This window comes from Macrobrachium nipponense, chromosome 8, assembly GCF_015104395.2.
Source record: "Macrobrachium nipponense isolate FS-2020 chromosome 8, ASM1510439v2, whole genome shotgun sequence".
Lineage (NCBI taxonomy): Eukaryota > Metazoa > Arthropoda > Malacostraca > Decapoda > Palaemonidae > Macrobrachium > Macrobrachium nipponense.
Genome location: NC_087203.1, coordinates 42,458,895 through 42,521,394, shown reverse-complemented (window position 1 = coordinate 42,521,394; position 62,500 = coordinate 42,458,895). Strand labels below are relative to the sequence as shown.

Sequence of the window (62,500 nt, the reverse complement as noted above, 5' to 3'; positions counted from 1 at the left end):
TATGTATGTATGCATGTACATATATATATATATATATATATATATATATATATATATATATATATATATATATATATGCGTGAGTTTGTTTCTGTTTTTGGAGGATTTTCACAATTTTCACATTCTTTGCAATACATCATAATAGTACTGTCAGAAAATTATTGAGAAATACATCCGCCATACACACATACAGCTCCACGCTCCGATTTATTATACATAGACGTACAATCGCTGTGTATATTCATATTAACATTTACATATGAAATCCAAGATACTTTTTTTTTTTTTTTTTTTTTTTTTTTTTTTGTTTTTTTTTGCTCTTGTAACTCCTTTTTATTCCTTTCCATAAATCAAACCTTCGACCGAAGAAATAAGGAGACTACGGCTCACCCCCCATGCCCCCACACCCATGCCCACAGCCCTGCCCATTCATGGGGCTACTTATCTACTGCATACATTAGCCCATGTATTGTGTACCAGACCTGCGGGGCTGCCCATAATTCCTTCAGTGACATCATTATTATGACACTCCGTAAGAGGGCTATCGGCCCTCCAGGGTCACGCCATGAATCTCATGATGGGGGAATGCTCCTTAGGGCCCCGCCGTCGTAACCCAAGGACGTGCCCAGATAGACCTAATGGTCCCTCCATTTAGGAGGACATGTACGTGGCGCGCGCATACACTCACAAACTCAAACATCCCGTTTTCTATTGTACTTGCAAATGACATATTTTTACGCGCACATCCCGTTTTCTATTGTACTTGCAAATGACACATTTTCACTCTTATCGCGTGGGATTGTTCGAGGAATTTGACTGACACGAATCGTCCCTCTCCAAGGGGTAATTTTATGAGGGCCGGCCTTCATTTTCTTGTATCCTTTTTTTTTTTTATTATTCTTCTTTTCTCCTAAAGGACAGAAGGATGTTCGGGATTGTTGGATTTAGGCTTAGGAGCGTCGTAGGGTCGTAGTTGTTGTTCATTTCGTGTGACGGGATTGGGAAATTACGGTTGAAGATGAGGTAACCATTTTTATTCGGTTTGAGTTATAGAGGGTTGGTGCTCATGAAGGGTTAGGAAAATGGCTGACTGACGTTTGTGGTTTGCAAAATGAGAATCCTTTCTTCTGTACGCTGTCAAATAGGCAAAGGAATCTCAGCCCACTTTTTGATACGAGAAAAAGATCCGCTCTCTCTCTCTCTCTCTCTCTCGCCCTACTTTTTGATACGAGAAAAAGATCCGCTCTCTCTCTCTCTCTCTCTCTCTCTCTCTCTCTCTCTCTCTCTCTCTCTCTCTCTTAGGTAATACTTCACCTTCGATCTTCGGATAAATCTCTCTCTCTCTGTGTTGATAATTCATCCTTGATCTTCAGATAAATTTTCTCTCTCTTCCTCTCTCTCCCTCTCTTCTCTTAGGTAATACCTCACCCTCGATCTTCTTAATAAATCTCTCTCTCTCTCTCTCTCTCTCTCTCTCTCTCTCTCTCTCTCATATACTTATCAGTTTAATTAAGGTACTTCGAGAGACGTATTTTAATTAACTCTATAGCAAAATACATACCTGAAGCAGACTTTACAGAAAACGGTAATGCGACGTTAATATTCACCTCCTCCCCCTCCCATTCTCCCTCCCGCCCATCCCACCCACCCACCCACCCACCCGCCCCTCCCGCCCCCAGGGCGTATTTTTATTCATAATTCACGTGAATGGAAGAGTAATGAATCGTAAAGGTGACATCTTTTTTGTATTGCTTTAGATGCGTAGTATAATCTGTGTTGTCTATTTTCCATGTCCTGACTGAGTAGCATCATCTTAGTACCGTTAGTGAATAGATTCAATTCCTTTTTTTTTTTAGAGAGAGAGAGAATTACGGATGTATAGATATACATGTATGTATATATATACACGTATGTATGTATATTTATATATATATATATATATATATATATATATATATATCTGTAAATTTTATATATATATGTGTGTGTGTGTGTGTGTGTGTAGAGGAAGAGAGAGGAGGGAATCCATATACCATCACAAATGCATACCCAGATTGTCACTCTCTCTCTCTCTCTCTCTCTCTCTCTCTCTCTCTCTATGTATGTATGTATCCCACGCCCTTATATAATAACACGAGACCAATATTATGCCGCGTATGTTTATCGGTCCCATGTGTCTCAATAAAAAAAATAAATAAATAAAAACAAAGTGGTGTAGCTTTCATAAGAATTAGATACGACAGATTTACGGGATTTTTGCCTCGTTTTCAGTGTCCGCACCCCCCCCCCCACCTCCCCCGGCGTAATGCATTTTACGCCGCCTCATAAATTCCACCTTTTCGCGGGCGAATTATTAAGTCGAAGGTGGCGGTCGTCTGTTTGGTTTTGCGCGCGGGAAAATAATACCGAGAATTAAAGGGCGGAATGAGTGTGTCCGTGGGTGGGTTTTTAAATTTTTTTAATCACTGTGAAATTAATGAATAGATAGATTTTTTTTTTTTTTTTACGCATGCGCGGTTGTTTTTCTAACTGTAGAATTAAAGAGGAGAAAAGAATAATTTTAAGAATTAAAGAGGGTGTTTTTTTCTCTCGTTAAATTAAAGAGGAGGAAAAAATAATAGTAAGAATTGAATGGCGTAACGATTGTGTTCGTGTGTGTGTATTTTTTGTTCCTTACAGTAAAATTAAAGAAGAGGAAAAAATAATAGTAAGAATTAAAGAGGGTGGGTTTTTTCCCCTCAGGAAAATTAAGTAATATAATTTTTTTCTTTTTATTGAAAAGCGTCATAAGTTTACGCATGTGCGGTTATTTTTCTCACTGTGAAATTATAAAGGAAAAGAAATAATAGTACGAATTAAAGAGGGTAGTGAGTGTGTTCGTGGGTGGGTTTTCTCCCCTCAGGAAAATTAAGTAAGATAATTTTTTTCTTTTCATTAAAAAGCGTCATAAGTTCACGGATGTGCGGTTATTTTTCTCACTGTGAAATTAAAGAGGAGAAATAAATAATAGTAAGAATTAAAGAGGGTAGTGAGTGTGTTCGTGTGTTTTTTTTCCCCACTGTAAAATTTAAGAGAAAAAAAATGACTGTAAGAATTAAAAAGCGTAAAAGGGTACATGCGTGTGTGTGTGTTTTTTTTCTCACTGTAAAATTAAATGGAGAACAAATAATGGTAAGAATTAAAAAGCGTAAAAGTATGTTCGTGTGTGATTGTTTTTCTCACATTAAAATTAAAGAAAACAAATAAAAAAAAGAACTAAAAAGCGTCATGAGTTCATGCGTGTGAGGTTGTTTTTCTCACAGTAAAATTAATAAGGTTAAAGAGAAGACAAAAATAATACCGAGAATTGAAAAGCGTAATAAGTGTATATGTGGTTGTTTTTCTCATAACAAAAGTAAAAAGGGAAAAAAATAATAGCGAGAATTAAAAAGTAAAATAAGTGTGGTCATTTTTCTCACAGTGAAACTAAAGAGGAGAAAAACATTTTAAGAAATGAAGAAAAATTATATTGAGAATTAAAAAGCCTAAAAAATAATCGTAAGAATTAAAAAGTGGATATGTGGATTTTTTACGATAAAATTATAAAGAAAAAATATTAAAGAAGAAAAATAATAGTAAGAATTAAAAAGTGGGTATGTTGTTTTTTTACGATAAAATTGAAGATGAGAAAAATATATCAGAGAAGAAAAATAATAGTAAGAATTTAAAAATGTGTGTTTTTTATGATAAAATTGAAGAGAAGAAAAAATTTCAAAGAATAAGAATAATAGTAAGAATTAAATAATGGGTATGTGGGTTTTTTTACGATAAAATTGAATAGGAGAAAAATATAAAATAAGAAAAATAATAGTGAGATTTAAAAGGCATAATAAGTGCGTGTGTGTTTGTTTTTCTCAAGGAAAAATTTAAGCAGAGGACAATTTTTTTTAAAAGGAATGAAAACGGTCTACAAATGTAGTCTGTAGTTCCTGTAATGGAAAGGAGCGAAAAGCGTAATTACTGCTATAAGTGTTCGTGCTTGTTTGTTCGTGTGTGTTTTTTTTTTTCATATTCGTGGTAAAAAATAAAAAATATTCTTTCGCGCTGTGAAGTGTAATTAGTTTGTTTTTTTTAGACGTGGTACAAAATTATTTTCACATTTTTAAAACAGATATAAAAAGCGTAATTAGTGTATAGTTTTCATTTGTTTTTCTATTTTCTTGTAACGAAAAATATAATTGAAACAAAAGTATAGTCACAGTATGAGTAAAAAATGCTCTAATAAATGTAGTTTTTTTATGAAAAAAAAATCAATGAATTAAACCAAATAGAAATAAACATTCCATGTTTAACAGAATGAAAGAAAGGAAATGATTGATTAGTGTATTCTATCTTTTTTATTTTTCTTATTTATTGCATTCTTTGAATGATGATGGCATAACGTAAAATAAAAATAATGTTTCCTTGTTCCCGTGTGGAAAAATGGAATAAAAAAAATAAATTGGGTAATTAGCGTAGTATTTTCATTTTGCGTAGCAAATGAATGAGGTCAGTATGGTTAACTGGAAATTATATATATACCTATATATATATGATATAATATATATATATATATATATATATATATATATATATATATAATATATATATATATATATATATACCATATATATAAATACGTATATCCATATATATATATATATAATATATATATATATATATATATATAATATATAATGTGTATATATAATTATATATATATATATATATATATCTATATATTATATTAATATATATAAATTTAGCAAGTTCATTGACAGTTAAAATATAAAAAATTGAGCTGTATATATTGCCTTCTTTTAAAAAATATAAGGAAAAATATTTATTCGTTGCATTTTAAAAATTTTTAATAAATATTAGTTGTTATATTCCACGTTTGTTGCACTTTATACATTGGGTAGACATATTTAAAGAAACATCTTTTTTTTTTACTAAATTAAAAATATGCACTGAACCTTGCAATATTAACCCTTGGAAAACCTCAGCCATTCCAAAGCCATATCATTAATAATAAAATTGCATATCATTTAATAATAAAAAAAAAAATATTTATATATAAAAAAACCACTTGTCCCAAACAGTCTCGAACATTATTGCATGATTTTAAAGTCTATCCCTGGGAATCGCTGTCATTAATCAGTGTTTTTTTGATATTTGGATATGATCCATTATCCAATTTTTTCTATTCTATTTTTTATACTGTGGATAAATATGGCCCAAGGCGCCTCCAACCATCGGTTTGTGAAGGAGTGAAGCTGAACATATAGTCTTCATTAACTTATGCGGTTTGATGTTGTTGGGTTTGATAGGAAATATGTTAACCTCCTTCCGTATGCTAGCAGTAATGTCACGCATATATGCATATATATATGCATATATATATATATATATATATATATATATATATATATATATATATATATATATATATATATATATATATATATATATATATATATATATGCGTGTGTTTTTTTATGATACGTCTAAATATACTCTCGTCTCCTCAGCGACATAATTTATTTATTTATTTTTTTTTTTTTTTTGCAGAATTAGCGGTTTTTTTTTTTTTTTTTTTTTTTTATTACAGCTCTCTCTCTCTCTCTCTCTCTCTCTCTCTCTCTCTCTCTCTCTCTCGTATCGGTAAATAGTAGGTGATTTATTTTTACATTTGTTTATGCTAGTCATTATGTGTCAATTTCGTAAGTGTAGCTTTAAGCTGCTTATTATTATTATTATTATTATTATTATTAATTTAATCAACACTGTTAGATATGAAACAAAAGATTTTATAATAATTAAATCATTTCTAAGGATATGAAAACAGAGAATTGCTATTGTTGCTGACTGAACTTGCTTTATGCCACAGCATCGGCTCTGCTAGAACAGCCTGTTAGATATAAAAAATACATCAATACACGTGAACAAGCGTTTGGTCAAAGAAATCCCAAAAGAAAAGTAATGCTAACATCAAAGTGCTTGCACACATTCGTCACCCTTCGGGTCCATAAACTTTTTGACCAACTGACGTGTGCTTGCGTGATCGGTCTTGAAGCAGGACGCACGGACGCACGTACGACCCCGTCTTATTTATGGAATTCTCAGGCAAGGTGGACATTGACCAATCTATAAGTCGGCAAAATGCCCCCCGACCCCCCACGAGTAGAAGCACCAAAGAGAGAGAGAGAGAGAGAGAGAGAGTGAGAGAGAGAGCGATCAGAAGTTTGCCGACAAGAGATTCCTCCTCCTCAGTCAGGCAGGGGCCCAGACTAGACGGGCCAGCGAGAGCTACGTTAACCTCTCAGTGTTGCTTCAGACAGTGTCGAGGAAGGGTGTGTCGCTCCTCGCGTCCCATTGAACCCTGTAAGCGTGTTATGGCCGACCGCTGTGATCTATGTGAAATCAGTATTATCCCATTTCTTTTTGGAAATTATCCTTCCTGCGGTCATTCATAATGAAGTGGTGACAGTGTCTGTGGATTTATTTCGGGCTTTACAAGTGTGTGTGTTTTTTTTTCTTAATATCTTCCCCCGTGGTTTTTAACATCACGAGGTATCATAACGTTTTTCTTTTTTGACAACCGTCGTGGTTTTACGATTTTCAAGGTTTGACATCTTGAACTCTCTCACGGCAATTAAATGATTATGGAGAACACATGTTTTAGCATTTTATTTACACTTTTTGCTCGTGGCAATTTACGCAGCCCTATTTCCTCCAGGTTGTGAGTGTGATAGTCAAGAACAGACAGAATACCGGCATGAACCATTGTAACTTAATAATACCATTTGCCCGCGGGTTTTAAAACAATGAATTGAAATGTATACGTATATTTATTTCATTATTTTTCGTTGCAATCTTTTGGATTATTTTAGAGTGATATATACCAAGCTGCATGATCATACCTTTTTATAAGCTAGGCTGAAAGTTAACCTGTGCAGGTTATAGGTCTAGACTTCTGTGGAGGTGAGTTGCCACTTTTGACTGCTAAAGTTTAAGTTTTCACGTCCAAGTTATGAGTAGATTTGACTTAATTCTTCATTTTAAATGATATATAAATTCACAGTTTCATTTGGTGTTTTATTTTTAAAAATTGAATACTTACAATGAATTTCACTTATGACTGCCATATTTACAAGTTTTCACGTCGCGTTATGACTTATGAGTAGGTTTGACCTAATTCTTCATTTTAAATGATAAATTAACAATTTTATTTTGGTGTTTATTTTTCAAAATTGAATACTTACAGGATTTTCACGTCATTTATGAGCCTGTGCACATTTCCTTGTGTGAATTTTGAGAAATTAGGCTGAACTTATTCCTACACTTATAGTTGCTGGAGTTTAGCCTATGTAAGATTAGTTTCATAATTATCAACGTGTTATTTGTCTTTTTTTGTTGGTAGAGATTAAGCTGTTGTACGAATACCCCTTAAAACTGCTAGAATATTTGTATGAATTTAAGAAACGCTGTAACCGTATAACCAAAGACTGCGTTTTGTAGGAGTGAAAGCACATAGGCCTACGCTGATATTCGGAAATTGGTCAGGGTCGCCTGTGTTATTTAGATTCACTTTGCCGGAGGGGGGGTGGGGGGAGGACGAGGAGGAGGAAAATGAAATTGAAATACCAACATGCCAATGGTTATCTCGTTGGCTAATTGGAGGTCGTTAGTGTGACAATGAGAGTGGGTTGGGAAGGATACACAGGCCGCTCCCCTATGGGATGCTGCCAAGGATTCATTCGTTTGTTAATGGCTCATAACAGCGTTAGTATGTGATCTGGAAGTATACTTTTAACTACGTTTTTAATAACTTGACGAAGATGTCACAGATGAAAAATAAGATGTTACCATTATTTAAGTTTGTTATAAGTCCTACAAATTATTATTATTAATTAATTATATTATTATTATTGTCAGAAGACGAACCCCATTCATATGAAACAAGCCTGCAGGATCCATTGACTTGAAATTCAAGCTTCCAAAGAATTTGATGTTCATTAGAAAATTAAAGAAGGTAAAGGGAAATAAGGAAGAGATTTCACTATTAGAAAGAAAAAAAATTAACAAAGATAAAAATGTTCAAAACAAATGCAAGGAGAATAGCATTATGATACTAATGCGTTACACTTCCCTTGAAGTTCTGAAGTTCCAATAGCACGAGATCCTCTGGGAGACTTCCACAATACAATGGTGTGAGAGAAATAAAGGACCTCTGGAACTGAGAAGTTCGACTCTTGGGCAAAAACTGACAAACCTACTCTTAAATCATATCAAATGTGTCCGAAAATACTGATTAAAAGAAGGTTTTCTGATTGTTTCGTACGAATATGAATATATATAATATATATTGTATATATATTATATGTATATATTTATGTATTATATATATATATATATATATATATATATATACTATATTAATTTGTAATTTGGTTTATTTTCAGCTTGCTTAGTTAGCCCATAGTCGTAAGAATTAGATATTTTAGAAGATGGTGGTGCTGCCAAGCAATACGATCGGAGCGAGTATACCCCTACTTGTTTACATTTTAAAGATGATATGGCAGTCCAAAGAGTTACCATAAAAGATAGTTTGTAACATGAAGTAACGTTACATTACCGTGGAAAATTTTAGTTCATGTTCAGTATATGATAATCAGGAGTTTTAAGAAAAATGTCTATGTAATAATTATTATGAACGGTAAATGTAAAACTTAAAATTCCACTTGATAAGAACTGGAAATTTATACATATGGATTCGTCATGGACGGCAGAGACCATGTATTGAATCTGCAGCATAGCAAAACATAGTCGTACGCAATAGTGATAACAGTGGAATGTTATAGCAGTGGGCTTTATGGGGCAATGGACGATAAAGGCAGCATGTAATGGTACGCCATGTCTGTAGGAGTAAATGTTATAGGCTGTTTTTAGGTCAAAGGGATACAGGAAAATGTTATAGTGGGACTGCGTGGAATATATCTGGATCGGCGGCCCTTGTTTTTTTCTCTCTTATTTTTTCGGCTTCGATGCGGGTTGGAACGTGATCCTGATAATGTTTTTTGAAAGAATTTCTCAGTTACACCGATAAAATGTTTTCAGTCATAAAGGTTTCGTATGATTTTCATGTATGTGGTAAGGGTAGGCCTAATGATAAGAGGAATTCTTTGCACCAAGCATGAGGATTTGTAGCTGACGAAAATGAGTACTACTATATTAATCCTCGGATGATTACCTCGCTGATTGAAGAACATTGGCTGCCATAAGAACAGGGAGCTGGAAGGTGCACCATGTTGTCATTTCCAGCGTGTTTATATCTTTTTCTTTCATTCTTGTCTTACTTAACAGCCTCCACTGAACTAGACTTACGACTTTGTTCGGTTTTGCGTCGGTCTAACTTCATTTTATATCAGCTCACTGGATTTATATATTGGGGAATTACAGGAGCCTGGTAGATCTTTGCTTTGCACCCCAGTTAACATTACTCTCGTCTTTTGTGAATTGTTCAAGAGGTGTAAGATTGATTGGGAGAGGATGTACTGCGTGCAAACAGCTAATTAGCCTATGTGAAGTTCATCTAAGAATTATCTTCTGCTGCTGTAGACTTAAAGTATTTATCTTTCCCCGCATATGCATACTCAACAGTCATGTTTTATTATCTAGGGTAGCTGTTTACGTTTTGTGTAGGCCTATTGTGGTTATAAGGTGTTAGTCATTTTAATATTTTTCATTCGAAGCATATTTTTAACAGGAATTTGGGAAATTTCTCGTTTTTTTTTTTATTAAAAGGCGTAAATTGATGATAAGTTTGTTAATATGAATGTTGTGAAGAGGATTGTCCATAGTGTTTCGTTATATACTAGACCTACACAAGGTGTGCATTATTTGAAACTATGTTAGGTATTTTTTGCAAGTATTCGCATTTAGGGACTTTTGCTAGTTAAGGTTTATTCTGATTATATATATGTATGTAGTTGCTTCCTAAGAAAATTTTCAGGAATTCGATTCCATTTTTACTGTGGAATATTCAGCCACCTTATTGCTGATACATTTACGTGATAACACTGCGTGCGTGTATGTAATCAACATGTTGGTTTAACTGCTGAACCATTACCCACTTTAGAAAACGATTAGACGCAGGTTATAATTGTATATGTGTGGATCGTTAAAATAGGCCTAGTCATGTTTACAACGACGCATTTCTGTCTTGCTTTTGTGTAAACGGAGGGAGCAATTACGGCATCCTCATAATTATGTTAATGAGTATAACCGCCTGTGACCTAGATGTTGAGACCCCAAGCGTTGATCTTAATCAACCAGTCTTGTGGGTAACGTTTGGTAACAATACATAAATGGAGTAGACGTATTGCGGTTGACAGGCGCTGGACAGGGAGGGGCTGGGGCTTGGGGCTTCGAAGACCCGTTGCAGGCTTCACTTCGAGAGCTCTGATGTGGGTTGACCACCAAAGGATTTCAAATTAATATAGAATTGCCATCCTGCTACGCTGTCAATGCGAATGGTTGTTTAGTGCTTATTAAAGCTATACGGGTATTAAGGATCATCCCCGTTCGAACGAAAGGTCGTGGCGAGGTCTCTGCGGTTTTGTGTTTGTCTTTGGTGTTCAGTGCAAAAATTACGCTGATTCTACTTGCAGTCTTCTGATTTTGCCCTGCAGTGAAAGCTACATAACTGACATTGGCCTAGATGCTTGTCGTTAATGTTTCAAGTACGTAACGTGTATGTACACTTCTGATTTTGTCCTGCAATAAAAGTTACAACACTTCTGTAGGCCTAGATATCTATCTTTAATGTTTCAAATGCGTCTATGTTATTTATACACTTCTGGTTGTGCTCTGCAGTGTAAGAACACTTATGTAGACCTAGGTGTTTGCCTTTAATATTTCAAGGAATAATTTATACTCTGAGACATTAGCAGAGTTGTTTTTACATTCGCTGCACAGTTTACGGTATCCAGTTACTTGGTAGGCTGAAAAGTCTCAGTTCATTTGTTTTCTTCCTGTAAGGCTTAGGCCTAAATCTGGTCTCTTTCAATTAATTTAATCTGAGGAATTTAAAAGCTTTCCTATAAATAGGCTATTGCCTTGGAAAGTTTTAATGGGTTAGAGTCCTGTTTCTAATTGAAATCCACCCTTTTTTATGCTTAGCAACATTTTGTCTGTGTTCTCAATACACGCGGCATAAGATCTAAGCTGTTAGCCTATACGTCAGTATACTTTTATGAACAAGTAAATTATCCTTGTTTTCATGGTGCACGGTTTGATATTTGGTGATTCAACAAGGTAAGGTGAATCCTTATGTTATCCTTCAACGCCTTGTAGCCTACATATATATATCTAGATGTACGAGTTAAAAAAAGAATGTTGAGTTGTCTCAAGTTTCGTCTCTAGTCGCAGTTTATAGATTTGAACAAAATATCTCTCTCTCTCTCTCTCTCTCTCTCTCTCTCTCTCTCAGAATCACGGACAAATGTTGAGCTATGTTGCAGAATGGGTAGAGGGCGAACACGGAACTCCCCTCCCCTCATGTCCCTCTACCCTTCCCTTCCCTTCCCTTCCCTTCCCTTCCCTTCCCTCCCGTCGTGTCGCCCATAGCTGGAAGGTAATTGTGTGGGCGGGCCGTTGTCTCTCGTCTTATTTGTCTGCCTGCATGGCTGTCTGTGTCCGGAGCGTCACCCGAGGTGGTCACACCTTCGGGCGGAGTTTGCTCAGAGAAATGAGTCATTCCAGGCGCGATTATTCGTACAACCGCGGCCTTATTGCTCCGGGCGGAGGGAGGGATGATGGACTCCTTCTGGTCGAGCGCAGGATTTATGGAAAAGTCGTCTTTTGTTTGTGATTATGAGAATGCGTTATAGTTTATGGCGGAAGATTCCGTAAAATTAATCAGTCTTTCATATAGTTATGGCTGTGCATATATATATATATATATATATATATATATATATATATATATATATATATATATATATATAGGTTGCTCGAAATATTTGGTTGCAACGTTAAAATAGTGTTTTATGGGCCTTTTATCTTCATATTTTTACTGTTGTATTACAGTAAAAAGACATTCATATATATATATATATATATATATATATATATATATATATATATATATATATAGATAGATAGATAGATGAGATAGATAGAGATGAGTAGTGGGCATCTCTCAACACTGTAGTATACACGTTGAGACCATTCATTTCAGATCTTCTGTATTCCTGCTCACTGGTGAAATTGTATAATATATATATATATATTATATATTACTGGTAAAAATGTTCTGTAACACAGAATTCCCATCTAATAAAAGGAGCCCATAAAACAACCAAAATGTTAGAGAGAAAACAGTACTATATTTCAGAGACTGCTGTCTCTCTCTTCAGTATATGAATGAGAAAAGTTTACAGCAAAGGTGTAATTTATAGCTAGCAACTGCCGGTACAAGAGTCAAATGATGGAATCGGCCTTAATAAAAGAGAAGCAGGTAATGAACATCTCAAAAGGGAATTGGACATCGGACATCGTCGACGCAGTGTTCATCAACCAACGCTTAAGAAGATTAAAAGGAAGATTATCAGCGGGGTGGTGACCTAAATTGGCTTACTTGTGGACGAATCTCTTGGTATAAATACCACCTTTTCTGTAAACTTTTCTCATTCATATACCTGAAGAGAGAGACAGCAGTCTCTGAAATATAGTACTTTTCTCTCTACATTTTGGTGTTTTTTATGGGCTCCTTTTATTAGATATATATATATATACCATATTCTATATATAATATATCTATATCTCTCTCTTCTATCTATCGAGAGAGAGAGAGAGAGAGAGAGAGACGCGAGAGCGAGCGAGAGAGAGAGAGAGCCAACGTTTGTGTCTAATTAGCCCATTTTGAGGCAACTTTGTAGTCGCAGCAATTTAAGACATATTGATCACGTAATGTATATTTTGCTAAGATCAGATATGTCTTTTTTTTTTCGCACTTTTTTCTAATAAATTTTGAATGAGTGTATGCATAAATTCCCGCAGGAAATACACGACTGCAAGAGTGTTCTCGTAGATAAGCCCACCATTAAAATTGCTTGTCAATCAGGAGCTGGGAACTGTCTCCCTTCATATCTACCCCTTCGCCTCTCCGCCCACCCCTTTCACTCATTCCTCCCCCCCCTCCTCTCTCTCTCTCTCTCTCTCTCTCTCCTCTCTCTCTCTTCTCTTCTCTCTCGCTCTCTCTCTCCCGTGCCATCCCCACGTAACTCAGAAGTGGGAAGCTTGGAAGTGTAACAAAACAAACTCGATAAGATGGAGCCCTTTTCTAAAAAGGGAAGGGGTTTGTGAGGTTGGGGGGGAGGGGCCGGGTTAGGGAGGGAGCCCTTTAGGGCCGAGTTAAGTTCGAACAAAAGTGAGGCTGTGAAAGGGTGTATAAACCGCTCGAATTCATCCTTAAAGGATATAGGTAGGATTAGGCGTTAAGTTCCTTAGAGAGAGAGAGAGAGAGAGAGAAAGGTTGAATGTAAAGATTTTCGGGCGCACAACCTTCAGGGAGACAGAAAAAGATTGATGAACTTATTGTTAAAGCAACAAAGAGATCCAGGTTTGGCTCAAGAGCGGAAGGAGAGACAGAGAATGGGAAGAAATGGGAATGGGGCGGTTTTTGGGAATCAAGTAAGAGGAGGAAGAATGATTGAGGAGGAGGAGGAGGAAGTAAGAGGAAGAGAAGAAGAAAAGGAAGGGGTTAGAGGTTTGTAAGAAGAGGAGAACTTTCCTCTCCTTTAAAAAAAAATAAAAGAAAAAAGTGAAATGAATTAGTTGATTTTTGGTGGAAAATGATGATAAGATGGAAAGTCGAGAGAAATGTCTGGTTTTAGGGATAACCAGAAGGAGAAGGTAGTTTATATGACGGGGAAAATGACGTCACGTGGGAAATGGTTAGGAAGAGTTGGTGATAAAAAACGTATATAAGTCAAAAGGAGTTGTGATGGAAAAAGTGTATAAGGGAAACAGAGAGAGAGAGAGAGAGAGAGGTTAGGTAGGGCAGTGTATGTTGGGGAAAAAAGAAGCAAGGGAAATTAATGATCTCCAGGGAGGGAAGGAAATGAATGGGTATAATAGAAAAAGAAGTGATAAATAGAGACCCGCCCCTGAAAGGAGTTCCGTATTGTTCATCTCCGGTGGTCTTTGTAATAAGCGTACGTCTCCCGTTTATATGAACGGTCGATAGAAAGAAAAGGCTAAAAGACACGACAAGAATGCTTCGCGATCTCGCCTTGTCGACCATCTTTTGATGATGGGGTTTTTCATTTCGTCTGTCGAGAAGTGTTTTATGTGTGTGTGTGTGTGAGAGAGAGAGAGAGAGAGAGATATTAACAGTCTTCATCAATAAAAGTGCATATAAAAATTGCAAGTGCAGAGAGAGAGAGAGAGCGAGATTAATCTACCATTTTATCAATAAAGGCACTATATAATATGACGTCTATGTGAAAAAATTACGAAATGCAATAGGAAAAGAAAAACTAAACAGAGAGAGAGAGAATAACCATCTTCATCAATAAAAGTGTATAATAAGAAAATGGACAGTATACAGAAATGTACCAGGAAAAGAAAACCTACCCAGAGAGAGAGAGATTAACAACCATTTTTATCAATAAAGGCATTCTATGTATGACGTGTATATGAAAAAATACGATTTATATATAGAAATGCAACAGGAAAAGAAAAACTAAACACACACACACACACACACACAGAAATTAACCATCTTCATCAATAAAAGTGTATACGAAAATTACGAGGAAAAGAAAACCTACCCGGAGAGAGAGAGCGAGAGATTAACCAACCATCTTCATCAATAAAGCACTCTATATATGACGTGTATATGAAAAAAATTACGATTATATATATACAAATACAATAGGAAAAGAAAAACTACAGAGAGAGTGAGAGATGCTGCTACAGTCAAAGAAACTTCAAGATAGTGTCTTTGTCCGTTCGTCAAAGGTCGTTGGTTGTGGATGTTCGTCCGACAGGGACCGTTTGAGGTCGCTGGAGGTTCAGGACGGACATTGATCACATAAGGATGGTTGATTTTAAGAGGGAGGGATTGTATGGGCGAGCAAATTTTAGGGCGTGCCAATGTTTTATGAGGATATTATGGATACGTCCGATTCGGGGGCCAGTCTCTCTCTCTCTTCTCTCTCTCTCTCTCTCTCTCTCTCTTCTCTCTCTCTCTCTCTTCCTTTATGTCCATGTGAAGTTTCTGTCTACAGTCCCATTCAGCAGTTGGGAGTGAATGTGGCAGAACAATTGTATTTCAAGTGATCCACTTGTAGTAATTAAGTCACTCTGCTCATTGGAAGATAAAAATATCTGCCTTAAGCAAAAAAAAAAAAAAAAAAAAATGAAGGCGAAAGTTAACCCAAACTAAGATGTGAGAGTAAGTGTTATACATAACCCCACTTTAAATGACCGTTGTCTTTGCAACGCCCAATCACACGAACAAACAAACAAAGCAAATGTATTATCTACCTCATTTCGCGTAGACCTCATTGGTTGCCGAAAACGAGCCCAGTAAATTCACCGTCGAGTGAACTATAGAAGATAAATTTCAAAAGTATGAAGTAACCATCCGTAAACGACCGCCCTCCCCCCACTCCTAACCCCCCACCCCACCCCACCCCACCCCCTTGTCGTTTAATCTCCCCCGACCGGAAGGGATAAATCTCCCCCTTGCCTATAAATCCTTCCTTTAACAATGTGGTGAACAAGGTTGTCGGAAGGGGGTTGGGAGGTGGGTGGGGGGAGGGGGTAGAATGGGTGGGAGGAGGAAAGGAAAAGGTAGTGTGACTTTGATTGTTGGTGTGTAGATGGTGGGTGTGGTGGCGTGTGGGTTATGGGGAGGGAGGAAGCGTATGTGTGTAAGAGTTGGGTAAACCTAAAAAGGTCGACTTGTGTTAATTCGCAGCTTAATAGAAAGTGTGGGGTCGTGGTGAGATGAAAGGAAAAGCATAGGCATATCGATGGTGGTTTTAATAGCCTTCCCTGGTTGGGAGCTATTAATGATTTTTGTTTATTAAAAATGTTTGGCTTATGAGAGGTAGGTCGTGGTTGCGGTATATACGCCATTTAATAATTTTTCGAATCGTGTAGTTATTTCAGAGAATATGGCTTGTCGTGGTAGGCTGATGCATACTATGCTTTTGAGTGCCTGCAATCGTGCAAAGTTATTTCTTGTTAATTGGTATTAATCATTACAGAAATATGGGCTATTTTGGAAATAACGAGAAGGGTGTCAACCGCAGTCTCGATGGAGATAGAACACGCGTCGAAATTATTGTAGAAAATATGGAATGTTTCGCTTCGAATGTATGGAAGGTTTTTCATTCAATTATGGGAAGTTTGGGGAAGGAGTTTGACACACGTAATTCCTGGTAATGCCGGGTATTACCATTCAATCAAATCGTGCTTGATGGATTGTTATCCTTAAAGCTCACAATGAATAACAAAAGAGGACCCATCTCACATGCTGTTGTAATCATTTGTCCCGTCTCGTGAGTTCCTTATAATGTTTTATTTATTAATCATGTGATTATTTTCAAAATATTTAAATTATAAAATAAAAACTAATATGAAACCTGACTGATGCATTTGTTTAGGTGTTCATGTTTTACCCGGGAATTTCGCCTGAAGAAAGTGGAAATACTAATTAAAGCCAACTGATGGAAAAGAAAAAACCTCCCCCCCCCCCCCACTTTTATGTAGCCTAACCATAGCCAGGACCTGGTACTGACATTAACTCATTTCTCCATTAACATATTTTAGCTCCGTTTTAACAAAGTTATTTTTTCTTTCAGTCTCAGTAATGATACGACAGGTTTTTATTATGCAAACACTCTCTCTCTCTCTCTCGAATGGTTTATGGGATAGGCTACTACATATAACAGCAATTAATCATATGCGGAGGGTTAAGTGCTGCAGTGAGTTCGCCCAGAAATGGGCTGCTCTATGAGCAAGAGGCCGTGCTGGCATAATGTCAGTTAAATCTAAAACAACAACCCGGAAGTATCCTTCATTGCTTAGAAATACTTCAGATCCAACGTTGAACAGTTGGCCTGAAATAGGAATGACGTCACTATAAACAATCAAACGGGGTCATTTCCTATCTATACTTACATTCCTTGTCTGTACCTCTTGTCATAACAAACTCATTCTTATCTGGGATCATCTTTATTAAAACTCCTCTAGTCTCGCCTTCCCATAGGGAGGTCCTAATGCACCCTTTTTAGTTAATAGCCGCGTTTAATTAGCAAGTCATAAACCACTATATTCTAGACTCGTTTCGTTCGTGGTTGCTTTTATCGCTTATCCCTAGCCCTCCTCCTCCTCCTCCTCCTCCTCCTCCTCTCCTCCTCCTCCTCCTCCTCCTCCTCAACAACAACAACCCTCCTCTTCCACCCATGGCACTAAAATGACCCACACCGAGAGGAGATCCCTGTGTCATAAAATTTTATGGTCGGATTATACGTTTCTTCATGCTTTAATATGCAGCCAGGGTGAATGGGGAGGCCGACCCGACCTGGTGATTAATGTCAATGAGATTGTTAGGCAATTGTTTTGTTTTCATTTCGAGATGGGCTCTATGGGACGTTGCCGGGAGTCCGCAAGGGCCCGTTCCTGCCTCCCACATTGTTGGGTTGGGTGCGGGTGTATATTTCGAGATGTCTTCATTACCCTTTTATGCCGTGATTTTGGAGATGGGCTCGTAATGAATGCTATTACGGTTCGAGTTTTTTTTTTTTTATCGGGGTTGGATGTCGCTGTTGGTTTATATGAATATTGATTTCTTAATTTATTTTGTGACCAGATGATTTATTTGTGAAGGCGCAGTCGGTGGTTAACTTAGTCTGCTTAACAATTCACTTAGGCTACTTTGTATATACGTTTATATATTGATCTTTTGACTAAACTGTGCCTTTCCTGGTTTATATATATATATATATATATATATTATATATATATATAATATATATATATATATATATATATACTTGATATCACGTGGTATTCTTACCGTAAGAGCTATGAAGCTGTTCACATCCGAGAGAATACTTTCCTTTCGCTTGAGAGAGAGAGAGAGAGAGAGAGAGAGAGAGAGAGAGAGAGAGAGAGAGAGAGAGAGGAGAAGGGAGAGAGAGAGGAGGGAGAGGGCGATAGAGAGAGCGAGGAGAGCGGAGGGAGGAGAGAGAGAATGATTGCTATGGCTGATCATTTTCCCAGATAAGCTTCGAAACTTGTCCCATTAACTAGGTAAGGATAAAATGTAGGAACCAACCATAGACTGGAGGGGAATCTCCTCTTAGTAAGACTTTATTTTTCAAAGCCTTATTCTTAAGGACAGTCTATTTTTGTAATTATTAATTGTTAAACTTAGTATTGGGAACCATTTATTCTTGTATTTATAAATACTGGCTTCTTATTTTTGCACATCCACATAACGACCTGAATGATATTAAATTTATTAGTAGAGGAAAATATAAATGGTTTAATATGCCGTTTATTTGAAAGGAAAATATTAGTTGAATATAATTGAAATTTTAAAAAAAAATTAAGAGTTAAACTGAGAAGCACAATTCAAATCTAGGTAATAACTAAATTTATACTTCTCCAAGCGTAATAAACATGTAAAGTATTTTACATATTAGCAACTAATACTTAGTATTTCTTTTCCTATTGCATTTCTGTAAACTAATATTTTTTTTAACATGTCCTTAATAGGGTACCTTTGTTGATGAAGATGGCTAGCCTCTCTCTCTCTCTCTCTCTCTCTCTCTCTCTCTCTCTCTCTCTCTCTCTCTCTCTCTCTCTCAGGAGATTCCCCAAGGATGAAAACATTCAAAATGCCCATCACGTCCGAAGGTCTCTCCTTGTGATTTCCTAGGTTAGGGGGTTAGGATTCCTCCGGTGACTCCGTCCGTTGTTACGACTTCCCATAAATACGAAGATAAAATGAACGGACGCATCATAGCGGCTATAATGTTTACGATAATGACGAAATTACGATATAATATTAATTATTTTATAATGTGGTTCGTAGTGTTTACAGTAAAGGAAAATAGTTCTAGGCTATAATTGAAATTAGGGTGGTGGGGTTAGTGCCGCCAGCGGTTTAGGCATTGCTCAAGGTTCTTTGCAGCGTCCCTTCGGCCCCTAGCTGCAACCCCCCTTCATTCCTTTTACTGCACCTCCGTTCGTATTCTCTTCCTTCGATTTTACTTTCACCACCCTCTCCTTAAAATTGATTCAACGTTGCAGCTACGAGGTTCTCCGCTTGTCACACCTCTCGAACCTTGTTACTCGTTTTTTCAAGTTCCACCGCTGAATGACCTTATAGATCCCAGTAGCGCCTCAGTGGCGTGATCGGTATGGTTATTGGCCTGCCACCTCGGTGGCCTCGAGTTCGATTCTCGGACATTCCACTGAGGAGTCAGAGGTGTGTTTTTCTGGTGATAGAAGTTCACTCTCGACGTGGTTCGGAAGTCACTTGAAGCCGCTGGTCCCGTTGCTGAATAACCACTGGTTCCATGCAACGTAAAAACACCATACAAACATAGTGCTTGGCCTCGGGCCACACTGTATACTCGCTTAAAAGTAAGACGGTAATGAACTGACGCACCACACCGACTATAATATCGATAATGACAAAAAATGATTGCGACTTACTATTATCACAGTGGCGGCGTTTCCTCTTCATGGTGGAATTTTGCGTCAGCGAGCGGAAGATCAGAGCGACAGGGCTTATAGAGTTAATGAGTGTAGATTGCACGCGCTTCCAGCCCTTTTAAAATTAGGGGAAAAGATCAACAAAGGATTCCATTAAACTATTAGGGTAGTTACTGGGGCTGTTTTTGCCTTCCGCTGCTTTTGTTGTTTCCGGTGGGTTTATTTGTTTGTTTGTTTATTTATTTATTTATTTATTTTTTGCGTTTGTTAGGTTGCTGATTTGTGTAAGCAGGTAATGCCTTAATTGTATTATCTTAGGATACCTGTTTAATATATACATACGTGCATACATACATTACACTCACACATGTATGAAAAAATAAATAATATATACATACATGCATACATTACCCTGTGAAATAATATATATATATAATTTATTTATAGTGCATGTGTTTAAGGGTGTATGTTTATGTATGTGTATGACTGCATGTAATGAAACTTCCACACCACCAACAGATTCATATACACTAGATGTTTCTAAACGTAGGCATACATATGAAAAATTTTAAGTATGCCAAGGCTGCTGTAACAACAGAGTTCTCGAGTACTCTTGTAAATGGTAATGTCAACACTCGTAATTAGAAAAGGCAGCGCTGCTAAGTCTTGCGAAGCTGTAAACATCCAAATTGCAAAGTTAAATGCACCCGACTTTTGAAGTTTTCAGTTTTATTTAAGTTTTGTTCAGGCATTTTTTTTTTTTTCATTTGAGACTCGAGACACATCTCTCAACATTCCAAATGCCCGGCTCTTTTTAATTTTGTTCTTGTTATTGTAATTTCGTCATGCTCATTGTTAGTGTTCTCTCTCTCTCTCTCTCTCTCTCTCTCTCTCTCTCTCTCTCTCTCTCTCTCTCTCTCTGAAATATGCACCCTTTACCGAACAGTGTTTCAAACTTGATAGCTACAAAATCCTTTCAAATGAGACGAAGTCTAGTCCTGGTTTCTAGACATCAGACCCCCCTGCTCTCTCTCTCTCTCTCTCTCTCTCTCTCTCTCTCTCTCTCTCTCTCTCTCTCTCTCTCTCTCTCTCTCTCTCTCTCTCTCTCTCTCTCTGCTGCGCCCGAGATACGCAAAGTACCCAAAACAGAACTTGGGTGGACGTAAGAGGCCAATCCTTCAGTGTTGCCTAATTGGATTTACTCCAACCTTTGTAGACGGAGCGAACGAAGGAGAGCGAGAGGCGTCACTCCTCGAAGTTTGTTCGCTCGCTCGCCCGCCGACGGATACCTCGTCCTGACGAGGGAGGGAAGGAGGAACCAACTGTGCGTATATACTTACTTCTCTTAGAGACTCCCATCACCAAATGGAGTTTATTGTTGTCTGTTCGGTTCCGATGAAATGAAGTTGTTTCGGGGTAAACCAAGTTGTTGCTGCTCTCCTGGTTCGAGAGACGACGACGACGCGACGGGTTGGGAGGTTGGTTGAGCTGTGTTTAATCAGTCTTGTTGTGTGGTTTGGTTAATATGGAAGGAAGGAAGGAAGGAAGGAAGGAAGGAAGGGGATTTGAAGTTTCAGGTTGCCTTGATAGTGTCGATGGTACGTGGATGATGCTACTTACTCCAGTGTTCTGTTTTATTATTACAGCTCATTGTCTGCGAGGTATTAATGCCTACTAAACCAAATTACTGCGCCTGTCTCTACTGTAGAAATCTGGATAATGAATGCTCTAACTGATGGTGCAGCCAAAATGTTGATAATGATTACTGGAACTGTTGGTGATGCAAATATGTTGTTAATGGTTTCTGCAACTGTTGATGCTTCAAAAATGGTGATAATGGTTTCTGGAACTGTTGATGCTGCAAAAATGTTAATGATTACTGAAACTGTTGTCGATGACAATCGTATTACTGCTACTAAATAATAATAATAATAATAATAATAATAATAATAATAATATCATTTCATTGTTACATACTCCAGAAGTTCAAGTCTTATAATTACTTTCAGTTTCGTGACGCTATCTGAACATGACAGTTAAACAGTTCGTAATGCCATGTAATGAAGTTTAATGATGTAACTACATATTTTTTTCATCTTCACTCACAAAAAGCGACGTGACTTTTGCTCGATTTATTCGTTTTTTATCGTTATATATTGAAAACTGGTTTTTATGCCATGACTTTTCATTTACTCTATTGTTAAAGTAGGTCTCTCTCTCTCTCTCTCTCTCTCTCTCTCTCTCTCTCTCTCTCTCTCTCTCTCTCTCTCTCTCTCTCTCTCAGCAGGACCTATTTTCACATAGGTATTCATTGAAACTGCTTTTTTATATGAACGACTTTTCGTTGGGGGAACTGTATTTTCAAGTAGCTCTCTTCTCCTCTCTCCCTCTCCTCTCCTCCCTCATCTTCCTCCTCTCTCCCTCTCGCTCTCTTCTCCCACTTCTTCTCTTCATCCTCCTCATCTCTTCTCCTCTAAGCAGGAACCTCTTTCCACATAGGTATACATTGAAACTGCTTTTTTATATGAAGACTTTTCGTTGACTGTATTTTCAAGTAGCTCTCTCTCTCTCTCTCTCTCTCTCTCTCTCTCTCTCTCTCTCTCTCTCTCTCTCTCTCTCTCTGTTATCTCGAAGCAGGACCTCTTCGGGCATATTCTCAGACATTTTCTTGGGGTTATCTCGGTATGATGTCTTCTCTGCAGCGTCCCAGAGGCTATCTTATATCCCCACACGACAAAATATCATGAATATGTTTTTTCTCCTCGTGCGTGCGCGCCTGCATGCGTTCAACTGCGTCGTGTACGCAGAGGTTAAAAAAGTGTGTGGGTAGTGCACCTTGCAAATAAGGAGAGAGAGATTCAAGCCTTGTGAGATTGCATTGCAAGACAGTCCTACCTTTGAAAGGGGATGAGGCAATACACTTCCTTTAGGTCGAGCGTTTCTGTATTGACGGGTTCATTTTAGGATAATTACATTGGTTCTTTGTGTTTTATCTCAAAAGATGAGTTTTTGTATTATTCATTCGAGTTTCAGTGTACGTACTGTTTTGGAAAAATCCTTAGCTAAATTCAAACGTGATCGATTCATCTGCTGATGGAAAGGAATCTTGTCCCGATGATGGTCCCGTAGGGGGGTGGGAGGAGGGGTAGTGCCTTCAGTCCACCTCATGTGATGCACTTTAGGCATGACTGAAAGGCCGTCTTTCAGCGTCCCCTCTCCCCCCCCCGTTGCAACCTCTTTCAAACTTATTTACGTTCTTCCATCTTACCTTCCACCCTCCCCTGTTACACCTGTCAAACCTCGTTACTATCACTATCCTTTTCAGCGCCGAATGACCTCATAGGTCCCACTGCTTGGCCTTTAGCCTAAATTCTATATTCTGTTCCGTTCTGTCCGGATGATGGGGAAGTTAAAAATTATTTTGTTTCGAATTTGAGTCAACCAGCAAAAAAAACAGAAGTTTGTGTAGTTACGGAAAACCCTTGCGAACTTTCTTGCATTGATAATTATATACTTGAACACATTTGATAAACGATCACAGGCACCTGAGATATGAAATCACAGTTGAGAACATGTGATAGGTGAACATATACACCTGAAATATGAGTCATATTTAGACTGGCATGTGTGTTAGTAAATGAAATTGACGTTGGAAGGTGTAGTAGTTGGTAAGTTTGTAATAACTCATTATTTTTTAAACGTTTTTTCATTTTAAAATATGAGTATGTAGTAAAATCCTGTAACAAGACTTTGATGTTTTAAGCAGACCTCTCGGGTATCATAAATTCAACCCCTCAGTCATCAGTATCATCATCATTCAAACGGAACATCAAATCGTCTACAAAGAAGTGTGCGATAGCTTCCTATGAATGCATTGTACACGAATCATTATTATCGCTGCGTTTACGAGTCGAGTTCATTATTCTGCATTGTGACAAGAGCTCTCTCTCTCTCTCTCTCTCTCTCTCTCTCTCTCTCTCTCTCTCATCCTCTCCTTCTCTTCCTTCTCTCTCTTGGTCCTATCTCTCTCTCTCTCTCTCTCTCTCTCTCTCTCTCTCTCTCTCTCTCTCTCTCTCTCTCTCTCTTGGCGTTTTATATTAGAAGTCGTTGCTGGGAAATTTATTGACTTCGTCGATAAGGTTGCTGTTGAAGGCAGTCGTTTTCCTTCGCCGACTTTTTGATGTGTTTACTGTAAAATTTATGGCAGGTAATAGTAAATGGGTTGTTGGGAAAGTGATTGCCCAGTTGTTTTATGGTTGAGTTTTATAGATAGTTTGTACAAAGAGAGAGAGAGAGAGAGAGAGAGAGAGAGAGAGAGAGAGAGAGAGAGAGAGAGAGAGAGAAGGTGGAGGAGGGAAGGGGAGGAGGAGTCATTCTCAGGCTGTGCTTTTTTCGAGCCGCAAATAATTTTCGATGCATTGTCATAATCATGAAAGAATAATAGAATAGTAAATGTTTTATTCCTCAGACTTTTGAACAATTCTCCCTGAGGATGTTTTGCAATTGGAACTCCAAAAGTTAAAACAATTCTCCTTGTATTTTAACGATTTATTTACATTTTTATTTATCTTTATTGATTTGTTAATCTTTTTCTTTTTTAGTAATTAGTCTCTTCCTTCTGTATTTCCTAATACCTTCTGTTACTTCTTTCAAAGGAACCACGTAATCTTTGGGAAGCTTGAATTGAATAGGGTTCATGTTCTGAATAATAATAATAATAATAATAATAATAATAATAATAATAATAATATTAATAATTTAAGCATAAGACTTTCCATGATATGGATTCAGATTTAACCTTTAAATATTTTCGGATAGGCTTGATTTCTCGGCGTGAAAATTGAGCGAAAATAATGGCCAGAAATAAAAACGAAACATTCTTTTAAAGTGTAAGACGATATTCGCCGCCCATACAATGCAGACAATTACGGAGACCATGTGTAGTACAGTCTCTTCCCCGCATGACTTAACGAGTTCCAGATTTGCCACAACTTCGTTAAAACTTTTTTTTCCCTATTGTTTAACGAGTAGCTTACCTTCTCTTCCCCACCCTACCCAGCCCCTCTTCCCCATATCACCCCTCTGTGACCTGGCAACATCTGGTGCACTGTGACCTTACGGCATTTGAAGGGGACCGTAAAAGCAGAGAGCCATCCTGTACTTGTAAGTGGGCCCTGCGTGAAATTTAGAGGAAGGGGCGAAACGGGAAATCACGGTTAATGAAATGTAGTGGGCCGTAGGGGGTTAGTGCCATCAGTGCACCTCACGTGGCGCACTATAGACATTGTAAGGTTCTTTGCGGCGTCCCTTCGGCCCCTAACTGCAACCCCTTTCATTCTTGTAACTGTATTTCCATTCATGTCATCTTTCTTACATGTTGTTATCCGCCCGCTTCTAACAATTGTTTCTTAGTGCAACTGCTTTGAGGTTTTCCTCCTGTTACGTCGTTCAAACCTTTCTACTTTCAATATCTCATTTAGCGCTGAATGAACTCGTAAATTCCAGCTCTTGGTCTCTGGGCTCCGTTTAATATTCCTCTTTGTAGTGCAGACTTCTGTTAGACTGTCTGCGATAGTCAGTCGTTAGCTATGAAGTTGCATTTATTTCAGTAAATCTATAATAAATAAATAAATACAATAGATCCTACTGCTTATTTCTTAGTTCGAGGTCTTTGAGTTGTATAAAGAGTACTCTTGAACATGTGTTAACCATGACTGTATCCAAAAAGGTCCTTTGAGTTGTATTAAAAGTACTCTTGGATATGTGTTAACCATGAATGTATCCAAAATGTGCGAAGAATTCTAGATGTTACGAGGGTATAGTGGCTATTACAGTTACGTATCTGGTAAAAAGTGACCAGTAGATTCTATACATTCTTTGCCTAATGTAACTAAGTACATGAAATCACACAAGACTTTTATTAAGAGTATTTCCAGTTTGTCCTTAATAGTAATTATGCTTTGACTTGTAGCATGAGATTATAATTAACTTAAGGTTAGAATTAATAAAATTAAGTAAATGGATCTTACGGGGTATTAGGTTTACTCAAGTTGGTAGTATTTTCCTACGAGTAGTGTTTGATTGATATCTCTTTTCGATAAGTTTTTATATTCAGTAATTTTCCAGTTACTTCGTGTCCAATAGTTTTGAAAATCTCCAAAGCACTTCATAAAAGATTGGTATTAAGAGCTTGCTAGAAGGATCTGGAGTAAATAGTTTTTTTTTCAAGATGATTTTAATGCTTTCCTCACGATTCATTCATAGCCTAATTAAGTAAGTAGCCCAAGGGAAAATTGAGTTATCATTTCTCCGATATAAAGTAATTATTTACTTTCCCATCCGATTCACATATTTTAGAAATGAGGGGTTACTCTCCGTAGGTTATTTTTTTAATAATTTTTTTTTTCTCGTTAGCTTAATTAAAAAGTTCGAGCCGTGGTTAATCCTATTTTTTTTCGAAGGTCTCGTTCATACATTTATCATAATTAGTTATTGCTGGAGGGGTAATGATTAAAGGTTAATTAGTACTTCACGTGAATAAGATTTTTCGGTCTGCGCATTTGCTTAGGAAGACTAATCGGTTAACCATTAACGTTTTTTATTTATAGCCGGTTTACGATCTTATCATCGAGTAGGGGGCGTTAGGCATGTCGAGGGAGCCATTCCCCATTTTTTTCATTTATTTTTTTTTTTTTTATGAAACCAAATTTATTACGGGTCCTGTTATTTGTTGTCTAAACAGGCAATTTGTGTAGGCCTAGGCTGTGTGGTTTTGCGTTGCCCCCTAGGCGGGGCGCTAATGTGTAGCCATACACGCTTCAAATGAAGCGTATTGTAGCTAATTGGTGTGCTAACGAAGTCAGTATGTGTGTGTGTGTGTGTGTGTGTGTGCAAGGATGTAGGGGACATGTTTGAGGGAAGGCAGTTCCCGAAAGAAATTCTATACATTTGGAGCAGTGAAATAAACCAAAGTATGTTGTTTTTCTTTCTTGTTAACGGTTTACGTGCTTTAAACAGAGATGAGTTTTGAGTTGTGAATGGTATATTATATATATATATGCATGCGTGTGTGTGTGTATACATTATATATATATTATATATATATATATATATATATATATATATATATATATATATATATATATATATGATATATATATATATATATATATATATATATATATATATAATATATATGTGCAATAAAATCCGGAAAACATCGTGTTGATTACTAAAGTGTACATATTGAAAATAATTTTTTTGTATTAGTCGTCAGTGTCGTAATATTATAATGTGTAACCCCAGACAAGAAAGCCTTTTCGTATTCTTATAAAATCTGATCGAGTATCATTGCCTAACCTTTACATCTAAGGGCTTTGATGTGGATGAAGACGAATCTGGTTGGGATTTCCCCCCTTCCCCCTTCCCCCCTCTAGGGATTTCTCCTCCTTCCTATTTCTCTCTTCCCCCTTTAATTTAAAAGAAAACCAAGATGGCCTCTGATTCCTTTGGGAGGCTCGAATCACCTTTCTAATATCATATTCACCAGCTAAGGAAGGGCAGTAGGCCTATTTTCTCGCATATTGATGGTCAGTAATCTCTCTCTCTCTCTCTCTCTCTCTCTCTCTCTCTCTCTCTCTCTGAGGTATCAGGCGTAGAGATGTATAGGATAGTCAGTATTTTGTGGATTTTTGTAATAAAATTGCTAGCCTACGCACTGATAAAATCAGATATTGCAATACGTAGTTTTTAACATTAATAATGGTGAAATAGTGGAGGTTTTGGGATAATCCAGGTTCACACTTGAAAAGGTGACTTATTTTAATCGACACAGGCTTATGTTAACTGATTTCATTCCGTAATGTGGCCTGAAAGTTTCAAATGTTGTTATATTTCTTTTGCTAGGCTTGGCAAAGAGATAGTTTTAACAGAATTCACTGTAGGTCGTGGATGATGGTGATGCATTTTGTAGCAAGGTTCAGTGGTAGATGGTGTCTTATAGCCGACAGGTTAGACTTTCTTATCTACAGGATAGTTGTCGTAATATTGCTAAAGATGTTAGAGTATCCGCTGCTGTGACTGAAGTTGTTAAAACCAAATAGGGGTTTTCTTCTGTCATCCCACGCCCAGTCTTCACTACATTTATTGTTTTATTAATCTACAAATTTTATTTTTCCCAGCTGTGAATTTGTAGGTAAAGTGATAGGTCTATATTGAAAGTGATCAGCTGTAAGGTTTTAGTTTTGATCATAGGTAGGCCAAAAATCACTTTGGACAAACAAACATTTAGGTCTATATGGAAAATGATCAGCTGTAAAATCTTAGGTAGTCATAAAAAAAATAATACATATCACATTGACCACAGAAATAAGTCTGTGTTGAAAATGATCAGCTGTAAAAGTTTAGTTAAAGTAAGTTAAAATCTTTTTTAAAATATTACGTTGACCAAACTAACTGTTAAATTCCCTTATGCTAAGATATCCAAGCTATGAAGACGTAGATAAGATAACAAGGAAAAATGAGTATTGACCGAATCAATTATAAAATGAAAAAAGGCGCAACACAAGCAAACTGTTTAGTAACCCCCCACCCTCCCCATCCCCCCTGTTCAAACAGCGGTCCATTTTTCGTTAATACTTACGGGCTTTAGTTGGCCCTAACCAAACGCTAACACCCTCCCCCACCCCCTTTAGAATCCATTTTGGCGCCCATCCCCCCTTATCATCAATCCATTTATCAACCCCACCCACCCCCACACCCCCCTCTCGCTCCATGGTTTTGATGTGTGTGATTCTGAATAAAGTTTTCATTCCGTATAATTTGTCGCCATGTTTTCAAACGTAGCGCTTCAATATTGAAATGCAACCGCCGATGTAATAGTAATAATACTACTAGTAATAGTAAGTAATAGTATCACGGTAATTATTCCCTTCCAGATGGTTCTCATTAATGTAGAAAATATTTAACTTATTGTTATACATGCTGCTCTTGGTAATTAGTAGTAATTAAAGCATTTATTTGCAACTCTACGTTCGTCCGAGTCTATCAGATTTGCTTTGTTTTGTTACGAAAAAGTTTCTGTGTAAAATTACTCTTGTTGGCTGTAATCAGTATCTTTAAGTTATTATTATTACCAATAAATTACGGTAGCCACTTTCATAAGAGAGAGAGAGAGAGAGAGAGAGAGAGAGAGAGAGAGAGAGAGAGAGAGAGAGAGGTAAGGGTATGTGTTCCAAATGAAAATGGTTATATAAACGTATAGTGTATAAATTTTCATAGCCTTCGTGTAGTGCCATAGGTGGTTTTTTAATTTTTTTTTTATATAGAGATAATTTATTAGTGATCAATGGACGATGACTCGATGTAATCCTGGTTTGATATTCAAGGCTACAGAATTTAAGAGACAGCATAATCTGAAGAAAACTAAGGTACTATCTGTCACATCAGGTGATCTTGATGTTAAACTTTGTTGATCAGTTCGCCGTAGGACTTGGGGCTCAAAAAGGAAAGCGTTACGTGTTTGGTATTTCGATGAATGATTTGATGCGTGGATCATCGAAATCGTCGTTTTTAATGCCTGTAATGGAATTTTGAATATTTAAGAACACTGCATCTGTAACGTCGATTGGAAGATATTTAACTTGGTCACTTAGTTTATTAGTCGGTGACGTAAAAAACAAACACAAACAAAAGATTTAACGTAGCAAATAAAAAAAAACTACCGTTAGAGAAAACGTGCTTGTCACGGCCAATCATCAAAGGCTTCAGGTAGTTGCAACTTGACATTGTTTTATATAATATGAATAAAACCCGAAATATTTGAGATATATTGATCTTACCTTTTATTACCCTCTTAGTAGTAATGATTTCCTTCTATCGAAATGAAAATGTATTTTTCATCGTTGGGAGCAACTTGCTAAGTATCCCTCAGTTCCAGACCGTTATGAAGATCAACCACTTAATCACAAGAGATGTGCAGGTGTTAGTTTAAAATTAATTAGAACTGCATTTTGAGGAGCGTGAGATAAATATGGTACCCGTGAATGGATAATTAATTGAAGTGTAAAAATTGCAACACAGTAGCTACAGACTTCATATTGGAGCATTTCGAGACCAGCGATTGAAATCGGAAAAAGAAGAGCAGAAAATCATCGAGTGCCGTTCTGTCCTCACAAGCTTCCGCCTCCCGCCCCTCACCAACCCACCCACTCACTCCCCCACCCCTTCCCACCCCGTCTCGCGCTTAGAATTTTCGCGCACTTTTTGTTCGCGCGTAAATTTTTCCCGCCATTTTTTTTTTCTTTTTTTTTACTCCGGCACGGATTGAAGTGATCAGAGGGGGATGGAAATGTTTCAGCCTTTATTCAAATACTATTACGCTGCCAAACTTTATTTTTTCTATTAATGGCTGCCTTTCAGGCGGGCTCCATCAGCGGTTGCAACATGCGCCTATGTTGGATATGTTGCACGACTCGCCGGGAACTTTTTTCGGCAAAGAGTTTGCCGTCTAGTTTTTGTATCGCCGGTTGGTTTGTATGCAGCTCGGACTGATTGCGATGTTTTTATATTTTGCGTCTCGGCCTGGGCGGTTTTTACACTTTTCAGTCTTACAATGCATTGTGGCGCGGGTTTGGGATGGGATAGTCTGGTCTGTACATATGCGAGAATTTGCGTGTTCGATACTGCAAGCAAGCGCTCTCTCCTACACACATATACACGCGTGCTGGTAGCCAGGTATCAAAAGGGTTTTGTTTGGACATTACTCTTCTGTTGTTGATTAGTCTTCTCTTTCCAGTCAGTAGGTATTTTAATGAGGTTGCAGTTATGGTGGTATTATTGAATCATCCATAGTTTTAAATACCACACGCAAGTTTCAGTTGAGATTCTAATATGTTAAAAGAGAGTACATGAGGAAAGAAGTAAGCGTAGTTGAATTCAGTTAAAAATATATCACTGTTTTTCGATGTCTGGTGTGCTGAAGATTCTTTCCAGCGTCCATTCGGCGCCCCTAGCGTCAACCCCTTTCATTCCTTTTACCGTACCTCCGTTCATATTCTCTTTCTTCCATCTTCCTTTCCACCCTCTCCTAACAGTTGTTTCATAGTGCAACTGCTTTGAGGTTTTCCTCAACTTGAACCTTTCAGTTTACATTTCAGCGCTGAATGACCACATAGGTCCCAGCGCTTGGCCTTTGGCCTTAAGTCTATATTCCATTCTGTTCTATTTGTCTGGTGGCCCTGACTCGAAATATTTTAATACTCACTATGTGGATGATCCACTTCTCTCCCTACTGCCCCCGGACCCCCGAGGAAAGCGAAAACAATACATCCACCCTGAATAGCGGAGCGAAGGCTAATAGCAAGGTCAAAAGGGAGGCAGAGAGAAGGCGTGCGTAAAGCGAAGAAACAAGAACAAAGCAAAGCTTAATGAGGTTCCATAAACTTCCCACGCGACCCACCCCCCCCCCCCCCCCCCCCCCCCCCCCCACCCCCCCCCCCCCCCCCCCCCCCCCCCCCCCCCCCCCCCCCCCCCCCCCCCCCCCCACCCCCCCCCCCCCCCCCCCCGGGGAAAAAGTAAACCAAGCAGATAATCAGCATAAACTTTGTTCATTAAACAGGCGATTAGTTGTAACGATAATAAGCGTTTGTAATGATTAGCCATTGGCAAGGATTACTCTGGCATTTCATCGCGAAAGCGTAACGTATAAAAGCAGCTGCTGGGCTGCTTTGGGCTTAGCTGTATTAGAACGATGGGGGTTTTGAGCTGAATGGACTCCATCGGCACTTTTGTGTTGCATTGCACCAGTCCTAAAGGACTTTTTTTTCACGGGGGGGGGTGTTTTTTTTTTTTGTAGCGCATACGGCTGGAGTGATTGAAGAGGAATTTTTGTTTTCCTTTCGCATTGGCTCTGCTGCACGTCTCCATTACGGATGGGCAAGTCCAGTTGCGCACAATTTATGTATTTTTTGTCTTTTCCTTTTGCTCGATTTGTTTTTTTTTTTTTTTACCATTTCCTTTTGTTCAATTGAAAGTTTATCCCATTTTCTTTCGTTTTATTTTTGCTTATTCCCATTTTCTTTTGTTCGTTTTTTTTTTTTCATTTCATTTTGTTCTGTTTTCATTTTATTTTGTTCCATTTTTTTTTTTTTCTTTTTTCTTTTGTCCAATTTTTGCTTTCCCCCATTTGCTTTTGTTAGATTTGTTTTTTCTATTTTCTTTTCATCGGTTTATGGATTTTTCCCATTTTGTTCGATTCCTGTTTTTCCCCCATTTTCTTTTTGTTTTTCTCATCTTCTCAGTTTTGTTAATACATGAACGGTCTGTATTTTGTGTTATATACCTCTAATTTCTCAGTGTCAGGGTCAATTTTTTTTATAATGTAATTGGGCCGAATTTCCTAATGGGAAAAGTTTTTTTTTTTAATGAAGCCAGTTTCTCTTTCAGTGCCCCGTAGTATGATAGTGCCGTTAGTGCACCTCAGGTGATGCACTGTAGGCATTACTAAAGGTTCTTTGCAACGTCCCTCCGGCCCCTAACTACAACCTCTTTCGTTCCATTTACTGCACCTCCGCTCATATTCTCTTTCTTCCATCTTACTTTCCACCTTCTAACAATTAATTCATAGTGCAACTTCTAGGTTTCCCTCCTGTTACACCTTTCAACCCTTCCTACTGTCAGTTTCTGTTTCAGCTCTGAATGACCTCATAGGTCCCAGTGCTTGGCCTTTGGCCTAAATTCTATATTCAATTTATTCATATCTTTCCGTGCAGTGTCTTAGATGTGTGACGAATATATTTGGCTATCAACTAAAAAATACATTTGACATGTGTGTGTGTGTGTGTATATATATATATATAGATATATATATATATATATATATATATATATATATATATATATATTATTCAGAAAGAGAGCAGTTAATACTCTGTAAGTATAGCCTGAGCGGCTTGCAGTGACTTTCTTGCTCAGCTGATTGAATAGGATACACCAACTAATGGTCCCCCCCCCCCCCTCCCCCTCCTCTTTTTTTTTTTTTTTTTTCATGAAAACCACCCCGTCGGCTATACCGAACTTGAGTTTTTTTTTCTTCTTCTTCTTCTTCTTGCTTTTTTGCATAGGTAATGGGGCCCCTCATTCGCGCCGGAACAAAGGAATTATATAGTATTTTGCTCCTGGGGAGACCGGCTCGAAGGCACCTTTTTCAAGAATGCCATTTGCACATGGCTCGCGCGTTCCCGAGGTTGTATCTTTCGTTGGCTTTGGGGGGAGAAGTGTTTTGTAGCTGTCTATCTATCCAACTATATCTATCTATCTATATATGTATATATATCTATCTATTATGATAATATATGTATATATATCTATATCTATATAACATATGCATACATATATTATATATATATATATATATATATTATATATATAATTATTATAATTTTCTATATCTATATACACATATTTATTTTTTTATTTGCTTGCACATACACAAATTATTTATCTTTCTATCTATAATATGTATTTCTATAGCAATACTTATCTTTTATATAATATATCTTTGTATAGCATACGTATATTATATATTTATTTACATTTATTTACTATTTACATATACTATATTTTTTATATATATATATATACTATATTATATGTATATATATCATCTATATGATATAATATACATATATCCATATCTTATTTATTTGCTTGCATATACACAAATTATCTATCTTTCTCTATGTATGATTTATAGCTATATCTTTATAATATAATATGTGTATACATACATATGTTATATATTTATTTATTTACTTATTTACATATACACATAGTATATACACGCTTTATATATTTGTGTGTATGTATGTATGTATGTATGTTTAAAGTTTTTCGAAGGGATACAGTAAGATGAAGTGTTTATAAATTTTAGTTAGATTCTGACTTGACGCTGGTTATTCCCTTAAATGGACACTCAACACGAGTTCGTGTTTTTGGCAATAACTCTTATTTATAAATTTGATTGTGGAAGTTTTAGGTTAAACGAAAACTTACCCCGACCACTGATTGAATGCTGGTTTCTGGCCTTCGTGTTTACTTATGTAAATGTCTTTTGTGTCAGGTATATCTTGTTTTCGTCTTTAAACTGAAATGTAAATTGTTTTGCTCTTGTGCCAAAATCAGTCAGTTTAATGCTGACACGATTTTGCAATTAACCAGTCGCCTCTTGTCTAATGGTTGAAGAAATATGCATAATTTTATGAGTGAAAGTCTTAACGGTTTGCTTTCCGTATTTTATCCTCAAGGCAGATCATCTTAATTTTTTTTTTGTGAACCTGAACCAAAGAAAGGTTATGAGTAGAACTTCCTAGAACTTCCTTTGTCAGATATTTGTATTTTCGGGAAATAAAAACTTTTCATTTTAACTACTTCAATGCTTACCTAAATTATATTGTCGATGAAGGATATGTGAAATAAAGAAATAAAAACATTAAGATTTAATAGATCCATTTATTATCAGAAAGTAAAGAAGAAATAGGCTCAGGAATATAAGATTTCTTGTGATTTAACATCACAGTTTGTAACTGTGGCCGTTTAGTGTTTTTATGTGCATTATTATTATTATTATTTTTTTTTTTTTTTTTTGCTCTATCACAGTCCTCCAATTCGACTGGGTGGTATTTATAGTGTGGGGTTCCGGGTTGCATCCTGCCTCCTTAGGAGACCATCACTTTTCTTACTATGTGCGGCCGTTTCTACGATCACACACTTCTGCATGAGTCCTGGAGCTACTCAGCCTCTAGTTTTTCTAGATTCCTTTTCAGGGATCGTGGGATTATGCCTAGTGCTCCTATGATTATGATTATTATTATTATTATTATTATTATTATTATTATTATTGTGTTCACGTCTGATGATATGTGAACATGGAATCACCTTTGTAATCCTTTGCAGTATGTAGCAAACGCTTTCAGTTATTTATTTTCATTCAGTCATTCATTTTAGCCGTTTGACCTTTCGTGATTGATACGAAGCGAAGCGTCACTCTCAATCATGATTTCCTCCTGGGCTTTTTCAGATTGATGAGGTCCTTTTTCACCTGATATGGGTCGTATGGTAATAGAGGATTGGTGTCAGTTTAAGCTAATGACTGCGGCTGTGCCATCGGCAACGAGATCAAATGCCTGCCTTTTTGTTTTCATTGTTCATTGTTTTTTTTTTTTTTTTTTTTTTTTTTTTTTTTTTTTTTTTTTTTTTTTTTTTTTGCGCTTGTGTTGTTACTAGTATTTGGCTGTTTTTTTTTTTTTTTTTTTCCTTTTTGTACATTTATAATTTTTATATTTTTTGCTGTTACTTTTGTTGTTAAGTCTGATTTCCAAGTTCGTTTATTCTTTTATTTTCAGATGTTTATACTAAATACTATATTTTTTGCAAATTACTTTTGTTTTCTTTATTTCTATTCTCCCGTGTCATTTCTGATTTCTGAGTTCTTTGGTATTTTTTTATCATAAGTTTTTTTTTTTTTTTTTTTTTTTTTTTTTTTTTTTTTACGGTTACTTTTGTTGTCTTTATTTCAAGTCTCCCCCATCCTCTCCTATCTCCTATTTCTTTGTTCGTTTTGTATTATCTTTTATATTCAAAGCCTGGAAATGATCAAGATTTTTCATTAAGATCAACCGAATTTATTTCTCTTTTCCTTGTCCAGAGCCTTGTCTAAGGATTAGGAATTATCAGTTCCGTTTTCATCAGTATAAACCGAATTTATTTATTTATTTATTTATTTTTCCTGTTCAAAGCCAGGTAATTATCAGTTTTTCCATCAGTATTATTCGAATTAATTTCGTTTTCTTTTCCTAGTCTAGGGCCTGGGAATTATCAGTTATTTTTTCATCAGTATTAGCCGAATTTATATATTTCTTCCTTGTCTAGGGCCTGGGAATTATCAGTTATTTTTTCATCAGTATTAGCCGAATTTATATATTTCTTCCTTGTCTAGGGCCTGGGAATTGTCAGCTATTTTTTCATCAGTATTAGCCGAATTTATATATTGTTTCATTGTCAGTTATTTTTCCATCAGTATTAGCCGATTTATATATTTCTTTCTTCTCTAGACCCTGGGAATTTCCAAGATTTCTCATCAATAACACGTAATTCATAAGCTACTTTGTATCGTTATGCTATGAATACGACTTCCTACAAATATCTTTGGGCCGTTGAGTGGAAATCGTCCCCATAATATTTTCCACGATACTAGTTTGCATTTTTCCATTGGAGTTGGTCCTTTGAAGCCGAAAGTATTATGCCTCAGATTTCGCGACGAGTCGCGTACGAGTTCCGCCGGACGTTGCATTGAAAACGACAGTGACTGAATGGAAGCATGTTAATCTTGTAATTACGTAGGCTTGCTTTAGATTTGATGTTGGTAGTGATGGCTTTCATTTCGGGATGTGATGAGAGAGAGAGAGAGAGAATGTTTAGCTTTGCTCTGTGGTCATGAGAAAATTATATGTATTTATCAAACACCAATGTCTTTCAATTCGGAGTATGGCACACACACACACACACACACACACACACACACACACACACACACACACAGAGAGAGAGAGAGAGAGAGAGAGAGAGAGAGAGAGAGAGAGAGAGAGAGAGAGTGAGTTTGTATATGCTTTATGCACAGGAGAAAATATAAGAGAGAGAGAGAGATTTCTTTCTGTTCATGAGGAAATATATATATACATATATATATTATATATATATATAGGAGAGAGAGAGAGAGAGAGAGAGATGGATGCAAGAAATTGTAGGCTTAGCAACAGCGGAATAGATTAAACTATTGCAGAAGGGGGTCTTAATACATCTCATTTTGCGGAAGGACAAGACTCCTCTGTCATGGCTCCTGTTAATGGGGGTGGGTGAAAGGTGGGGGATGGGGGAGGGAGTGGGGGAGGGAGGAGGGGGGGGGGTGGGGGGGCGGGATTTGAATGTTCTTTTCAAATCCTCACGGACTTCAGGGGTAATAAAAACATTTTTCCTCCTTCGGAGGAAGCACGTTACGAGGGGAGGGGGGTGTGTGGTAACTTGACCCTTACTACGTGACCTGAGGTGACCTTTGATGAAGCAGAATGGGGAGTGGAATGGTCTAGAAATGAGTAAAATAGTTATGTAATGTTTGGTTTTTTCACGTATACGGGTTCATACGTATTTATATATACGTACGGATATTTTTAACGTGTTTATGATCTGGAATGGCATGGAATATACAATTTAGGCCGAAGGCAAGCGCTGGGACTTTTGAGGTCATTCATGGCTGAAAGGGAAATTGACTGTAAAAGGAAGGTGAAGTAATAATAAGAATGGAGGTACAGTAAAAGGAATGAAATAAGCTGCAGCTAGGGGCCGAAGGGACGCATGCAAAGAACCTTAAGTGATGCCTACAGTGCAACGAGTGAGGCGCACTGACGGCACGACCTTCCTACGGGGTTGAATTTCAATTCAAATGAAAAATATTAACATTTCAGGAAACATTTTATATATTGAAAATAATCATTTTTAAAACCACCACAAGCTGAGATAGTCCAGGGAATCGAACCCTCACTTCTGCGTCAGGGAGAAGAGCACACACACACACACACGTATATATATATATATATATATATATATATATATATATATATATATATATATATATATACATATATATATTATATATGTATATTTATATATATATATATATATATATATATATATATATATATATATATATATATCTATATATATATATATATAAAGTTAATGTCCTTAGCTGGCTGAGAGTGGTAAGGAATATTGAAAGTTATGCAAAAGTAAAAGAAAGAATAAGAAGAGTAAAAAATAAATTGAAAAGTAAAGAAGCTTATAAAAATCTAAATATCAAAAGGTAAAGAAGATTAAAGAAAAAAGAAAGCAGTAAAAGATTATGAAGGAGGACGGAGTCATAAGCCGGGAAAACTGAGCTTCGTTGAATTTCACAGACGAATTGCATAAAAACGACTTGAATCGTTATTCATCCCTTGTAAGGCTTTGGAAGTAACTCGTGTTGTCCCGGAAATCCTTGCGCCAACCTTAACTGGAAGAGACCGAAGAGAACGGATTGGCTTCGGAAAGAAATATCTGATGGAGGGAGGTATTGCCTCAAAGAAAAAAAAAAAAAAAAAGTCGAAAAAATATTGCCTAAAAAAATATATTGCCTAAAAAATATTACCTCTAAAAAAATGTTGCATAAAAGATATTGCCTCGAAAAAAATGTTTATTGACTCAAAAAAATTCCCCCCCAAAAAATTTCCTAAAAAAAATATATTGCCTCGAAAAAAATATTGCCTCAAAAAATATTGCCTAAAAAAATTGCTTCGAAAAAAAAATATTGCCTAAAAATAAATTGCTTCGAAAAAAATATTGCCTCAAAAAATATTGCCTCAGAAAAAAAATTGCTTCGAAAAAAAATATTGCCTCAAAAAATATTGCCTCAAAAAAATTTATTCCAAAAAAAAATATTGCCTCAAAAAAAATATTGCTTAAAAAATATTGCCTCAAAAAAATTTCTTCGAAAAAAAATATTGCCCCTCCAAAAAATATTGCTTCGAAAAAAAATATTGCATAAAAAAAAAAAAATTGCACGAAAGAAAGAAACTGTTCCACGCTATGATTGAACAGTCAGTCGGGAAAGAAACGCACACAATTTTGTGCTTAAGTAACGAGTAAGCCGAACACGGTCATTAGCAGCCATTTTGGGTATGGGGGGAAGGGGGTGGGGTTATAGGTAAAAGGGAAGGGGAAGGGGGGATGCAGTGATACCAGAAATTGCCCTCGTGAGCAATGGAGGGAAAACAAACAAGACCCCGGGAAGACTTTCCGTGTTGACCCTCGTATGCTTGGGAAGTGAAGCAGCAACGAAATGAGAGAGAGAGAGAGAGAGAGAGAGAGAGAGAGAGAAATAGGGGAGGAGGTGGGTGATGAGGGAAAATTTCATGTTATTCCATTCTTTCATTGCTTTGTATGTTTCATCGTTTGTTATTATTATTTATTGTTATTATTATTATTTTTTTTTTTTTTTGAGAGAAAGAGAGAGAGATGGGGGAGAGGTTGGGGATGGTTGATGAGGGAAAATTTCGTGTTATTCCATTCTTTCATTGTTTCTTATTGTTTCATGAGCAGAGAGAGAGAGAGAGAGAGAGAGAGAGTGCTAAAATTTTCTGTATTCCACTCTTTCATTTCAGTTATGTCAGCCTTATCGTCTTTATTACTTGAAGGTACTGAGAGAGAGAGAGAGAGAGAGAGAGAGAGAGAGAGAGAGAGAGAGAACCTCCCCGAGAGTTTGGGGTTTAGGGGCAAGGGGCCCAGGGGTGGGGGTGGGGTGCCGTTTCCGTTAAGACAACGCTTGAGAGAGAGAGGGAGGGAGGGGGGGGGGGGAGCATAAAGTAGGTTGAACAACTGTGTAATCAGAGGTTGTACACTCTGCTTAAAAAATAAAGGTGTGCGTGTGCGTGCGCGTAGCTAAGGGGGGGGGGGGGAAGGGGGGGGAGAAGGAGGGGAGGGGCAGGGGGTTAGAGATGTACTGGTCCAGCCCTGCACCAGAGGGATTTGGCGAGCAAGGGTGATTTCGCTGTTGGTGCATATGATTTGCAACTTTTAAGGAGGTGGGAGCGAGGGGAGGGTGGGAGGGGGAAGTAGAGAGGGGGGGGTGGGGAAGGAACTGTTGGTGTTGGTAACCCTAATTTTCTCTGAGATGGACTGGGTCTTAGTGTTCAGGTGGGGGGGAAAAAGGTTGATAATTGTAGTTTTTAGCTGAGGAGTGGGACGTTATTAAGGTATCATTGGTAGTGGAGAGAGAGAGAGAGAGAGAGAGCGCAAAATTTAGCTTTGCTTTGTGTTCATGAGAAACTGTACTATGTATATCAAACGTCAATGCCTTTCAATTCGGAATAAGAGAGAGAGAGAGAGAGAGAGAACAAGTACATAGTTCAAAGACTAAAACAACGAATATGAAGAATGCAAGGTAATGATGTCAGGGGGGGAAGGGAAGGATACGATTGGAACGTCAAACAAACGCACTAAAGGGAAAGCTGAAGTGTAAGCTGTAATTGCCTTCAAATTGAAAGGGGGGAGGTGGAAAGGGAATGATAAATGAAAAGTTAACAAGGCAGGAAATGAAAGGATATCAAGAAACTACTTATAACTCCTAGTTGTGAAAACTCGTTCGGAAGCCTTTCATCCGACGCTTATTGTTTCGAGCAGGCAAATTTAGTAAATTCGGGGAATTCGAGCTGATTTGCGCTGTTGAATTATTGAATACTTCATCTCGGAACAAATGCAAATGTTTGAAATAGTTTCTTAATGTTTGAAATATTACCTAATGTTTGAAATATTTCTCTGTGTTTTGAAATTTTTCCTAATGTTTGAAATATTACCTAATGTTTGAAATATTTCCTAATGTTTGAAATATTTCTGTTTTGAAATTTTTCCTAATGTTTGAAATATTTCTTTGTGTTTTGAAATATTTCCTAATGTTTGAAAAATTTCCCAAGGTTTGAAATATTTCCCAATGCTTTGAAATATTTTCTTAAGGTTTGAAATATTTCCTAATGTTTGAATTATTTCCCAAGGTTTGTAATGTTTCCTAATGTTTGAGATATTTACCAATATTTGAGATATTTGCCAATGTTTGAAATATTTTCTAAAGTTTGAAATCTGTCCTAATGTTTGACATATTTTCTAATGTTTGCAACATTTTTTTAATGGTTGAAAGTTCCTAGTGTTTAGAATATTTTCTTGATATTTGAAATATTTTCTAATGTTTGAAATGTTTTCTAATGTTTGACATATTTCCTAATGTTAGTTATATGCCAATGTTTGAGATATTTGTTAATGTTTGAAATATTGCCTAAGTTTTTAAATATATTCGAATGTTTGCAATGTTTTCTTAATGTTTGAAATATTTCATTAATGTTTGAAATATTTTCTAATTTATAACGTAAGGAATTGCTTCACTCGTCAGCTGTGAATATCTCTCTCTCTCTGCTGCATGAATGGTAAAAGTAAGGTATATACTATATATATATATATATATATATATATATATATATATATATATATATTAATATATATAACATTAAAAGTTTCACGTGCTCGAACGTGCGCAACGGCCCGGGACCTCTAACCCTGTGCCAATAGGCCATGCGTCATGACCTATAATATAGTACTTGAAAATCACAGAAACCCACTCGGCCAAGAAGATTGCACGAATTATTCCCGAATATGCCCATTGAAGCAGACGAAGTGAGGGCCCTTAACTGCTTGCAACAGGAGGAGACCGTTGATAGAATCGATATAGAATCTATATCTTATTATTTTTTTCGATGCGTTTCAGGATTTGAGAGGATCGTGAAATAGTTTGGGTGAGTGAGTGAGTGGTCGTGAACCTCGTAGTGGGATCTCCTGCTTAACTGGCGTTAAGTGGTCCCTGGGTGTAGTTAAGTGGAATAAGTGGTTTATGATGGGTAATACACATTTTAGGGGTGGTGGTGGGTTTCAGCGATGGTCAGGCGTGTGTATATGTATGTATATATTACTTATTTTTGTTCATGTATGTTTATAGGCCTGTTTTCCCTGCAGTTTTTGTCCCTATAGTGGATGCTGCATTTCAGATATTTATATTTTCTGAACGAAATGGATTTTTAGGGCAGGTGATTTGAGTATTTTTTTCTTTTATTTATTTATTTTTATTTTTTTACATTTTGGAGAAAGTTCCTGAAACACAAGCAAAGATATGTACGGAGTGGAATGGTTCCTTCCCTCCAAGAGAGAGAGAGAGAGAGAGAGAGAGAGAGAGAGAGAGAGAGCTGCAAGTCCTTACGTGCTGTCTTGAGACAACCGGATGACATCGGCTTGTTTCAACCGGCAGTGTGGTTTTCGGCCCCCTGGTAAATTTGGGAGACTTTTGAGCGTGTGGTCCCTTCGTTCCTTCAGCGACGTCCGTGGGGAAGGACCTCCCTGAGTAGGCCTACAAGGAAGTGGGATGTGGGTAAGATGCTTGCGGTTACTCTTTTTCGGGGGTGACACAGATTCTCGTCAATGGAGACATTCTTGCGTAGGCCTAGGTCGTGTCTGTCTCAGAAATGTTGTTCCTCCTACCCCCTTATTCTCCCCTCCTCCTACCCCCCAGGGGGTTTAAACCATAAGTTACTGGTAGAAGCGGCATTGTTTCCAGTTGAGAAGATGGAAAACAATTGCTGATGTTTATATGTCAAAAAGGTGTTTTGGGCCAGTGTATTGAATAATGTAATAAACTTTCGATGGACACAGCACAGATTTATGTCCTGTCACAGAATTGTATTTACATATATATAATGCATATGCATACATATATAAATTGTAGAGTGTATTATATATATAATATATATATATATTATATATATATATGTTAATTATATATTGTATATATAATATATAGTTTATATATATACTTATATATAATAGTATGTTATGTATATCTATATCTATTATAGTAATATATATATATATATTAACTTGTTGTATAATACATTATATTATAATTATATAATATATATAATATGTATGTATTGTATGTATGTATGTATTATCTTTATCTATATATATATATTATATATATAATATATAATATATATATATATATTATGGTATTATATATAAATCTATATATATATATATATATATATATAATATATATATATATATTTTATATATATATATATATATATAGAGCTATATATATATATTGCATTTATGACTTGGCCTTCTTAACCCCCTCCCCGAAACTTTAATTAGTAGGGAATTATCAACGGCCTGACTGGTTTTTCCGGGGTCTTAATTAAACATTCATTATAATATTCATACAATTTATTTTCACTGCTGAATCGGTTTGATGACAGGCATTAACAACGTAGCAGGTTATTGATCACTCAACTAAAATTGATGAAGAAATAGTTTGTGATGGGAACTTTACTACAGATACGTAAAGGAGATCTTAGTACCGACGACGCCCTACAGCTAGGATGCCTGATTATTTGGTGTGCCCTCGTAGGGGGTTAGTGCCGGCAGTGCACCGTACGCGGCGAACTGTAGAAATTAAGGGTCTTTGCCACGTCCCCTTCGGCCACGAGTTGCAACCCCCTTCATTCTTTTGACTGTACTCCGTTCATATTCTTTCTTCCATTATTGTACTTTCCACCTTCTTCTAACAATCGTTTCATGGTGCAACTGCTTTGAGGTTTTCTTCCTGTTATACCTGTCAAACCCTCTACTCTCAATTGTACATTCAGCGCTGAATGATATCATAGGTGCCAGCGCCTGGTCTGCGGCCTAAATTGTATATTCTATCATTTTACTTAAGTTATATTTCAGTAATAAGAATTCCGTCGGATACACTGTGCTTCTGAGAATAGGAGCCACCGATGTTTTATTGTCATATTGACGTCATCATCAGTATTATAATTTTTGTACATATCGTATGAAGGCAGTTATTATTATCATCATTGTCATTATTTTCTCAGCTGCGGACTTTTTCCTAAACGTCACGTTCGTACCATAAGTACACTAAATCAACTTCCAATTAAAGCCACTGTAACTCCTCCTCCTCCTCCTCCTCCTCCTCCTCCTCCCAGAGGCGTAGCCTTGAAATTATCTTTGGTTTTTGTTCTTCAGCAATTTTTCTCCGTTATTCACATCACCGTAGATGTCATATATGTGTCATTTGCATCGTCGCCATTTCTTTTGTGCTTCTGGTAGAAGATATATATTATATATATATATATATATTTTAAAAAAATATATATATATATATATATATATATATTATATATATATATATATTATATATATATCGTATAAAAATAAATATGTTAGTATGCCATAAAGGGGTGCTGGTTCGTCGTCCAGGGATCGAACTTGGATCTTTTAAAGTGTGAGACGAGAGAGCTACCACATTTACTAAGAGAGAGAGAGAGAGAGAGAGAGAGAGAGAGAGAGAGCAATGTTACAAGATTTGACGGAAACAAATTTCCCCACCGGAGTATTCTGAGCTACTCGAACCTCCGTTTTTCCTGCAAGCACTGCGTTGGTCATCATCTCATGATACCATCGTGATTGCAACCACAGGGAGAAATAACCCTTTGATACAATCGTTATTGCAACCACACCGGAATAATTAGGCTGTCGTCGTCCTCTCTCTCTCTCTCTCTCTCTCTCTCTCTCTCTCTCTCTCTCTCTCTCTCTCTCTCATTCCGAAATACATATATTTTCTCATGACCACATAGCAATTCGGAAAACTCTCTCTCTCTCTCTCTCTCTCTCTCTCTCTCTCTCTCTCCCATTATTCCCGGCAGCTCTTCACAATCATCACATCATCACCAGATCCATCAGTCGGACTGCCGTCAGATTGTTATATAAACTGTAATCACCGCCTCTTTATCGGACTCCTCATCTGGGACTGTGTTTTTCTCTCATTGTTTCTTCTTTTATATATTATCTTTTTTACTGTTGTTGTCGCTGTGTCTTTGCAGTAATTATCTCTTTTTTTCTCACGTCTCCTGCTTTTGAGTGCATTTATTTTCTTTTGTTGTCGTCGTGTACTTGTTTTTATTATTTTTTATAATATGATTATTTGTTTTCATTGTCTTTCATATTTTTTTTGCCGTTGATGTTATGTTTTTCTTGTGTTCATTGTGCCTTCATAATATTTTGTTTGTTTCCATGGTCTCCAGAATATTTTTTTATCGTCTCTCCAGAAAGTTATCTTTTTTTTTTCATTGTCTCTTCAGAATTTTTCTGCACTATATTTTGTTTTATAATATTGTTTCTTTTTCTTTTTATTTGCTTTTTTGTCTCTATTCTTTATCCTTTTCCTTTCTTATCTTTTTTATCCTCTTTCTTTGCTGTATTTTTAAAAAATTTTTCTTTGTTCGTTGTTCCTGTAGAATTATTTTTGGAATTGAATTCTCTTTAACCCGACGTTTACGTGAAAGTAATTTTTCTGCTGCTTTGGTACCTGGGAATTATTTTCGTCTTTTTCTTGATTATTTTTTTCTTTGTTGTCATGGTTTTTTTTTTTATATTTATTTTTACATTTTTTTTATTACAGTTTTTCGTAACGATGATTTATCAATTATACGTCCGTGGAATAACAAACACATTTCCTCACTTTTATTTTTAATTTTTAATTTTACAGAGTTCTTGCGACGCTTTATCGTTTTGAAAAAAAAAACTCAATCAAAAGAAATTTAAGATAATCATAAGAAAAGAAAAGAAGAAACATACCAATTGGGTGTCCATTTGTCATATAGAAGCGACCTGACGTCAATGAATGATTAGTTTGTGTGTGTGAAAAGAAAAAAAAACACGTTCCAGGAAGTTGTTTTCCCCTTGTGTGAAGTCAGTTTTATTTAGTTGTTTCCCCCCCTTTGAGATAAACAACAACATAGGGTCATATACTTTGAAAATAAAGCTGTCAGTAGTGATGTGATTCAAAGAAGCAACTGATTGCGTGACGTTTGTGTTATTAGTATACAATGTAGGTGTGTCTAATTAAGTGTTACCGGAAGGAGGAGAATTAATCTTCGAAAGTTTTTTTTTTGTGTGTGACCTTGAAATTGAAAGACTGAATCCTGTCAGTCGACTGATCATGATCGCTGGTGTCTCTGGGGCCTCTCTTGGATTATTATGCCGAAGCACCAGTTGATCCCTCTACCAGCATGAGGAATATCTTGCGGGCGTGGGGCTGGCTGTGGGCGCTGTGGGCGTACTTCTGTGCCTTCCTGCCCAGCCACGCCCTCGCTGAGCCCAAGGCAGCGGTCTTTGGGGGCGTTCCTATCATCGATGAAAAAGGTAGGTGAATTTTTTTTTCAACGCTTACACTTTAATCGCTTATGGACAGGCAGTAATATTGCCTTTTTTTTTTCATTCACTAATATTTATTCAATTTTTTTCCCATTCAGCTGCAATATCTGTATATTTATTCAATATTTTTCTTTTTCCCCCATTCAACTGCAATAATCTTAAATTAAAAGGTTCCAACTTTATTTTTTCAGGTGTTAGGATGTCACATTTTGCATACATGTCCTTTCTGCATTCTTGGGCCTTAGTTACCAGAAACTAATCGGTTCGACATTTGATTATATAACAGAGTCGTAAATATTAAGTCAATATTGTGCAGGAAGAAATTATAATGCCTTAGGTTTCATTATTTCACGCTTCATGTAGACTTGACCGTCAAGATTTTTTTTTTTTTTTTTTTTTTTTTTTTTTTTTTTTTTTTTTGCGGGTGGGGTGGCCGGAGGGGGCGAAGGGTTGGCCATTTTGTTAGGTCAAAGTGGAGCCCTTATTATACCCATGATAAACTTGGTAAAATGTGAAGTATAGGTTTTACTTTTAAAATTATTCATAGAGTAAAATAATAAACTAAAGCTATTCTGGGTAGGCCTATACGCTGTAGGCAAATTTATTTTCGGTGCGTAAGTGGACTTCAGCTCGTAGTATTCTTGGTTCTTCAGGAGGACATTTTAAAGATCAAATTTGCTTCGGAGTACACGTTAATCAGGTGGCTCCACATCTCGGGAGGTATATGATTCAATGCATTTCGGTAGTTAATTTGTTATTACTTATTATTATGGCATTTTTATTGGAATAAACAATACTTAATATAGCATTTTTATTGGAATAAGCAACGCTTAATATAGGATTTTTTATTGTGATAAGCAATAGTTAATATAGCATTTTTTTTATTGTAATAAACTAATACTTATAGCATTTTTTATTGGAATAAATAATACTTAATATAGCATTTTTTATTTGAATAAACAATAATTAATATGGTATTTTTATTCGGATAAACAATACTTGATATAGTATTTTTATTGGGATAAACAATACTTAATATATAATTTTTTATTGGTATCAACAATACTTAATATGGCATTTTTTCCTTTGGGGGGGGGGGGGGGATGAGATGAACACTTAATATAGCATTTTTTTTTTTATTGTGATGAAACAGTACTTCGATATAGGCATTTTTTTTATTGGATTAAACAATAGTTAATTTAGCATTTTTTTTCATTGTATATAGACTAAAACGAGCGGAATCAGTACATCTATCCACACACGCAGATTAAATATACAGAATTATTTTTGTTTTAAATAATCACGTCGAGTTGGCATCTAGGAATTGTCATATTAAGCTGTTTTCATCCCAAACAAGAGAAACCGAGATGTTGTTCGAGATTAAGCTGGCCTTATGCCAGCACGGGCTCTTGCTCATAGAGCAGCCTGTACCCAAACTGAGATGAACCTGGTCTCTTCGTGGTAATATCTTTTGTTTCTGTGAATATACTTTTGTGTTCATTATTATTATTATTATTATTATTTTATTATTATTATTATTATTATTATTATTTGGTGGTCTATCACAGTCCTCCAGTTCGACTGGATGGTATTTATTATTATTTTATTATTATTATTATTATTATTATTATTATTATTATTATTATTATTATTATTATTATTATAATTATTTGTGTATGTTGGAAACAGACCTTCTTTCAAACATGTTTTATTAAAGAATAATGACAGAATTCACCGAATTGATTCTGTACAAAATTCTTTCAGGTCTCCTGATAATTGTCTTTCTGGCACGCTGGTATTATTTTGGGCAGTGCTTAGTAATACCAGCGTGCCAGAAAGACAATTCTTGAGGAGAATTGAAAGAATTTTGTACAAAATCAACTCTGTGAATTCTGCCATTATTTATAATAAAAACATATTATTATGATTATTATTATTAGTTATTATTATTATTATTATTAACTTTATTAGTATTATTATTATTATTATTATTATTATTATTATTATATCTTATTATAGCATGAAACCTATTCACATGGAACAAGCACCACAGGGGCCCATTGACTTGAAATTCTAGCTTTCAAAGAATATGGTGTTCATTAGGGAGATGTAAGAGGAAGTAAAGGGAAATACAGAAATAAGAGACCCCACTTATTTAAAAAGAAAAAATATATTTTAAATATATAAATAGATAAAATGCATTAAAATGCAAGACGGAATAGTATTAATACTGAATTATAGGGGGATCCCAGTCTATATACTCCCCTCAGTCGTTTCTGCTTGACGTCGTTAAAAAAAAAAAAAATAAAAATAAATAAATCGACAAATAAAAGGGTCGTGTTTTTTTATGTAATTATTTTCTGCTTTTCGTCGAGTTACGTCTTGTTACGTCTGTTTATAATCCTTTCATATCGGTCGTTACGAGGGATAAGCGTCTGTGCGGAAGAATTGAAAGACTTTGAAGAATTCGTGCGTTTTAAGAACCTTGGGAGTTCAGTTCGTTTAGTGACATCTTTTTTCAAGGATTTGTCTCGATGTTGTTTCATTTGGATTCAATTTGAGCCGGATTGCCCGTCGTTATTTCGTGCAAAAAGCGACTCACGAAGACTTTTATTTATTAAGAAGATAATGCGCCATGAATATCAAGTCGTCATAATTTCATGTCGTGTAATAGCTCTTTAAATCTGGGTTTCGTACGTTTTTCAATCAACATGACGGACATCTGACATGCGTAGGGGGACGTTCTTTTATGTGAAAACTAGTTGTGTTGATAATCGTTGTAACTGTTAGCAGACTTATCGTTATTACTGTTAGCAGACTTATTATTTGTTATCATTAACGTGCTCGTTTACCTATTTGTAAACATTGTACTGTTGAAGGCTAATGAATAATACCGTACTTTTCGTAAGGTCGTGGCATTAGGCCTAGGTTGCGTTTAGCAAGCGTTTGCCCTTGTTCAATAGCCGTAGCGTATCTAAATTCTTATCAGCCTTTGGACAGCGTTATTGTTTGTTTTCAATTAGGCCTACAAGCTTCTTTCATACTTGAGAGCAACTGGAAAGATGTTCACTCCTTCGGAAATGTAGGCCTAGTCTTAATGTGGGCCTAGGTACTAGGGGGCGAGGGTGACACATTACCTCTCTCTCTCTCTCTCTCTCTCTCTCTCCTCTCTCTCTCTCTCTCTGATTAATCCTATTAGTACAAAAAGACGTGGCTACAAAATAAAGTGCCTTTTGAAAAGTTTCATCAGGAGCTCAGCGCCATTAAAGGTGTGTTACTTCCTTTTACACGAAGGAGCTGAAGAAATCGAGAGGGAAGGGTGAAGAAGTGAGGAGTAGTAGTACTAGTAGGAGGAGGAGGAGAAGGAGGAGGAGGAGAGGAGGGGAGGGAAGGGTGAAGAAGTGAGGAGTGGTAGTACTAGTAGGAGGAGGAGGAGGAGGGAAGGGTGAAGAAGTGAGGAGTAGTAGTACTAATAGGAGGTAGGAGGAGGGAAGGGTGAGGAAGGTGAGGGATGGTACTACTAGAGGAGGAGGAGGAGGAGGGGAAGGGTAAGGGTGAATTAGGTGAGGAATGGTATACTAGTAGGAGGAGGAGGAGGAGGTTTATAGGTTGAAGTTTAAGAGAGGAGGTAGTAGTACTAATAGGAGGAGGAGGAGGAGGAAAGGGGGAAGTGTTGAAGGAGTGAGGAGTGTAGGTAGCACCTAAGAGGAGGAGGAGGTGAAAGAAGTGAGGAGTAGCAGTAATAGGAGGAGGAGGGAGGAGGAGGGGAAAGGTTGAAGAGGTGGGAAGGGTACTAATATGAGGAGGAAGGAGGTGGAGGGGTCGAAGAAGTGGGGAGGAGTAGCAAACTAATTAGGAGGGGAGGGTAAAAGAAGGAGGAAGGAGGGAGGAAGGAGGAGGAGGAGGGAAGGGTGAAGCCGTGAGGATGGTAGTATAAAGGGTGGAGGAGGAGAGGGGAGGGAAGGGTGAAGAATTTGAGGATAGTAGTACTATAGGAAGAAGGAAGGTGGGATGGGTGAGAAAGTAGGTGGATGGTTACTCTTGGTATAGTAATGTAGTATGAGTGAGTATGAGGGTAAGGTTGGAAGGGAATAATGATGAAACTCTAAGAGTAAGTGATGATTAGGGATAGTGAGGGTAGAATCTAGGAGTAGTAGTACTAATAGGATGTAGGAAATTAAGGAAATAGGTGAGTGGGAGGGTTAGGAGGAGGAAGTGTAGTAAGTTGAGGGAGGTAAGTAGTATAATAGGGAGGGGAGGAGGAGGAGGAGGAGGAGGGGGAAGGTTGAAGAAGGTGAGAGTAGTGGAGGGTACTAATAGGAGGAGTGGAGGAGGAGGAGGAGGCTGGAGCCGATAGAACCGAGCAGTCGTCTCCCCAGGGGAAGGGGGAAGGGGGGATTTTGCATTTGCAACGGGTTGTAGAGAAGAAAGTTGAAAGAGATCAGGAGCCCGTCGGCAAAATAAAAGTTGAAAGGCAATTGAAATCTATAGGGGAGCGAAAGTTTAGGGAGAATTATTGTAGTCCGGAGAAGAGGAAGGTGTGAAGAGAATAGAGGATTGTCGGGAAAAAGTGGATTGGAGGGAATTGGAATCCATCGGTAGGAGGAGGGGAAGTTCTCCGGGAATTTATGTCCGTGGGTAAAGAAAGTTTAGAATTGAGAAAGTAATTTCGAAAAAGTGGTTTAAATGTTAGTGAGAATTGAAATCTTTTGTTATGAAAGTATCGACGGAATTTTAGTATCATTCTATGGGAAACCAAGTGTGTGTGTGTTGCGTGTGTGTGTATTGTTACGGGAAGGAAATCACAGAAGACATTCAATAAAAGCTTAAAGAGTATTGGGTTTCATCATAGGAAAGTTCGAGTTGAATTGAGATCTTTTGAGTTGGAAAGTGTAGGTGCAGTTTAAATGAAGTTATTATTATTATTATTATTATTATTATTATTATTATTATTATATTATTATTATTATTATTATTATTATTAGCCAAGCTGCAACCGTATTTAGAAAAGCAGAATGCTTAAGGACCAAGGGCCTCTGTAGGGAAAGACTCACAGCATTAAGTATGAAATAGTGTAGTGAAAAATGAAATATGAAAGATAAATGACAACAAATGTATAACAAGTGCAATTAATAAGATAAATGACAAACTGTGAGGTAGGACACATGTGATAACTAATTATATACTATATACTACAGTGACGTTACAAAGGTCATTCCAAACTTTGGGCAATTTTAACTTGGGAAGTTCGAGCGTTGATGGAATGTAATACTTCCCCTAATACAATTTCTCTTGTATTTAATCATTCACCTCCATTTAAATTTTTTATTTATTTTATTTATTAATTCCGAAATTTATCTGATTGCCTAATAACTGATCTCCTCTTTCTGTATTTCTTCTTTCCTTCTGTTACTTCTATCGAAATAGCACCATAATATTCTTTGGAAGACTGAGTTTCAAGTTAGTGGCCCCTGTGAGCTCTTTCCATATGAATAGGGTTCAGTTTTTTTTAACAATCATAATATAGTGTGGGGGAAGATCTGACAGCGAAGGATCATCAGAATTATGAAATATCTTATACAGCATACGTATTACGCTGCAATCGAGGCTGTAAATCATTTAGGTCAGTGGTTCTTTAAAGGTTTTTCAGTCCTGATATAAATTCTTTAGGTCAGTGGTTCTTTAAAGGTTTTTCAGTCCCGATACCCCAATGTTCAACTACAAGTCAACCTGATACTTCCTTTCCAATATCAAACTGCTTATCCCAACTTTAAATTTTAATTTCAGTACAAAAGAGAAAACTGGACGGATATAAACAAACAGCTGAATTGTATGGACTCCTTTTTTTCCCTATATTTTATTTGAGTAAATAGATGAATGAAGTACAACTCTTAATATACAAAAGAAATCCAATATTAGATTGTTTTTCGCATCACGTGACACAACAGTATTTGCGCTCATTCAGTACGATTTTTTATCTACTGAGAGCTTAATTTAATATTTTTCAGGATGCCTTTTTCGATAACCCCCCAAGAACCGGTTTTGATACCCCCTGGGGGGAGGGAGGGGGGGGAGATTGAGGCACCACTTAAGGGACTGGATCAGGAACACCTGCTTTAGGTGATTGGAAAATTCAGTGTGTTGCGGATTCTTCAGCCAAGCGAAGTTAGGAGAAATGTCAGTCTGTTGTGGAAGAGAGTTTAGTCTGAATGAAAGTCTGTGGCGGAGAGAATTTGATCCTTGGTGAGGCATAAATAGAGTTTATGTATGTCTATGGGAAAAGAAACTTTTAACGAGTTCTTTTCAGTAGTCAGGGGAAATTTGAAGTGAACAAATGAGCAAGTGATATGAGTATAGCGTGTGGGTAACGAGATTATAAATTGCTGAAAAAAAAATTATAACGATTTTTATGAGAAAAGAACTTTTAGTGAGTTTTTATGCTCAGGGGAAATTTGAAGTTAATAGAAGAGCAAGTGTTGTCGGAGTACCTATTATTTTTTAGGTTTAGGGGGCAATGGCATATGACTTTAATTAAATTATTGAAAAAATAAAAAGTTATATAGATTTTTAAGGTAAAATATTTTTATTTTGGCATTAAAGCGAGTCAGTTCTCTGCTGAACTAGTTAAGTTAAACTGTGTACGCTCCAGGTAAAGGAACAACAACTTTACTTTAGTTATAATGTTAACGGCCGCATCTCCGTTGTTTGTTTCGAATAAATGTTTGTCCTGGATCGATGCCGTTAATGTATTGTTCTAGGAAAGGCCGTGGCTAAGTTTATCTTATATTGATACTGAATCTCTCTCTCTCTCTCTCTCTCTCTCTCTCTCTCTCTCTCTCTCTCTGTTAGGCTTAGTCTAATGCAAGAAAACTTGTGAGGAGTCATTTTGTAATCCAGTTAGAGAGCATACATACATACATACATACATACATACATACAAGTTACTAGTAAATCATGAATGTGTCGATATATTTTTTTCTATAATGAGTAACTTTATATATATATATATATATATATATATATATATATATATATATTGCACATACATACAAGCATACATACATACATACATATATACAGACATACATTGATTCATTTAACACAGTTACACGTAATTCATGAATTGTGTGTCAATGTTTTTGTGTATAGTGAGTAATCTATATATGTAATATATACATATATATATATATATATATATATATATATATATATATATATATATATATATATATATATATATAGTAACGTACATTACATACATACATTGACGACAATAACAAATGTTGAAAAAGAAACCCACAAATTCAATTTGTAACTTGTTTACTTCTAAGTATTTACATTTAGTTTTACTGTGTGTATTGCGTGTCTGTGTATTTCATTAGTATGCCACGGGTTAGACACACAAGTATTAAGGCCAGTTAGGCTGTTCGTCAGGTATATTTAGACTTGATCGAACCTACAGACAGCAGAGAGTGAAAAACGCAACACGTGGCACTTCAAGCTTAACGTTTTGAAGTATTGAAGGATCAGCCTCGCTTTACGATCCATTTCTACGGCCTCCCGCTGGTGTATGGTTTCTTGGGTTTTATTGGGTTTGACATAAGATGAGAACCGATTGTTCTTTGAAATTTTACAGTCATCTTTGTTGGGCTTTTTATTCTTTATTTAATTGCAAGTTTTTTTTTTTCCTTTATTTGCCTTAGTTTATTTTTTTTTGGGGCCTAGGGGTGTTTTTTTAATACGAAATTTTATTTTTTTCTTCTTTATTTTATTGTACCCCGTAGGGGGGTAGTGCCGTCAGTGTACCTCATTCGGTGCAATGTAGGCATTACCTGCGTCCCTTCGGCCCCTAACTGCAACTACTTTCATTCCTTTTACTGTACCTCCGTTCATATTCTCTTTCTTCCATCTTACTGGCCACCCTCTCCTAACAACTGACTCTTAGTGCAACTGCTTTGAGGTTTTCCTCCTGTTACACCTTTCAAACCTTTAAACTGTCAATTTCCGTTTAGCGCTGAATGGCCTTAGCTTCCCCAGTGCTTGCCATAATGCCAAAAATCAAATCAAATCAAATATTATTTGTAGTGCTATTGCTATTTTATTTTGTAGGTAACTCCTTTACAGTATTTTTTCTTTATATTTTACTGTAAATTTTTTTTCATTGCCCATTGATATTTTCATTATGTAGGGTAACTTTTTTTAAATTAAGGAAGTATGATAGTAGTAGTCAATTTGTTGTTTTTTGTCACGTATCTTCTTGTCCTCGTTCCAGTAGCTTTGCCCTGTGTGTTTTTCTTTCTGCGTATACGTGCTTTTTGTCGCGTGGTAGCAGTAGTTTCATAAACACCCCCACACGTCAATACATGTCATTTATATACACATGTAAATATAATAATATTATGTGGTGTTGGTGGTGTGTCGTGCGTGTGTGTGGTGGTGTGTGTGGTGTGTTTAAAACATTCACAATTCAGAATGTCCCAGAAACACAAAAGGCAAGAAAAACATTATTTATTAGTTAAACGTTTTCATGTTGCCTTCAAACACATTCATCAGTCCTGGCAAAAGTTAAAAAAGTTTTTTCGAATAAATTGCAAGATGGAAACACAAATTATCACAATATATATATATATATATATATATATATATATATATATATATATATATATATATATACTATATTATATATAATATAGTCCCATATATATCTTCCATTTCGTCCGTCCCCCCACCTACCATCATACCAACCAGACGTATACACACACACATACCACATAGCCTACACATATTTTCACACGTGTGACTTTCTCATCAATTAAAATGAACGTTTTCTGGTTTTAAATACCACAAGGAGAGAGAGAGAGAGAGAATCGGACATTACCACGAATGAAATTACTCTGCAGTCATGTGGTAATGGGTTTCATAACTTCCAAGAGAATTAATTAGACATATTGCATGCTGAGTTGAATTGCGCCATAATTATGTCCTGCTAATTAATTATCAGTGCGACTTAATGAAGCAAATGTTAGCAAATGGGCCTCAGAGGAACGATTTAGGTGAGGTGGAACTTCGTCATGGGCGACGTACATGAATCATATGCGCATGAGAGTGTGCAAGCGCTTACGCAGACTGTGGGCACTCACTGTATGTATATGCTATATGGTATATATATATATATATATAATCATATTATATATATATATATATATATATTTTATATATATATATATATACTATATTATTATATATATAGTTATATATTTATATAAATATATAAATTAAAAATTATATATATACATATATATTTATATTATATATATATATTTATATATATATAATATATATATATATATATATATATATATATATTTCATATATATATATATATATATATATATATATATATATATATATATATTATATATATATATATATTTAATCACTATAGCATGTGATTCATTTATCACACGTTACCACGGGTGAATAATAAATCTAGTTGATTTTTTCATAATACAGAAACAATTCATTTTGCCCCTCGTTTATAGTACTTCTAGTTCGTTTATAGTATTTCTGGCTCATTTATAGTATCGAATGAGTTTAACTTAAATGCATTTTTATAAGTCACCAATCAGTATTGTTATTTTTCTTACTGCCGATGTTCAACGCCATCTGAACTGTATTGGGTCGTTCTTTATATGATGCATGACCATCGCTGCAGTGACGCTAATATACGGAAATCAATCAATCATCCACGTGTCAAGAGAATAAAACTATTTGTCAGAATTCATTCTTTTTAGTCTTGTTATTTTGGGAACGTACTGTACAGATATTTGACAACATTCCCTTTTTCTTTTTCTTTTTTTCTTTTTTTTGTAGGCCACGTGGAAACGAAAGCCCTTCGAAAATACGAGAGAAAAAAAATATATATATATCGAGATGAAGTGGTACAAATAAATGATTCTTTTAGTTTGCTGTAGTGACAGTCCATTTATCTTCCATTATTAAAGGATTGGAAAAAATTTTTTTCAATACGTATGTATAAAAAACGTTTTGAAATGTATGTGTGGGGAGAATGTAGTCTTAGGTAAAATTGCTATACGTATTTGGCAATACACACACACGCGCGCGCACACAATATATATATATATATATATATATATATATATATATATATATATATATATATATATATATATGATATATATGTGTGTGTGTGTTTGTTTGTGTGTATATGTGTGTATGTATGTATGTGTTAGTGTGTGTGTGATGATTTTGAAAGGGTCTCGTATTATGCATCTAGGAACAAATTTTATTTTGAATTTCAGTTCGTGTACAAATGCACCGGTAGGCCTACATGACGAACTATAATTGTAACGAGAAACGATGCCCTTTTTTGTACTTTTAATGAGAGCTAGCGTTATGTTTCTGACATTCATCATCCTGAAACTAGGCCTACGTATTACATAAATGTGACTTACATCGTCCTCCTGAGGGTTTTTTTGTTTGTTAAAATGTCTTTAAAAGGTGTCTTGTTTCAGACAGTGGATGTTTATTGTGGGAGGTGGGGGAGTGGGTGGGTGGTTGTGGGGCCCGGGGACTGATCATGTTCCCATTTCTTGTCAGTAAGTGCAGGTTAAGATCGAAGTTCTTTCTTTTCGCTTACTCGGGGAGTAAGCCTACATCCTACTTTGTTGTTGTTGTTATTGGGAGGTTGGGTGCAAAAGCCTAAAAAGGACTGAAAAGGTGTTTTGCGTTGAGTGAAAGATACATGAATTTTACGATAGGATGTTTATGATTTATTTATTAGAGTGAAAATGTAAAAAAAAATAATGTGCATGTTAAACAGAAAAACTATTTATAATAAAATATAGCGTATTTATTTTAATTGTCGTTAATGAAACATCGTTCTATTTAACCGTATATTTTAGCACGCCCCCGACTAAGCTGGAGGTCTGATAACGCCTTGCTTTTATTGAATATTTGTTTGTTGCCATGCATTGGCACAGTATCTCGGTCTAGTGCACCGCAGTTACAACTCTGCTGGTACGTTTTTTGTTTTGATTTTGGTAGTTTTAACGTCAGTTTTGTATATCAAACCAATCGATGAAAGCCATTTGAATATAGACCAATTTCCCTCTAATTCCGTTTCGCTTGTTATCACGGGCTTATGTGGATAAACTATACAGAGACAAGGTGATATAAGGTCATTTTGTTCATTATTATGTAGGCTGATGTTGGGAGAGCACTTTTCTTGTTAAAGTATACTAAGGTACGTTAAGAAATTTTAGAAAGTTGTATGCTTTAAAATTGCACATTTCTACGTTATGATTCTCGAGAAACGCAGTCTTTGAATATGTATTTCGAACCGAATTAAGTCTTCTATGTTTGTATGCTTTTCTTGGTGACTTATATTTATACGTATAATGTTTTATAGACGTATTACTTGTATTTATATAATGTAGTATAATGCGGCCGCTTGTATGCTGCAGTTCGCGGTAGGAAAAGGTTTATAATGAACATAAATACAGCAGGGCGTAATTTTCTCAGCTGAATATCAGAGTAAGTGGTTAAATGAACTTGATTTTGGTGAAAAGGCCTCGGGAGAAAATACAGGGAATATTTACAGGTAAATTAGTAAAATGCAAGAACTTCGTCGTGGCGAAAATGCTACAGGAAGTGCATAGAGGGAATATTTACAGGTAAATTAGTAAAATACAAGAACGTTGTGACGAAAATGCTTCAGGAAAGCGTAGAGGAATTATTTACAGGTAAATTAGTAAAATGCAAGAACTTCGTTGTGGCGAAAATGCTACAGGAAGGCATAGAGGTAAAATATTTACTCTAACACGAAGAAACGATCATTAACGTAAAGCATAGAATGAAAATTTACTGGTAAATCAAACGCCATAGGAAGAGAAGCTCTCCCTGCGGAGTGCGGTGACGTCACGGGCTGAAATAATTGGAGATTATGCACGATGGCGGTACAGTGACGATATAATGACTACGGTGCATTTGACCGGATTAAGAACCTGGGTCCCGAGAGGTCTCGTGGGTGTCGGGTGTCTTGAAGGAAAAAGCTTTTTTTTTTCTTTTCTTTTTTTTCTTCCGACTAACCTCAGGACCCAACGTTCTCTCTCTCTCTCTCTCTCTCTCTCTCCTCTCCTCCTCCTTCCTCCTCCTCCTCCTCCTCCTCCTCCTCCTACCTCCTCCTCCTTCTCTGTCTCTCTCTCTCTCTCTCTCTCTCTCTCTCTCTCTCTCTTTTCTTCTTCTTCTTCTTTTTCTTCTTCTGCTGGTGCTGCTGCTGGTGCTGCTCCTCCTCCCCCCCCCCCCCCCCCCTCCACTTCTTGTACTAACTCTCTCTCTCTCTCTCTCTTCTCTCTCTTCTCTCTCTCTCTCGGTCTCTCCTCTCTCTCCTCCTCCGCCCCCCCTCCCTCCCTCCCTCCTTAGAAGGGCGCGGAACCGCCTCAGTCACGGTGTGGTCGGATTCCGGTGTGTATCGTTGGTCTAATCCGCTTTCTCAGCCACGATAGTCTCTCTTCTTTTATACTTTTATATAAAAGCACTTAATGGATTTATTTACGTTCCTTAGGTATGCGGGCTTGCTGTGTTTTGTTTGTTCGACGATGCACTTTTGATGTTGCACTGATTTTTTGTTTTATGGGATAGTTTGATTTTTTGGGTTTTATGCTATGACCAAATTCCATTGGGTCAATTTATTTTAGTGTGTGTTTGTAATAGTATATATAATACTATATTATATTATATATATATATTATATATATTATATATATATTATTATATCTATGTATATATATATAAAATATATATAAATATAAAATATATATATAAGTATAATATAAAAATGAAATCTCTATATATATATATAGTGGTTTAATAGTATATCTAATATATATTATATAAATATCTATAATATATTTATCTATTTATTTATTATATTGTAATATATCTATTATATAATATATATTATATATATAATATATAATTTATATATATATTTATTTAATAATGTATAATACATTAGAATTTCGTATATGTATATTTTATTGTCTATATCTCTATATATATTATATATATAATCTATATATACTCTATATATTTACTATATAAATCATTTATAGATGTATTACATATCTATATATATTAATCTATATAAATAATCTATCATATCTATATATATAATCTATACATATATATATATATATATATATATATATATATACTCAGAATCGTTTTTTATATAATCTATATATATATATTAAGATATATATTTTACTATATAAATAATTTTAATATATGTATTAAATTATATATATTTTATACATATATCAAACATATATATATCTAGTTATAGATATAGATATAGATATATAATATATATATATATATATATACTAAAATGTATAAGAATTTCGTTTTTTATATAATTTGATATAGATAAGTTAGGGGGAAGTCAGATAAATGCAGCAGCACTTGAATATTTTTTTGTAATAACATTGAATATAAAATTTGTACTCTCACATTTCATCTAAAAGTATAGGGGCGGTCGAGTCTCCTTAAAAACTTCGTTTTCGTACGCAGGATGTTTTACAACTTTCATTTTTCCATTATGGCGATGAAATTGAAAGTTCTGAAATCCGAGGTCTTCAAGTTCTGGTAATGTCTAAACGTACCTGGGAATATAGACATTCCTGAAGCATTCCCACTGTCGAAATCACCACGCGGAAGCACAGGCCTGTCAATCGGATTTGCCGCTTTCGTGTTAATGGTATTTATGCCTAAAATCAATAGGGGTTTTAGGCCTACCGGTTGCCAAGTCACCCCCCCACACGTAATGCCAGCTCATGGGCTTCTATGTTCTTATTGCCCAAAAACGGCAACACGGAAACGCGATTTGTCAGAAAATCGATAAACTTAACGTCATTCGCTGCCAAGTCTCGTGATGTGAAGAAGTACCATTACTTTGGGATGTGCAGAAGTACCATTACTTTGGCTTTCAAGTCATGTTGCTGTTCTTCTTCTTCTTCTTAATAATAATAATAATAATAATAATAATAATAATAATAATAATAATAATAAAGAACTGGCCAGCGATGAAACATGGCAATGGCTACTGAGGGGAGAGCTCAAGAAGGAAACTGAAGGAATGATAACAGTGGCTCAAGATCAGGCCCTTAGTACCAGATATGTTCAAAGAACGATAGATGGAAATAACATCTCGCCAATATGCAGGTAGCGCATTATGAAAAAAAGAGACCATAAACCACATAGCGAGCGAATGTCCACCCCTTGCACAGAACCAGTACAAAAAGAGGCATGATTCAATGGGAAAAGCCCTCCACTGAAGCCTGTGCAAGAAGCACCAGCTACCTTGCAGTAATAAGTGGTACGAACACCAACCTGAAGGAGTGATGGAAAACGATCAGGCGAAGATCCTCTGGGACTATGTATCAAACAGATAGGGTGGTACTGCAAATAGGCCAGACGTGACATGATTGACAAAGTGAAGAAGAAAGACTCACTGATGTCGCAATTCCATGTGACACCAGAGTTAAAGAGAGAGAAAGGGGAAAGAGAGGGGAAAAATGGATAAGTATCAAGACCTGAAAATAGAAATAAGAAGGATATGGGATATGCCAGTGGAAATTGTACCCATAATCATAGGAACACTAGGCACGATCCCAAGATCCCTGGAAAGGAACCTGGAAAAACTAAATGCCAAAGTAGCTCCAGGACTCATGCAGAAGAGTGTGATCCTAGAAACGGCGCACATAGTAAGAAAAGTGATGGACTCCTAAAGAGGCAGGATGCAACCCGGAACCCCATCCCAGACTATAAATACCACCCAGGCGAATAGGAGGACTGTGATAGAAAAAAGATGATAATATTTACAGCTTTCCATTAGAATAGCCACGGGAAAATGTCTGAAATTGATAAGTTTTGGGACGTTTGGGCAATTGCCCTACCTCCCAGCGAGACAGAAATGAAGACATTGGATGCGCAGGTTGAGAGGGTAGTTAAATGTATGCAAACCGATGGAATGTCAACAGTAGTCAAGGGTTGGTTTCGAAGACTTTAATAAATTCCTCGCACGCAGTTTGTTTGCTGTACTGGGAAAGAGGAATGTATGAAACTCCAAGTAATTGATGAAGTTGTTTATCTTAGCGCTCGGGGGCATTCGTTTAGATTTCCTTCGGTCTCTCTCTCTCTCTCTCTCTCTCTCTCTCTCTCTCTCTAGGTATTCTTGTTTTATTCAGAATAATGAGCCATGTAATAGAACAAGGTGATTATTGAAGGCTCAAATATTGTTCTCGTTATTAGGATTTTTATAATTATGAATATAAAAAATGATAATTATAATAATGAATCATAATTATTATAATAATTATAATATTAATCACCATCAATACACATGACACAACATCCCCGAGAACTTCAATCAGGAATTCTGACCTGATACCACCCTCCTCTACCCATCCACCCACTTAAAGGATGTGCCGCAGTTTATCAGGTTCCGATATTAAGCGGGTTATGATTGGCAAGTGACAGAGGTGAGGGAGGCTGTGGGCCGGATTTCATACCAGTCACTGCAGAGACAAAAAACGCTTTGACACTGCGACACCACCCCCCCTCGCCCCCACCCCATTGACTGGCGTCATATATATCCGATCGCTGTCAGTCCGGTCGTTCGTCGACTAACCTGATCGACTTTCGTTTGCGGGAGAGCTATGTGGTGTGGTTTTGATACATGCCGATCTGTGTATGTGTATATGTATGTATTATATATGTTTGTACCATATAAGTATACATCTATATATATATATATATATATATATATATATATATAATATATATATATATATATATATATATATATATATATATATATACAGTGTATATGTGTGTAAATATATAAACATAAAATATATAATATATAAAAAAAAAAAAAATATATATTATATATATATATATATATATATGTATATGTATATATATATATATATATATAATGTGTGTTTTGTTTTCATAGAGAGAGAGAGAGAGAGAGAGAGAGAGACCGTGTAACCAGTATACTAAGTAACCTCCCGTCGCTTACGGCATAGGCATCTGTGTATGTTTGAATTATTGTTTTCATATTTATAAAGAATACGGAGCAATCTCGCGTTTCTCTCAATATCGAGTCCGGCCGCTGTCAGATATATCTTTTCGTGTTGCTATAAGCCGGAGGCAGCAATTTTGACGGGCGTTGACCTACAGCCGTTTCATTTTATGACAGTTTCCAAGATATTTAATGTTTCCCTCCAACAGTATTGAAGTCATAACAAATATATATATATATATATATATATATATATATATATATATATATATAATATAATATACTATATATATATCATATATACATATATATATATACTATATCATTATATTATATATATATATCATATACATACACACATATCACACATATATCTATATATATATATATATATATATATATATATATATATATATATATATATATCATCTCTCTTATTTTCTCTCTCTCTCTCTCTCTCTCTCTACTCTCTCTCTCTCTCTCTCTTTTACGGCTGAACATGATTTTTTTTACGGCCGAGTTTGTTTATTTTTTTATTTTTTTTTTCAACGGCCGGTTTTTTTTTTTTTTTTTTTTTTTTCACGCGACATATATATATGTTTTTTTTTTTTTCACGGCTGAGCATAATATTTTTTCCCACGGCCGACTTTTTTTTTTTCACGACCGAGCATTTTTTACGGCCAGTTCTTTGTTTTTCTTTTCTTTTTTTTATAT

General features: G+C 36.1%; 1 long non-coding RNA gene across 1 annotated transcript; it reads left to right on the top strand.

The window, feature by feature from the left end:
• Positions 1-5,982: 5,982 nt before the first annotated feature.
• LOC135223251 (uncharacterized) lies at positions 5,983-45,207 on the top strand. The gene is made up of 2 exons (XR_010316441.1): positions 5,983-6,402; positions 45,005-45,207. It is a non-coding gene; the product is annotated as an uncharacterized LOC135223251 (long non-coding RNA).
• Positions 45,208-62,500: the final 17,293 nt, after the last annotated feature.